This window comes from Xiphophorus maculatus, chromosome 1 (genome assembly GCF_002775205.1).
Source record: "Xiphophorus maculatus strain JP 163 A chromosome 1, X_maculatus-5.0-male, whole genome shotgun sequence".
Lineage (NCBI taxonomy): Eukaryota > Metazoa > Chordata > Actinopteri > Cyprinodontiformes > Poeciliidae > Xiphophorus > Xiphophorus maculatus.
In genome coordinates, this window is record NC_036443.1 from 7217031 (window position 1) to 7288814 (window position 71784).

The 71784-nt window shown below is 41.0% G+C and overlaps 4 protein-coding genes across 6 annotated transcripts in view; 2 read left to right on the forward strand and 2 right to left on the reverse strand.

Annotated features, from left to right (window-relative positions):
- Positions 1–1171: 1171 nt before the first annotated feature.
- On the forward strand, positions 1172–16828 carry ttll10 (tubulin tyrosine ligase like 10). Its single transcript, XM_014471300.2, has 13 exons — positions 1172–1630; positions 6916–7009; positions 8223–8498; positions 9068–9218; positions 9388–9506; positions 9634–9754; positions 10162–10265; positions 12365–12551; positions 12776–12947; positions 13502–13642; positions 14490–14606; positions 14682–14775; positions 16212–16828. The coding sequence occupies exons 3-13, from the start codon at positions 8240–8242 to the stop codon at positions 16619–16621; spliced, it is 1875 nt and encodes a 624-aa protein (XP_014326786.1). The 5' UTR covers positions 1172–1630; positions 6916–7009; positions 8223–8239; the 3' UTR covers positions 16622–16828.
- Positions 16829–18371: 1543 nt separating this feature from the next.
- Positions 18372–30029, forward strand: LOC111608964. Its single transcript, XM_023335841.1, has 11 exons — positions 18372–18943; positions 24879–24993; positions 25781–25927; positions 26821–26907; positions 27641–27728; positions 27806–27942; positions 28034–28180; positions 28520–28606; positions 28857–28932; positions 29080–29156; positions 29636–30029. The coding sequence occupies exons 1-11, from the start codon at positions 18849–18851 to the stop codon at positions 29765–29767; spliced, it is 1188 nt and encodes a 395-aa protein (XP_023191609.1). The 5' UTR covers positions 18372–18848; the 3' UTR covers positions 29768–30029.
- Positions 30030–31952: 1923 nt separating this feature from the next.
- On the reverse strand, positions 31953–58417 carry LOC102221436 (rho guanine nucleotide exchange factor 19-like). Of its 3 annotated transcripts, none has more exons than XM_023335827.1 (16): positions 58078–58417; positions 40010–40706; positions 39433–39927; positions 38600–38732; positions 38432–38517; positions 38091–38347; positions 37842–38002; positions 37576–37728; positions 36372–36501; positions 36119–36193; positions 35939–36028; positions 35674–35837; positions 34764–34922; positions 34595–34674; positions 34403–34507; positions 31953–33563 (listed from the first exon to the last, which is right to left on the reverse strand). In XM_023335827.1, the coding sequence occupies exons 2-16, from the start codon at positions 40683–40685 to the stop codon at positions 33409–33411; spliced, it is 2919 nt and encodes a 972-aa protein (XP_023191595.1). In that variant the 5' UTR covers positions 40686–40706; positions 58078–58417; the 3' UTR covers positions 31953–33408. The 3 variants fall into 3 exon arrangements, with proteins under 3 accessions (XP_023191595.1, XP_023191588.1, XP_023191600.1); XM_023335820.1 differs by lacking the exon at positions 58078–58417 and adding an exon at positions 54798–54939; XM_023335832.1 differs by lacking the exon at positions 58078–58417 and adding an exon at positions 49021–49091.
- Positions 58418–68495: 10078 nt separating this feature from the next.
- The window catches only part of LOC102220875 (anoctamin-7), a 17103-nt gene continuing 13814 nt past the window's right edge, over positions 68496–71784 (reverse strand). The window contains exon 24 of the mRNA XM_014471280.2: positions 68496–68971. Within this exon, the coding sequence (XP_014326766.2) occupies positions 68948–68971 (24 nt within the window). The 3' untranslated portion in view covers positions 68496–68947. The remainder of the gene's footprint in view (positions 68972–71784) is intronic.

Below are 71784 nucleotides of genomic sequence, written 5' to 3' on the forward strand. Positions count from 1 at the left end.
CGAATGCCACAAAATTTAGATCTAGCTAACTGCATTAAAATAGGCATTGTGTGTAATATTTAAGATATAGTGTACAATTAATATAATAGTAATAATAATAACAGTTATTATTATTATAATTATAATAGCAGTTATAATTTTTGTTATTATTATTACTACTACCAATAATAATAATAATAATAACAATAACAATAATAGTAATAGTAATAACAATTATTAATAGTAGTATTATAATTGTACTCATTATATTATATATTACAGTTAAACTGAAAATGATTTGCACCCCTGGAAGATTTAAGTTTAAAGTAACCAGTAACATTACCAACAAATTTCTTCTGACAGGAAATGATATGAATGTTTTGGAGGAGTCTCACTGCGACTCCAGGTTCTGAGCAGGAAGCTACAGATTAGGGTGATGGCAAGGAGGCCAGTTATCAACCACACTTCTGGAGCTCATTTCATGGATTACTGAGAACGCTACAAATGTTTTACATGCTCCCTTTTAAATAAAGCACAACTAAAAACAATTGATGCTTATTGTGCATCCATCCATTTTACACCCTTGTCCCCAATGAGGTCAGGAGGTGCTGGTGCCTATCTCCAGCTAACGTTCCGGGCGAGAGGCGGGTCACCCTGGACAGGTCGCCAGCCTGTCGCAGGGCAACACAGAGACAGACAGGACACACACACATGTACACGCACACACACACACACACACACACCTATGGAGAATTTAGAAAGACCATTTAACCTAACAGTCATGTTTTTGGACTGTGGGAGGAAGCCGGAGTACCCAGAGAGAACCCACGCATGCACAGGGAGAACATGCAAACTCCATGCAGAAAAACCCTGGGAACCCGGGAATCGAACCCAGGACCTTCTTGCTGCATTACTTCATTATCTTTTGAGTGACATCTGCAGCATTTATTATCAGGAATAAAGTTTTAAATTTAAATTTGCTCAGGTATGAATGCATGCACGTATTTAGAATGAATTAATAATATTATGTAGTTATTTACTCTTAAATATCCGAATCATTGTCATTATGAATAAGTAATAATAATAATAATAATTTGTGAACTTTTAAAGCATTAGTGAATTTCAAATTCTGCACTTAATCCATTTGAAATAGAATGTCAGATTTGCACAAACTGAATTCAAAAGGCCAAAACAGGACATTGTTAATGCTAAAAGGTTAACAGCTCATATTTTTGAGGTGCTGCTCAACAATATTTTAAAATCTTTTTTAAAGCAAAAATGTTGTCTCGATGTTTTCATTTCAGAAATTCGGTCATGATCTCTCAAAAACGTTGCATCATATTTATTCCCATTAAAATAAGAAAACACGTGAAGCTGCAGCATGTCGGCGTCCAAAGCAGCACACACTGTTAGCCTCTGTTGCTGTCTGCTCCGGTGACGTCGACGGTTTGCATTCCTGGCTGGCGGACAGCCTGTGGAGGATTCCTGCACCGGCCTGTGCATGTTCAGCGCAACCAGACAGGATTTTTGCAATTCTGCCGGTTGCATTGACGGAGGCCCGGTCTGCTAAGCTGGGTTGCCACTGGAGTAGAACAGGAACACGACAAAAAGGCTTGAACGGCTCCTGCAGGTGTGGTGACGTACACTTAAAGTGAGCAACACACACACACACACACCCATCTTAGTTACATTTATTTACTCGTGTATAAATACACATTTGCCATGACGTAGATGTCATTCTGAAAATAAGCTAAGAAGAAAAACATTAATATTCAAATTTTTGAGACACCTCGTCAGCTTCGTTCTGCTACTTGTAAACAGCAAAACAAAATGAAGCAATGGCCTCAGTAAGTCGCAGTGTCACTTAAGCCAACTGTATCTGTAAAAGTTGCCAAAATGAAACCTTTTACTGAATTATTAAAAACATTTACTAAACCATCTTCACGTGTAGGGTTGTCTGTTTCTCTTGAGGTCAAAGGTGTAAAGTTTGTTTTGTTCATACATGTTGTCTTCTCTATGCTGCAGTTACAAGAAGAAGAAGAAAAAAAAATCTGTTTCACTTTCTCTTCTGTCAGATAGTATCTCAGAGCATTACTGTGGAAGAAAGTGGCAGGCAAGCACAGCTCAGATCAAACCAGAATCATAAACGCCATGTACACTGCAAAATTTAACGTTTTGTTTAAACTTGGTATTATAAAACAAAAAAAAAACAAAAACTGGCTTAAATTTCAAAGTCATTTAATTTGAAACACAGAACTGGTTCTGCATTATCCTTATCCAGGTGGTCATTGTGGTTTAAGCTTTTTCTTTCAGTTTAGTTTATGTAGACCAGTTTACTGGCTCAACCTGTTTCACTTTTAACTGTCTGATCAAACGTGTGACATGTTTCAATTGATTTAACTAAAAGCAATGCCGCCACTTTCAGTTTAATTATTTATTTGAACATGACTAATATGACCTGTTGACATGTTTCTTTTGTACAATATCTATTTTAAAATTTATATGAAAAATTCAGTTTTACACTGGGGTTTTGACCTTTTGACCCATACAGCCAGAGGCTATTATACTGATTTTTTATATTGCCTATCAGATGTTTAATTATCAAATGTGTGTAACATTTACCATTTTTTAGTAGTTCAGTGTAGTCTTTTTTTAGGCTGTAGAAAGCTACAGATCCCTATGTAAGTAATGCAAACCTAATGGTAATTTTTTATGTTGGTCACAGTTTAAACCTAATAACTCTGATTTGCAGAAACGAATAAGTTTGTTAATGTAAAGATGCTGAGAGAAATACTGATGATCAAATGCTGAGAATATCTCCACTTCAAAATATGTGAATTGTGCATTGTTCCTTTAATCAATCTGTTCCTTTAATCAATCTGTTCCTTTAATCAATCTTCCAGTGGGTGCAGAAATCTTTTAGCTGAGGTTTGGTATAACTCCACACCAGTTACATTATGTTGTTTTATCTCAACAATGTACTTAACGATAATACTGTATATAGGGCCTACATTTAGAAAGATTCATGAAATGTTTATTAACGGTTATGTTGCTTTTCATTAACAACGTCTTGAAAATGTGGTACAGCGTGTTCAACTTTAGCACACGGTGTAGTCAAACCCGACACATGACCCAGATCATCAGAATGAAAGGATGGTTCCAGGTTGTGTTGGAATGAGTCAGATGCAACTTTGCTGGATCAAAATTGGTGATTCATTACAGAATGTAAAATCCCTAAATTAAGAAACAGTGACACCCAAATGGTCATTGATTGATTTAGTTTTCTATCATAAACCAAAAAAATCTTGCATTTCTACAGTAGCATTTTTGTATATTATTTTCTCACCTATAATGATGCACTTGAATTTAATGTACAGGGATTTATTTTAATTTTTAATGTTTCCTTTGAAAATGCCGACTTTTCTTTCGAATGTGTCGCAAAGTATGTAAGTTAGACTCACTTGAGCAACATGGCAAACAATTCTTCAAAGTTCATGTTTGCAAAATGTTCAAGTGCTGACCCAGCTCTGAACTGCTCCGAAGCCGCCGTCTGATCTGATCTGCAGAGAGTCCAGAGATTTCAGCGCACACACACTTTAATTGGTGCATCCTGAGGCTATGCTAAAACTAGAGTGTTTCCTTCTCTTGGTTATATTTGCCCTAGTTAATTACCAGTGTCTCCTGATGTAAACTGTGTCTTTTTCCATCTGGCTATGATTCATATGTCTTTTCATAGCTCTACAGGGTGCAGCTAATTTATTCGATGACATCAGTTCAGACGCTTAACCAACTGGGTATGCCATATCTAGAAAACAAGCTCAGTCCAAGAAGTAGGGTAAAGCCATTGGAGAGACTTACATAAATACATTTCAGGAATTTTTGACCCACAAAAAGGCTAACTGTCAAGATAAACATATATAGGGAAAACATTTGCACAATGTCGCTGTGTCAGTGATACTTTTTTACAAGATGAAATAAGCGTATGCATACCCTGGGAACAAACTGACCCCCTCTCTCCATTAGAATGGGCCTCATACCCTCTACCCAGTGAAATTCTATAAGGAAATCATGAATAGGAGGGGAAAGTGAGGCCCTACTGAGACAGACTTTTCTTTACAGCGTAACTCAACTCCATGTCTTCCAATATAACACCTCCACAAGGAGAATCCCTCCAAATAATAGGTTGAGCAGGGACACCATTGCTGCAGGCTGCATCCCGGTAATTGCTGAGCACTTCCTAGTAGCAGGCAGTTGAGATGACATGAGAATGGGCGAATCTCCAAATACACACACACACACACGCACGCACACACACACACACACACACACGCACACACACACACACACACGCACACACACGCACACACACGCACACACACGCAGACACACGCACACACACACACACACACACACGCGCACGCACACACACACACACACACACACACACAACTTATAGTGTAACCGCCCCGAGACAGACGGACTGAAACACACACCCGTACGCACCTAGTTTTCATATAATAATCAATGTGTCTGAGAAAACCAACATTTTCACCCTCTAGAAGTTGTTGCTGAATCTGTTTGATGTGGTTGAATTATTTGAAGTGAGTTAAAGAACTACAACAGTAATGGGTTGCTTTGATAAGCTGGAGTCTGTAAAGTCATCTATGGGAAATAGAATTTAAAAATCCTTTCTAAATGATGCCTTACATATTTTCAATTAAGTTAAAGCCATTAAGCTCATCAAACCTGACGGAAAATAACAGAGATGAACACATAATGGTGTTGTTTATTCTGATATCGTTTCCTAACCCAGACAAATGCACACAGACTGCTGGCATATGTTGAAGCACAAGGTCGACGGGGCTGTAAAACAAGCCTGTTCTCTTTGTCCACCTACGCAGCACTTTGCACGGTGTGTCTATCAGATGGCGGCTCTTTATCAAGGTGTGGCTGACACTGGCTCCACACAAAGCTCTGCTAAACAGGAACATGGCAGGTCTGCCTCTAATAACTGTGGTTCTGCATCTAGACTCCAGCACAAGACATTTCATTACATAATGCAAACAAATTTAAAAGAATAATAATAACTGAAATAAACTGAAATCCAGGCACAGCTAAAGGCACTTTAAAACCCAACAGCACTCTAAAACTGTAAAATGTGATGGTTTTTTCCGTTTAGCCGATGTGCGAAGCAGAAAAAAAGGTATCATCCCCCTTTTTGCAGTTTTTTTTTTCTTTTCTTCATTTTAAAGCTTAAAAACAGAAGTGAAATGGTGACTCTTTAAAAGTGACACCTGATTTCCTATAATACACATGCATCAAAAATGACAAGATTGTGTTTCACAAAAGGTAATTTAAAATATGCGCCTCTACGCTGTGGACTGAGGACAAAATGAGGATGTTTGAGTTGTAAATGTTCAGATCCGTGTGTTAGAAAGAGACAGTTTGAACTTTCTCGTTCTCTCTGTCTCCTGTTTGCTCCTGCTCTGCATCCGCGATGCTTCCTTTTCAACTACTCTGGGATTTCTGGTTTCATGTTGTGATATTATTTCATGTTAATCAACTGCTCCATGTTGTAAACCACCTTGTTGTTGCCACGGTTACGCATCATAACAAAAGCGCATAGTGTAAAAGCCATTGGCAAAAAAAACAATCCAGCTGCACAGCATTCAGGCCCAGAAGGGACGGTTGTCGAAAAAAGCTTTTTGTGCCGCCAAAAACGCTGGAATGAAAGTTTCAAAAATTAAAACCTGAATGAGGGTAACAGAGCTACTGCTGCCACTCAGAGTGGCACCATTCTAGAATTCACAAAATAGTATTTACATCAATGTTTTTCTAGACTGAAGTTCATTAACTTAACAGAACTTAAAAACTGCAGCACATCCCTTTAAGATTTGCCTTGCGTCATACTCACCTTTTTTTCTAAAATGACGCTTTGGGGAAAATTATTTATTAGTTGCAGTACTAAAAAGTAGCATATTTGTGCTTGTCATCCTACAACTTGCTAATTCTTAAAAAAAAAAGTAAGTAAGTAAAAAAAAATCATACAATTTGACTTGTTTTGTCCTGAGTAAATTTAAAATCCACAAAACGTTCTCAACAACGTGGACCTAAAATTGATGCATGACTTTTTCACACTGGATGCATAATTATATGGTTTTGGGCCTTGGAGGCGCCCGCCTCCTGTCAATTATTGTGCTTTTGTGGGGAAGGGAAGGGATTATTCATAATTTCCAACGGTATTTGGACCTGGGTGTTTCCTCCTGAGTCAAATCACAGAGACAGAAGGTAATTAGTGGATTTGCCTTGCAAGCAGACAAATGCTATGTTGCTCAACTGCATACCTTGGCTCTGAATTTGTCAGTAGAGGTTGATTAACAATATCATCAACTGAGTCATCAGCACAAACTAATGTTGAACTTAATAGATGCAACTGATTCTGATGTGTTTATGAGTTATGTTTTAATTAGTTTCTTATTAATGAACATATATACATATTTACACACACATATCTATGGCATATACACATTCCAGTTTTATGAGATAATGCACACTGTGTGTTAAAGAGCAGGTTAAAATGCTATTTAACCCTCTGGATCAGCATATAATACCTGTTTTGACCGACACTCTCCTCTAAGTTTACCAAACGGTTCACAGAGAAAAGGCTTACTGGAGATAAATATTGAATGAAGCTAAGCTTAGACGGGGGGTATGCAAGGAATACATTAAACATGAGTTGTGAGTTTGTCTTCAGAGGTTGTTGTTGTTGTAATATTCATTCTACAAATGGCAACTGTTGCTAAGAGACCCATAAAGCCGGTAACTGCTCTTGTTGACATTAGCCCTCCAGGTTAGCTTCCTTTGGAGGGTAAAACTGCAGATCTCAAATATGATTTCCTGCAAAGTTTGTTGTTTCTCTTATTTTTTGTTTTGCAGTTGGTCAATAAGAGTGGAGGTGGATGCAGAAGAATCGGCTTAGAAAGGTTTCCATAAACTCTGCCTTCAAGTCGTATTAGTCATGGAGTTACAGGTATGTAAACTCAGTGCTGCTGGTCGGAATATGCCTGTTATCTCTAAGAATACTTTTGATTTAAATTTGTGAAACTTCTGCTATTTTATTCTATGTTTAAAGTTGCTTTAAATGTGAGTTAATTAAATGTAAAACCCCAGTATGTAGTAATTAATTCTATCATGACTTGTCAGTCTAATTTTATGATTTCATTTTTTTTTTTTCAAAATATGACACTTCTCTCTCTGACAACATAGATGTCAACATATAAGCAAGATTCATGGTTTTTATTGTGATTATTGGGATTCTACATAATTGTGAACCAGAAAAATAACTATAAATGTTTTAAATAAAAAAGCTTGATACAGGGTTAGTGAACATGACGTCTGGCATAGAGCTGTGCAGAAAGGACAAAATAGGACAAGGTTTAATTTTGAACATTTCAAGGCTCTCTAAAGACATAAAAAGCTTGAGACAATGTCCATTTTAAGATCCATTTATATCAGTTTAATTAATTCAAAAACACAGATTCTAATTCAATGATATGCATTCAATTGAGTTATTATGCACTCAAATCCAATTAATTGGCAAACGGAAAGTTTTCCCACCTAAGATCAGCTAATTGCATAGAGATGCTAACTGTGCAGCAGTCAGTCATACATGCATTCATGTGGCGACAGTGAAAAGGATTGACTCTGTTGAAATAGAAGTAAGAAATGTCCAGTAAAGCCTGGCAAAAAGAAAATCAGTAAGCAGACAAAGGGAGCAGCATGTCCTTCTGTGAATATATTTAAGAAGAAAGCAAGACTGATAAACTCTTAAGATTAAAAAGTATGAGATTAAAAAGTCCAGGTCAGCCTAAAAACAGAAAAACATGACAAAGTGAATCATCTCTAGTAAGAAAACATGAAGGTATTGACAGGCTCAGCTGGTGGCTTCTTCCAAGAAGGTGACACGTCTAACCACACGCCAGCCCATGAGTGACTTCTGAGAACAGCAGTAGAGAAAAATATGAAGTCAACTAATTGTCATTTAATAGTTTAAATGGAGAGAATACACCCATTTGATTCAGCTATTCCTGAGAACACGGACAAAAATCTCAGTCTAAAAACAAAACAACCAAGAAGCCTCAATCAATTTACCTCCAATGCACAACTATGCATTTCTTTGTGTTGTTTTTATTTACATGGGAACCCAATAAAATATATTGAACTGTGCGATTTTAACATTACAGAAGGTCGATTAGTGCTTATGCAAGAGCCCATAACATCTGAGTGCTGCCAAGAAATGTACAGTGAAGACACACTGGCAAAGGAAAACAAGCAGATTTTTTATGGAAAGAAGGAGGAGCCAACAACAGGACAATCTGTGTCACCTGACTGCTCGGACTCACAGGAAATGACATCAGAAGGGTTGGAGTGTGCCCTCAGGGAGGGGGCTTTGACTCGGGAGGAGGGAAGGAAACATTCACACTTCTCTGTCAAGCAGAAGAGACCATGTGGACAGACAGGTGTGTGTACGTGTGAGAGCAGAGCAAGCCGTTATACAAATAGTTTGATATTCTGTCAACACATTGAGTATTTATCTGGACGTCTTACTGGTTTATTGCCTTTATTAAGGCATTATTGACTTAAAACAAGCTCATGTATCTTTCTGAAAATTCACTTGTAAGATAGTTCGGCCTTATTTCAAGTGTAAGATATTTACACTAGAAACTAGAACAAATGTACTTGATAAGACTCTGTGTTTTTGCAGTGGATCAGCTCTGACCAGCTTAACAACTGCATTCTTCCTGGGACTCTTCCATAAAACCCAGATTTGCTCCTTCTTGTCCTTTTAACAAATCTTCCAGACCTTTGAATTTCTGCAGCTCCTCCACAGTCAACATGTGGGAAGAAAGAATGCAGCTGCTCACCACTTTTTTTCAGATTTGAATTGAAAAACTAAAAAAAAAAAAAAAATAATAATAATTAAGGTTGTTGTGATGTGATAAAATGTGAAAAACTTGCAGTCATGCTGTTACAAGGCATGATGTGTATTTGTTGAAATATGCAATATTAAAATGTTTTAAAACATCAGATGGATCCAAAGTGGAGGACAGCTTCCAAAGGTCCAAACCAAGGGGCCCGACGCCCTGCTCTAACAAAGGACATTACAAAGACATCAAGATAGAGGAGCCTCGTGGACTTGGGCCATTCTACTTCTTTGGAGGAACCAATGGGGCTGAAATGTGAGCAAGAGATGTGAAACACAGAAATATTATCCTATTTAACATGAAAGCCTCTTATAAAGTCACAAAGTCATTTGTTTTACTGCAACAGAGGAAAGGTTTTGACTCATTCTCCGCTCTTACCACTGGTTTTTTGTTTGCTTCTATGTATGTGGCTGATTTCTCACAGAGTGTGCAGCTACTGCGAGAGGAGAGGATGGAAGAGAATTTATAACAAGCAAAGGGAAGATTTCAGGCTCAAGTGGTGCGAGACCAAATCTCAAATTAACTACAGCCGCTTCAAGCAAGGTGCTGTAGAGTTAAACAATACAAGATGAACTCTCAGTTTAAACTGTACAAAACAAAACAAAAAGACAGCCGATAAACAAAAACACACACGTTACTGAAATGATAAATTCACACGTTTTGTTTCTAGGTAGACACTTGGTGTTCCAGATACCCAACAACATGATTCTCACCACTAAAATCGGCCTCCTCACCAGCCTGCGGGAATTTGAGAGAATAAGCAGCAAAATCAAATACAAAGACGGACACAGGTAAACCAAACAGCCAGTTTTCCCTTTCATCCGGGGGAACAGGCTTTTCAAAGGGTTTGGATTGTTTGACAAAGTGCTGTGTGAAAGCGAAACGCGCCAGCTGAAAATGTAATAACTGTTGCAAATTTTGGTCCCCAATCGTACTGAGTCTACCAGACTACTAGGTGTGAAAACACCCCAAGCTAAGACCCTGAACCTTTCAGGTAACAGCTGGATTTATACCGAGATTAAAATACTCACAAGTGGACTTTCTTTTTTTGTTTTGTTTTTTTCTAGCTAAGTGACTTCTGTGGGCAATGGATTGGCTGAGATTTTATTTACGGTTATCGGATTAAAGGGATCTGACCGAGTACATGACACACTTTCAGGCTTTTATATGTAAAAAAATAAAAACATGTCCCTTACAGGAGGCTGAAAATGGAGGAGTTCATTCCTACAACGTTCCGCATGGATGTGAAGGAAGAGAGGGAAGATTTCTTTTCCCGCAACGCCCCACCGGAGGGTGAAACAGGTAAAACACATCCTGTGTACATCAAACTAACGTCCCGCTGCAACGACAACTATTCACCGGTTAAACTGGATATACCCCACGTTTGCTGGCTTCATATGGCAAAGATTAATCATACATAACTGCTTGTGAGCATGACAATGAAAAGAAGTTTGTTCTGGATGGTGTTAGGACAACAGTTGCCTAGGTGAGTGTTTGATCAAGGGGTTGAAAACGTTGGAAAATAATGCACTTCACCTCCCATGAGGCACTGATAAAATCACTAGGGTAGCATGCTGCTGCCATGGAGATGAGTCAGCAGAGGGCAGGGCTGAGACACAAACAAGAAGATCCTGAACGCAGCACTGCTGCCGTTCTGAACAAAGCTATGAGAAGCAGATGAAGGTCTTTCCTAACTTATAATGATAAAAAGAAAAACACAGTTGATGTTGTGCTGGGACTTGGAGATAAAAATGACTAGATCTAGATTGATTGGTTCATCACAAACACATTGTGCTAAGTGGAGTACAGGTTAGTCAAACACAGCTATCACTGAGCAAACAGGAGAAGGTCTCAAACAGCTGGTTTAGATCTCTAGCTGAAGGATGGGTTCATAGGATAGACGAGAGAAGAATAAAACATGAAAAGAACAAAGTCAAACTAGAAATGTTAAAGATGTAAACCAGTTTACACTCTCGACACAAGTCTCAGGTTCTGTACTGTGAAATAAACAAAAAAAGGCTTGCAGGTAGTTGTGAGCTACTATTGTCCATTAAAAAGAAATTTTTCAGTGTGCATATGCTTAGCATTTGTACATTTCCAAAGTAAAGTATTGTGCAGATGTCCTAAAACCCATTACTTCAGCCTGCCTTGCTCTTTCATGTTCTGTGCTGTGTATGCCTAAGAAAACTAGGAATATGAGTAAGCAAGAGTAAATGGACACATAGAAGAAGAAGTCTATTAAGCTGTAACCTCTTGTATTTGTCATAAACGCAGCTGAAAGAATGGGAAGAAATTGGCTGCTGGAAACAGAGACCCTGAAAATCCCCTCTGAAAGTGGTTCATTATAAAGTTATAAGTAATTAAGTAAATTCAGAAACAGTTCTCAATGCTTGCAACGTAATTTCAAATCTTTGCTCTCAAAGTTATTGCATCGCATACTGACAAAAACGATAAGGAAGGAATCTTGTTGATACAATTTGGTGCATTCCTTTAGATAGAAACTTTTAAACTAATCTGAATAATGAACTAAACTTGTTGCCTTGTTTGATACGAAGCATGAATGTGATTTTCATTAACTTTTTCTGTGAAGTGCCTTGAGATGACGTGTTGTGAATTGGCGCTGTACAAGTAAGCTGAATTGAAACTTACTTATATAGTAAGTACGGTATTTAAGTAAGCATTCTCTTGTTTTTGACTGAAAATGAAAAGCAAGAGTAGAAAACATCAAATGCACATAACAGATGTTGTGACAAATTGAATGATGTTAAATTCAATTTATCGAAAATGATGTGGAAAGACAGATTCTTGTCCTTGGTATACGGTTATGCATGCGGCTTAAACATGCATGGCAAGCAATGCAGTCAAAGACATCGTCTGTCGATCTTTAGATTATCTTTGTGACGAGATTCAAATCTAGAAATGTACTAACTCACAAACAGATTTAGCTCTCACATGCAGAGTGTGTAATTTTGCCCTTAGAGTAAAAGCCAGCAATAAGTGTCACAAAACAGCAGTAAAATGTAAGAAGCATTAACAATTACAACTTCCGGAAAGGAATGTTCCACTCCTTTCCACTCCTGGTTTACCTGATTACCATTCTCATCAGATTTGTGTTTTGTGTATTTATTTTGGAGCACAAAAGTATTTTTTAAAACAGTAATAACTTTACATGTCTTGTACCTGTAAAGGCTTGACTTTGACTAATTCTTCATGTTTGACTGCAAAACTAGAGAGGTTTCATTCGGTGCCAAGCTTATATAGTTACAGGAGCAACTGAAACAGCTCCAGGACAAAATATAATAAACAATTACCTTGACATGCCTGCTCCTGCACAACAGAAGAACAAACTGTTTTAATAGCAGGTCGACGTGTAATTGATGTGGCTATGTTTGTGGTGGCAGACTTGGAGAACGCAGAGAGCAGCATGTGGATCTGTAAGCCCACGGGCCTGAACCGGGGCAAAGGAATCTTCCTCCTGAAGAACCAGCAGGAGGTGGCCGAATTCAGACTGAAGCTACAGAAGATGGAGGAGTACCAGGCTGAGCGTAAGATGCCTCTCCGCCCGATTCAGGCTCACATTGTCCAGCGGTAGGTGAACGCCCGACTGTCAAGGTGTAAAACAAATTATCCTTACAAGTAGAAGGATTGACCCTAATCCCTTTCTCTACTTCCAGCCATGGTCATACAACTAAAAACTATATTTAAATACATGTCAATATATCTAACATACTTTATTTTTAGAAAGTTACATTTCTTTTTCTTAGCAAAGTGGCTTTTAAAATAGTTTTTTTTTGTATTTTTTTTTCTCCCAGTTACATCCAGAAACCCCTTCTACTAAACGGCAGAAAGTTTGATGTGCGCTCTTACCTTCTCATTGCCTCCACTGCGCCCTACATGGTCTTCTTTCGTCATGGGTATGTCCGACTGACGTGTGACGTCTACGATCCCAGATCCAAAAACCTCTCTGCTCATCTCACCAACCAGGTAAACAAACACACACATAGTGTGTCTTTCTAACTTCACAGGGACTTTGAATTGACCTTCATTCATTTTTCATTCATTTCTTACCCTAAACGTAACCATTACCAGTACATACCTAACACCAATCCTACTCTATCATTAAACCTAACCCAACTCAATTCACACCTAAGTCTTAAACGTCTTGTTGGGTACTTCCAAAGCAAAGCATTTCAAAAAATACGAGCAGAGTTGACTTGGCTTTCTGTCTGAAATCTGGAAAATATGAAATAACTTTGAAGAACATTTTTGTCGAGTGGTTAACAGAGGTATACAGTACTGATCTCCAGTACGACTTGCTGTACAACACAGCTGAAATTGTTCATCCGGCAATAAACCTTGTTGCTTTGTTTTCCTTCTGCTTTTTACATTCAAGTTTCTGCCCAGTGTCGTAGCTGAGCTGAAACAAAAAAAGAGTCATGCATCTCCACAATACTGAGTCATTCAAAGGCTTTAAAAAGAGTTGCTGCCTACACTTTTGTGTTTTGTGTGTCTCTTCTCCCCCTGCTGTTCGTCTCCAGTACATGCAGAAGAGAAACCCTTTGTACAGCCTGCTCAAGGAGGACACTGTATGGTCTATGGAGAGCTTCAACACCTACGTCAACGAAAGGTTTCAGGTTGCCAAGGGCCTGCCCAGGGACTGGGTGCTGGGAGCCTTTGCGGTGAGGTCTGTGGTGTGCTGTAGCTCTCAGGGACCAATTACCAGCACAGAAGTGGTAGTTGGCACTGGTAGCTAATTGAGAATGTGGTTAGTTTTACATGAGCTCATTTATGTATGAAGAGTCATCAACTTATGGCTAAAAAGGAAATATTACAGGTTGTTTTTCTCCATACTGACATGCATTGTAATAAGCCGGGTTTTTTTAGCGTTAGCTTTGTTAAATAGAACTCTAAACCTTGATTGTGGCATCTTTTATGGTCTGCAAACTTAGCCACTACCTTTGTGTTTTCTTCAGAAACCTGCTGATGCATCTCAGTTATAAATCTAGATGCGAGTTTGACTTTTATTTTTTAAAGACGTCATAACCGCACCGAGTATCTGCATCATGGGTATTATGACATATTAAAATGTGCCCAAACTCACTAATGCATCAGATTATTTAAAGAGAGCACTAAAGGAACTCATCCGTCTTTGAGAGATAAAATGTTTAGTTTTGTTAGAGAGGTAGAACATGAAATCTGTACGACGTTGACACGTTGAGACAAGGATGGTACATTCCTTGAAACAAATTATTTTTTTTATAGCAGTGGCATAATATTTTACTGTAAGGAAAATATTAGAAAACGTCTGGCGTGACTAAACTAATTCTGTCATTTGATTATATATTTTTGACTATTGTCCTGCTGGATGATCCACTGTGATTACCCAGTGCTGGCAGATTTGTCAAATTTGTTGTTTGTGCGCACGAGCTTGGCCAATGAGTAGATTCTGAAACATACACTGACCCTAAGCCATGAGAAAGTACGGATTAACTTATGGATATATATTTTTTTCTGTTCATATATCAGAAGCGCATGCAACAGATCATGACCCAGTGCTTCTTTGCCGTCAAGACCAAGTTAGACTGCCGCCCTGGATTCTTTGACTTGATTGGCTGCGACTTCATGATCGACGAGGACTTCAAGGTGGATTTTTAAACTTCTGAGGCAGAGCTGGATATTAATATGCTGGTAAATTATGTCTTCATGTGACACTTCCAGGTGTGGCTTCTGGAAATGAACTGTAATCCAGCCTTACACAGAAACTGCGAGGTGCTGAAGGAGGTGATACCCCGCACTGTTGGAGAAGCACTGGGTCAGTTTAGCACATGCTGCAAACTTTGAGCACAAGTTGTTGTTTTTTTATAGTTGCGGGTATGATATGTGTTACTGCTTAATTGCTTAAGTCACTTAAGTGTGAAACCTCCCCAATGTTCTTTAAGTGTTGTTTCATGGTCCTCTACTTAGCTACAGGTTTGTGCTACGTTAACTTGAGTGTCTATTTCTATTTAAGACCCAATTCTCCCCTCTGGGAAGTGTTTGTTTCACAGCCTTCCTTTATGGCATACTAGCTGAAAGATATACATATTTGTTCAGATTAAAAGAAGTTGAAATGAATACTTTTTGGACTTTTAGAGTCCTGTTTAAAGACATTTTTGAGATTACTATCATTTAATTTTAAGGCTTGCTGTACATGGATGGAAAAACAACTTGAATTTAAGTTAGTTTACTTGACAACACATAAACAAGTTACATAGAATGTCATCAATGGATTCTGGTGTTTTTTTTAAGAATGTGACTTGAATTCAATCACAAATGAATTAAATAACTTTGACACCTACAGACTTTAGCCAACTAATCTTTTCGAGCAAAACCTTATTAGATGCTTTGTTTTTGTGGCAGAGTTGCTAGTGGGTAACATAGCAAGTTGTTTGGATTTTAATTTTGTAAACATACATTTAATCCATCTCAGCTGAAAGTTGTCTTGACAACTTTTAGGATCACCCCTTTCAACAGACGGTTATTTTTGCCTGGGTTTTGGAGCGTCTGGTTTTTCCACGAATAATAATACTGGACTTCCTAAAGCACAACTAGAAATCATACATGAAAAGAAAGCTGAGCAAATGCAGCTGAAGAAGTAATAAAGGGGCAGATCTTCAAATCCTTCTAAGACTTTGCTTTTAGAATCTGTTTTTTTAAAATAATTCTTAACATTTAGCAGAAACACTGGTAAAAGACATGTTTTGCCTCCAGGGTTTTTAAAATCACATTGTGGACGTTAATGAGTATCTCTCCTGACTAAACATGTCCCTGTACTTCAGCATTTTTTAACAATTGAGATATAACGTAACCAGTCTTGGTTTCTGATTTTATCTCTACCCACTGCTTACTCATATTATGTTTCCATAAATTAGCACTTCAAACTGCCAAACGTTTTGAGACTGACTGAAACGTTTCTGCTTCAGGTTTTGATTGTGCTATTTTAAATTGATAAGGATTGTTTTTAAGACTCACAAAATGACATACAGTTAACAAAAGTCTCACTTTCACATGTTTTGTTTTGTTTTTTTACTTCAGCCACAAAATGACTAGCCAGTATCATTTCAATGATCTTTAAATTCAGGTTCAACTTTCTTCACACAGCATATTTCAAAGCACATTCACTCATTATGCATGAGCTGGATTTCTCATTCTTGGCACTTATGTTTGCTAAAAGATCTAAACATTTCCTCTACTGCTTTTTCTGCCTAGATTTAGCTCTGGAGCTGTTCAACAAGTGTCGTCTCAGGCAGCAAATCCTTCCTTTAGTCAATCAACAGGACTTTGTACTGCTGTATTGCGGTGTCTTAGGACATGTCGACAACAAGAGGACCGATAGTAGTGAGTTCTACCAGAAAGCTAAAAACAACAGGAAGCCCAGACAGCACAAGACCAGGACAGAGATCACAAAAGGGAATGTTGCACCACAGGAGGATCCTCTGACTGAAGTCACTGAGACAGAAACGTTACCTCTTTATCAAAACGCAGGGTCAGTAGGTGGATGCCAGAAGGCTGTCAGGAGGAAGACCGCAGTACCGGGAGTCAGACAGAAGCTGAGCAAATGCAATTCTGCTGAGGGTCGTTTGAAAGCCGAAGATGATGGGAAGCAACCAAAGGCTTAGCAGAAGAGAAAGATCCCCATGTTTCTGTCATCGTTTACAATCCAGGTGACTTCAGTTCTGTCTGCAGGCCTTCTGATAAAAACTCAAACGGTTTTGGTTGACAATAAAGACTGCCTTTCTCTTCCACAACATTGTCTATTCTTATTGTCTTCCTCTGCACAGGAAGGCAGTCTATTATGTATTTTCCAGGCACGTAGTGCCATTTTATAGCAGAGTCAAGAAACTTTGTTACCTTCAGCTGTTATAAAAATGTATGTATCAAACATGACGTAAAAGAAATTTGACTTTGCAGTGTAACATTACTAAACCCAGTGGTGTCTTAGGTAAACCTGATGCAATCAGCCAAGTTGCATGAAGTTGCATGAAGTGTGTTTGAGATAGAAAACTGTAAGTACCTGGACTACTGTCTTAGATGTTGTAGAAATATGGCTGAGTCAGGTTAATTGCCCAAACAGTTAGAGAAGAGCTCACTGTTTTACACTAAAAGATAATAAAATAGATAGAAAAGGCCCTGAATGTATCAAGAGATGCAGCTGGAAATATACTTCACAAGTTTAAGAGGAAGGTGCCTCCACCACCTAGGCATTACTAAAAGAGGAAGCTGTTAATGACTGTCGTCGAGGAGGCGGTTGACCAAAGCCCCTAGCTGACCACCAAAGTCATGTAGCAAGACTTGGTGGCAGCAACCACAGAGGTTTAGTTACCAGGAAAAGACACATAATAAACACTGAAGGGTTTCCTGCCTGAACTTCAGGCAAGAAGTATACCAACACTGACAAAAAAACAAAAAGAAAAGTCCACTCCAATTTCCACACAACTTTGTAAATAAACCAAAGGGTTTTGGACGTTCTGTTCTGTGGAGCAATGGATTAAAACTGGATCTTTTCAGACCTGCAGATCAGAGGTACGGCTTGTTACACTGAAACATTGCATTGACTCAGTGATGCTCCGGGGTTGCCCTGCTTCCTCTGGTACTGGGAAACTGCATTATGTGGTTTGTAAGATGGATTCAGTCAAGTACCAGACCATCTTTAGGAAAAATGTGGGACTACCAATGAGGAAGTTCAAGTTTGGGGATCAATGGAAGCAGAAGGATCCAAAACATATCTCAAAATCAGTCAAGACTTGGTATCAGAAGAAGCCAAGGAAAATAAAGTGACCCTAATGGTCGCCTGAATTAAGAATATGAAAGAAGTGGAAAGGAGTAGGCTAAGATTCTCCTGGAAAGCTATGAGTCATGAATGGAGAAGTCGATAAATTGTGCTGCACTAAGTATGAAAGATGCTATTCTGATGGAGGAATGTATTATTTGTGAAACTGCAGTAGTTATTGAAAACGGCATCTTGTGTTTAATTGTGAAACCTCCCAATTGGGCAATGCAAATTGTTTGGTCTGTTCATGGGGAAACATGCATTTTGCCAGGTGACCTAATTTCCAACAGAGGTTGAGACTTCATTTGTGTCCTTCCACAGATTGTATCCAAACCCTCTCATCGTCCTCCAACCGGGAAGATTGCCACCGGCCTGCGCCTCGCAGCTGTTGCAGCTTGTTTTGACTGTAGCTCTTTACCTTGCTGTGTCATAACTCGCAATTATCTCAGTCGACAAACCACATTCAGGGTGGAAGTCAGCAAACATGGGGTGAGCGTGACCGCATATCTTTCCCAACGAGAAGTTTGCTTCACCATCCATCTGCTTCTCGGTAAAGGCATCAATGAACTCATGTTGTCAACAAGAAGAGGTGTAAGAGCTTTTCCATCTTTCGTTTAGCCAGTGTGTCTGAGCGACATCACAAACAGCTTTCATTTCTCACAGCAGCAGATCCCCGGCATGTGCAGAGTCAAATAAGCAAAGTGAGGAAGCAGCTCAGTCCTCTGCCACCTCTCAACAGGAAGGAACAGCTTCTGAACTGTGACTTGCCAAAACCTTACCACCTTTTATCTTCAGTACCTCTTTAAGAGCCGCGACATCTTTTGTTCTAAGGAGTCTACGGAAATATGCTCTGCATGCCACTAGAAAGGGGGAACTAGTGCTCATTCTCCTTATGCCGCCCCTCCTCTTCTGAGGAACAAGATCCCCTTCTAAACCCAACCTCCCCTAACCTCTCTACTTTTCATGTTGTCTGCTTGGTTTTGTTTTGCCACAAACTGCTTGGATGAGTGCAGGCGGTTCTCAGTGTGCGGACGGCTTGCTGAGACAGGACGTACAGCGTAAGGTCCTTGCTGGTCATGGGATGCTGCAGCGTGACTCAGAGGCATACGGGAGTGGACGAAGTGGGTCCAGATGAAATTGAACTGCTGGAACTCTCTGGAGACAATTTGGGGTAAGATGTGCGCAACTTGGTTTGGGCTTAGGGTTGTTAGTTGGTCAGGAATATTAAGAAGAGCAAAAAAGAGCTGCAAGGATCAAAGGGAGTGCATCGCCTGAAATGTGAATTTGACAGACAAATTGTATCATTTTAAGCTTACATTTTTAAACACGGTCTTGTAAGTTCTGGAAGAGGAAGTATGGCAGTGTATGAAGTGAAACACTGCCATACTGCCAGATAAAACCACCTTTGTGGTTTGTCAGGTTTGTCAGGTTGTTAAAATGTAAAAACAATGTAGGAGCTCCTTCATGTTTTCAAAACTGCACCATGTTCTGCAAGGCCATGCTCAGACTGTGTGGTGTCTTCAAAGGTTCAAAAGTACTTACAGCTACTTGAAGCTATAATGATGTAAGAAATTTATCTGATTTCTTTCTGCAATAACTTTGGTTGGTTTGCATTAAAAATGAATCAGAATCTTTAATGTTTTTTTTGTTTTTTTTTTTACAAAAACATCAAAACCTCAAGATTCTGGTAAGTTGGCAGTTTCAGTTTTGGATGCCACTAAATGTCAAGTCATTTCCTTTCCATTTTCATGTTCCTCTTGATAAAATCAAACTGCAAAATCTTTAAAGCTAAATAATATTGGACTTCATGAGATGAGGAAGTTAAACCATCGGGTTAAGTTCAAGAGGATATTATTATGTTTGAGAACTACAAACATTTGTTGCAAGACTGTTTTAAAACACATGAATTAGAACCCTGCAGTCAGATAATTTCCAGGATTTTACAGACAACAACAGGATTAAAATATAGCGTTTTTCACATTCTGTGACATCACAGAACTGTTTGAACATCTCAAACAGTTCTTTTCAATCCACCAAACCTGAAGGAGTCCTTTTTAAGGTTTGCTATAAGCCATGCGTGACGAAAAGCAAACATGTGTAAGAAAGTGCTCTTATCAGATAAGATCAAAACGAAACTTTTTGGGTTAGTTGCAAAGCACTAGCTGTGATAGAAAACTAACCATAAACATAACGTCCCCAAAGAGAAACAGGGTGGCGGAGACATCATGCTGTGAAAATGCGTTTCTTTAAGGGACAGGGAAGGAAAATGTTTGGAGAAAAACTATTAGAAGCTGCAAAATATTTGAGATAGGGGTGGATCAAAGCACATTTATGAGTTAGAATGGTCCAGTCAAAGTCCAGGCCAACATCCAACTGAGAACTTGAAAACATAGAACCCTGTGCTCTATGTGACTCTCGCTCCAATATGAATGAATTTGAGTTATTTCGCAACAAAATATTGTACTATAGCACTATGCTATTCTGTATTTTCTGTATGTGTAAAGATGACGACATTCCTCAAAAGACTTGCAGCTAAAACGTTTGAGTCAGAGAAGCTAAACACAGAAAAACCCCACACTTTCCCGACTTTTATTAGTAAATGATTTTGAAAATCCCAACTTATGCTCGTTCCATTTAACAGTTACGTGCTACTTTATGTCCGTCAATCATGTGAAGTATAATACACACAATTTTGCAAAATATGAAAAAGCTCAAGAAGTATCAATACATTTGCAAAACTATTCACAGTGCCAGAATGTGTTTCAAGTCAGAAAACTTTGTGGATCTGCGGTGATGCATAAACAGTTGCATCAGGCTGATGCTATCAGCATCGATATGATATTTTAACCACTAGCAGGCAGCAAGAAGAATGACACAGACAAACTTAAGCACTCCTGTTCCCCCAGGTCAAACTTGTGAAGCTGGTGAGGCGACACTGATATGATTAGCAGATTATTGCCAGACAAGAGCGTGGAGAGGTTTAATACAAAGTAAAGGGCTGGACAAATCCTCCATCAGTCTGAGGCAGCAGGGATTACCAGGAGGCTAATTGCAAACAGGAACTGCAGCTTCTTATGGGTTGTTTAATTAATGCCACTTAAAGCAGCTGGTCATCCAAGACTACAACATAAACCCAGATGGGTCTTTTAGGAGGAAATGTCTGACTTGCAAGAAAAAAAAACAATGCTTGAAGTGAGTTATCTCATCGGTCAAATCCACAGCATCTATATCTGACAACAGTACGTAGTGATCACCGTGCTGAGCTGCTTTTGTAGTTGCACAGAAAAGTGATATATTTCCTTCAGAGTACTGATGTATTTTATTAAGCGTGAGAAGATAGAACATTTCCTTAGAAATGTAATACTACAATCGTGCTTGCTATGATTATGCATTTATAGTGTAATGTGGTCACAAAAGCAACCGACATGAATACTAACAGAAAATTTGCTCTCTTTCCTTGCACTGGAATGTGTTTGTCATAATAAAAATTGACAAAAAAGGAAGAGGCATTTATATCTATCTATCTATCTATCTATCTATCTATCTATCTATCTATCTATCTATCTATCTATCTATCTATCTATCTATCTATCTATCTATAGATAGATAGATAGATAGATAGATAGACAGACAGACAGACAGACAGACAGACAGACAGACAGACAGACAGACAGACAGACAGACAGACAGACAGACAGACAGACAGACAGACAGACAGACAGACAGACAGATAGATAGATAGATAGATAGATAGATAGATAGATAGATAGATAGATAGATAGATAGATAGATAGATAGATAGATAGATAGATAGATAGATAGATAGATAGATAGATAGATAGATAGATAGATAGATAGATAGATAGATAGATAGATAGATAGATAAACTCAACACCAATGAAAGTTCTTTCAGGGCACTTCCTCCTGAGACAACAAATGTGTTAGATTTCCAGATGAAACTTTTCAGATTTGCCGCAAAAACATCATCATTATGACCCTAAAGGTTCATTTCTTATTCACAATTTTGATTTCAGTTTTTGTAGAAAATGTTCATAGCCAACATTGGTGAGTGAGTACTTCGCTCTACTGGAGGATTCGTTGATTATTTTAGATTTGATTGCTTATTAAAAATACAGAAATAATTTGGACGTTCTTGTTTCAACAATCGTTCATCGTCGTCAGAGGTATTGTGAATAGTTTTTAACAGCATCTTTCACTTTGGTTCTCAAAATTCTAGGAGCTCCTATTCAGCTACACATCCATTTTGCACCAAAACTAAGTGGATTTACTTATCAGTCTGGTTGGCTATTGTTCAGCTCTCCGTGGTCAGCAGAAGGCAGAGTGTCTAGATGTTTTGAACAGGGAATTTATTAGACATGCCACTTTAGGGCATTGATAGGCTACATTAAAACTGTGCTAATGTATCAAGAAGTCATCAGTATTATTAAATGTGGGTTTCAAAAAAATACTCATGAGTTCCATATCAGCGTTACTTTCTAACCAGGTCGCTATTTTATCACATTCAGGGTTTCACACATTAATCATTATTTAAGTTTGAAATCTTAAATTAATAATGGTTTCTTTTTGAAGCTTTCAGAGTGTCTAAATCAGCAAAAGAAGATCATTAATTTTAAATATGCGGTGCTTGATGTTAAAAACATGACATATTGCAAATTCTCACTGTCACTGGCATGGAACAGAAACGTGTGCATTTGACCAGATCTAATCTGATCTAAAAGTCTGGAGAAAACTGATGCTAATGTTCTGGGAGAACTCGACAGACTGAACTTGGAGCAACCGCCACATGCACATGTACTGACCGTGTAATCTTGCTTTCCTAAGTATGCAAAGAGTATAGTGTTAGAGAGCTGCTTCCTGACACCGTATGACTCAAAAACCAAAGTCACGCATTGGAAGCATTTAAATTATGACCAGTGTTACAATAGCGTCACAGAGGATGTGTTTTATGGCATTAAAAGAATGTTGCACATCTATTTTAAATTCTTGTAAGTACAGAGTCCTTAACGATAGAACACTGCTGGGATGGTAAAATCGGCCTCTCTCCTATCATCATCAGACACTTCTGCAAAGCAGTGGTTGAGTCTGTTGACATTCTACATCTCGCTGAGATGTAGAATGTCTTATCTACAACTCTAGCTGTAGATAAGACTCTAGTTGTAGCCCTGGGGACGATAGTGAAGGGAGCTGAAAGGATCATTGGATCTGATCGTTCTGTCCAGGATCTGTTTCAGAGCCACTCCAGGAGCAGAACTCTAAGCATTCTCTGAGACGTCTCTTTTCATCCCCATGAGCTTTTCAACAATTGCCAGCATTATGTCATGGGAAGACATTTTCTTCATCAGGGACAGGATAATCAATGATGACGGGACTACCCAGACAGGGACTATCCTGATGATAGTCCCAGTCTGATAGTCCCTCTCAGACAGGGAAGGTAACCACACACACATGCACACACGCAAACAGGCATAAGGACAATTTAGAAAGAGAAGTTAAGCTAACAGTCATGTTTTTGAACTGTGGGACGAAGTCGGAGTACCTGGAGTATTATTAAATGTGAGTTCATACAGTTTGAGTGCACACTGTATGAAGTTTGCATGCATGCAAACTTCATGCAGAAAGACCCGAGGGTGGGATTTGAACCTACGACCTTCTTTCTGCAAGGCAACAGTGCTGCCAACTGTGGAAGGTGTTAGGGTGAAAAAAAGATATTTCTTTAAGAGAGGATTGTGGTACTTGCAGTAAAGTGTGAACACTATTTGCAGTGTGATACGGTTAAGGTTTAAAATGCAGAAATAGTCAGAGTCAGCCTGTGAGATGCCAGTTGACACATGCTGTGTATGACTGCAAGACCATATGCTGTACACTGGTCTGATAGCACTAGTGGAGGACTATAACCAATCCATCTGGGTTGCACACACACACACATAATGTCTGTCTATCTCCACAAGGATTTACTGTAAACCTAACCATTACCAGTACATGCCGAACCCGAAACCTGACCTAAACTCAGTTCACACCTTAGTCCTAAACCCTGTTGACTATTTGCAGCAAAATGTTTGATGGTATCAATATCTTAGCAATTTCAAGAGTACTGCATTCCTCTGAAAGACTTTTTACAATTTTGCACTTTTCATTGCCACTTAAATCTCGTTGTTGGTCCATTTTGCCCGAAGAAAAGAAGCTGTATAATAATTATGCACACTTGATACAGGGTGTTGATCTCCTTTGGCCCACACATCAGCTGACATGTTTATATCCAATAAGCATTCAGGTTTATACAGCTCGTAGTTGTAAAATATGCATGAAATTATGATATAGTCAAAACTAAAACTTGCCTAATAATTGTGCACATAATAATAATCCACAGTGTGCAGGAACTCAGCGTTTCAGAAGTTTTGCAGTTTTCTGGAAGTTTGTTCCAGATTAGAGAAGCATAAACAAAGGTTTGCTAATCCAAACATGTGGAAACCTGCTACTTCTCCATGTCTGGTTCTGGGGATGCAGATCAAACCAGAACCAGAAGACCAGACTAGAAAACCCTTTTTCAAAACACTGTGTCTGTTTAATCATTTTTACATCAACATGATCTAAGAGAAATCCTTCTGTATTCTGTGTAGTTTCCAGTGCAATGACTGGTTTGGTGTGTTCTAACTTCTACCAAACTAATCTACTCAACAGTCATTCTTTTTGGAGGATAAAGCTGCAAATTGTTTGCAGGAATAGATGAGCAGCACGTCTGTCTCCCCTCTGATCTCTATAATCTGATTAGTCTAGGCTGGGGGGATGCAGACATGTTGTTAGCATTAGGTTTTAATACTGTTCATCCTTATGTTATCTTCATATTGTTGACAAAGGCTGTTTCCGGCTGAACAGAGCATATTTTTCAAGAAAAAAAAACGTCAGCAAATTCACAGTTCTGTTGCATTTCTGACACTTAAGAGCCACTACGAATTAAACATTCACACAGAGTACAAAGCAGCAGAGCCACAGTCATTTTACTTGCTGCAGCAAGTTCATCACTGACCGCTGACACACGATGTGTCATGTCTGCATGTGTGGGTGTGTGTGTGTGTGTGTGTTTTCAGAGTATGGAGTCTGAGCGAAAACAGAGTTCAGCTGTCGGTGAGGAACAGCAGAGATGAGCAGCAGCTGGCACCACAGCCGCCGTGTAAAGCCTCAGTGCGACACCTGGAGCAGGAGGTCAGAGTAAAGCCACAAACCCACTGCAGATCTGAAGTCTTTAAAGTGAGAGTGCAGAGGTGGTTCAGGAAATATCAGGCAGACAAACCTTTTCCATTTTCTCACACTCACATGTATAATACACTCTGCAAGAAAACAAGATCAAACAGATTTTTAATTCTTTTTCTTTTACCTAAGATAAAAAATAAAAATAAAAATAAGGGTTGTTTCCCCAACCCTTATTTTTGATATTGAGCATGCAAAGAGCAATTGTTCCTAAAAGGCTGCTGGATTTTTCTTTAGCTGCTTTTTCACTCATTTTGGGTCCAGACAAAATTGTCTTTGTAGAACAGGTTAGTCGTAATTCTTTAACAGTAGTTTTTTTGTTGTTGTTGTTATTTTTTTTTGTGGTAACTTCTATGTTTAGTGACCCTGTGAAAAATTCTACAGACATGTAGGCAAAAAAAAAAAAACTTGCTTGAGCTGTTATGATTGTTAAGTTTTTTTTTTTTTGGTCATGGCCTCCTGCAGATCATGACACCCTGAGTGGAGAGCCATTCAACAACTGCCTTTGTGTGTAGACACAACACTGGTTCACTGCTTCCCTGCAGGACACTTTTCTGCTTGAAAAGGTCATAGTTCAGACAAACAACAGCAATGTGAGGGGAAAAAAGAGCCAAAGTGCAAAGAAAACTTTTTATGGTTTTCAGAAAGCTTTAAAGATGAGAAGATGAGAATGTTTGTTCCTGTAATTCCAAAATAAAAATAAAAATGAGTGGTTTGCAAGCATACTTTCTTGTGCCTGCAGGTGGTGCTGTGGGGCAGGACCAGAGATGAGCTCCACCACAGGATTTACTCTCAGCAGCCGATCAGGGGCTGGGAGGGCCAACCCGCTCATGTTTACGGAGAGGTCATCCACTCCTCTGTGGTGTCTCTCTGCAACAACTATTCAGAGGTAAAATAGAAAGATGTTAGGAAGGTACTGGGGATTTGTCAAATAAAATCACTTCTTTACAAAATATGTGCCTTTTGCTGGCCTCTTCTACACATATTTACACTCGTAATAAACTTTGGCAAAATAAAAACATGAAATCAAAAATGTGTTATTACAACAACAGACTCATTTTTCCCTTTCTTTACCATCCTCCTCCCTGTGAGTGATGGCAAGATAACTATTCAGCATTCAGGCTCGTTTGACATATTTCCATTTTTAGACTTTTGAGCTACCATTCTGGCCGTAGAAATAGGCAAGCATCAACTTTCTTTTAGCAATTTCCTGATTAATGAGGATCAGTAATGGCATGTTTTCTTAACTTTTCCATTTTGAGGAGTAGTTAATAGAAATGGACCTCTGCGTCACATCATATTTATAACATAGCTAAACAGGAAGTAACTATTTAAAAGTTCCTGGACACACTTAATCACACAATACAAAAAAATTACTTAATTTCATGTAATCCAAGCGTCAGTCAAGGGTTGTAAAAGTTGTGGTGGCAGTGATTAATAGAAAAATTCTTTCTTAATGTGGGATGTTTTTATGACGTTGAAAAAATGTTTTAAAAATTCAACGCAAATTCAAAAACTACTTACTTTATTAACACCTAAGGCCTCATCTAAGGCCTTTTCTACTTTCCTAGCAATTTGCTTGTGTTTACTGTTTGTTATTTTAATTAACAGATTTCCATACTAAATGTAAAGTTTTTTTTATCAGCTATTTATTAACAGTCCAACTTAGTTAGTTATTGTAGTGCAGTTACTTTATTGCTTTCCACTGAGGCAGAACATTTTCTCTCAATGGAACAACCAAGAACAGAAAGCTGACTGCCCCTCTGCTTTGTGTGTTCACAGGAACAAAGTGAACGGTTCTTGTTGTTGTTCCCTTTTCACCTTTTAATCCTCTCCCTGGATCACTCCCAAGAAGACTTCATTTACGAGGTACTACATTCCAGTCTGTCAGTTTTTTTATCCATCCATTTAACTCACATATTGGGCTGCGTTCACACCGCATTCTGAAGTGACCCAATTCCAGTTTTTCTGGCGTAATGCAACCTGGAGCTGATCTTTTCACGACAGTCTGAACAACACAAGTCGGATTTTTTTCTAATGCGACCCAGGCCACTTGGATATCCGATACCCATCCGATTCAAATGTGACCTAAAGTCCAGGTCACATTCATCTGACCTGAACGTCACTGGTACTCGACAAACGTCGATATCCTGTGTCCTGATACGCGCAAGCAGGAAGAAAAAAAACAACCACGGCGGACTGTAATGAGGATTAAGTTGGTAGTATGCTGGCTCCGGTCGGACAACTTCAAAATCGTAAGCTGTCCTCCACCGTTAGCATCCATATTTACGTCCGCAAACACTGAGCACTACTGCTTCCTCATGAACACTTAGCACGCTCTATATGTGTGATGTTATTGCGCCCTCTACTGCGCATGGGGGACCCTTTAAGGTCGTTTGCAGTTCAAACTGGAGATCGCATATAAGTGTGAACAGCCACAGCAAAAAAATAAATAAAATAAAAATTCGATTTGACAAAAAAATCGGAATTGGATCATTTCAGGCTGCAGTGTGAACGCAGCCTTAGTTTGCTGATAGATTTGACTAAATGCTGACAGAGTAATGCATGTCACTCAAAGGTTTTGCGTTTTCTTAACTGGCAGGGTATACTTCCTGTTTCTGGCTTGTCTGTTCGAGGCGTATCCCTGCAGCTGGATGCGTCACATCCAACACACATGTTTGAGATCACCAGTGAGTGGAAATTCTTAATCTCAGCAAAGATTTGGCACTTGGGTGTAAATTCACCCAGTTCTGTCTTTTGCATCCAGGTGCAATGGTGGACTCCAAGGTGTTTACATGTGCCAGTGCAGGAGAGTCACAGAGATGGATTCAGCACATAGAAGACCGGAGATATGAGTCCATGATGCAACCCATGAGTCCCTCCCAGTGTGCTCTTTCTTATCTTGTAATGTTTTCACATCTGTTGCACATCTGGTTCCAGCTGTGGATGGCTGGAGTGGCACAGCTGATATCGCGCTTATGTCTTTGTTCACTAGCTGCCCTGTGATGAAAACTGGAAAAGAGAGGAGCTGAAGAAATATGTAATGCAGGCCCCTATATGGAACTGGGAGGGCTCACCCATACACCACATGGGTCAGCCTGGACACACCTCCATTGTTCACATCATCAACACTCAAAGACAGGTAGTCGGGTTTTCTGATTTTATTTGCAGGACTGCTTTATAAGCACATTCCCAGCAGGATTAGTTTAATAGTAGAGCTTATTTTAGCTGCAACGCTATGACGGCCCCCATGCTGCTGCACACGATGTGACTAATCGTGCATCTTACACTGATGAACATCGTTCAGAGGAGGATGTTGAAAAATACTGAGAAGGCATTCAGCTTACATCAACATCTGTTTTCATTTAGTTTCCAAGAGGTACCATGGCAACAATGCAGTAAAACTGCAAGCTTGAGATCATTATAAACTATGAAAGATATCGTTTTAGGGTGTTTTTAATTGATAATTGTGGTCGTGTAGGGTCTCCAAGAAAGACTGATGATTCTCTTTCCTCAAGATCTCCTGCTGCTTTCTGTGGACAGTAAGCGGCTGCATATAAAATATGAGGTAATGTATAATGACTCTGAGAGGAAAATCCATAATAACAGCTTTTACACCACCATGAGACAGATTTGTGTGAAAATAATCATTACAGCATTTTATGTTTTACACCAGTTTCGGGGAAAAATCTTCCAAATCAAACCTGCTATGTGTTTTTCTTAAAATATCTTTAAAAAAAAAATCAAGAAATGTACCGTAGTATAGTTAAGGAAATGCACAAATTCCTTCTTTGTGTTTTTCATGTTGTCTGTAACAGGGCAGGTTGGCTAGACAGAGCATCAAAGCAGTGGAGCGCTCAGCACTTCCTGGACGCTTAGAGTTTGAACTAAGAGGTAAACGCGTCAGAAAATGCTTTCCTGTTTTCCTTTTTTTAAGAAGAAACATTCCTTTTTCTTTTTTTTTTTGCCATTTTGCCCAAACGAGGAAAAAGCAAATGCCCTTACTGACTTTATAGAACGGCTGTTTTCTATTGGCTATAGGGGAGCTGCTGGAGACGCTGCAGGTCTCCTGCACCTGCGTGGAGGATTATCAGGCCTGGATTTTTTATCTGCAGCAGGTTAGATTCATTTATCTTAGATTAGATTCGCTGTATTTGTCACATGCACAGTTACACGCAGTAATGTGAAATGTGTTGCGGTACCTGCAGCCAAAGAGAAAGGGGGGGGCGGAGGTTTAGAAGGGAAAAACACAACGATAAGGGCAGAAGTTTCACACAGCACATAAATAATATTAAATAATAAAATGATAATAACTATAAATTATACAAAGATAAGAACTTAAGAACCAATAAAAAGATAAGAACTTAAGGCCTGAGAACTGAGCAAATCAGTGACTCTGTTGAGTTACTTAACACATACTTGCAGTCAAAATTTTTATTTCTTTACATTTTCAGCATCAAAGAAGGGTTAAAGGCAGAATGTTGTGTTAAAGAAATGCTATTCCTAAATCTTTCCTGAGGAACGTCTCCTTCTTATGTTTTCCCAGGAATATTGACAGTTGACTTTGACCAAGCTGTTTTTTCTCTTCGATCCACAGCCAGACAGAGACAGCCACATTATTATGAGTCAGCCTCCTCCTCCCTTAGTGCCAAAGCTGCAGAGGAACAGGAAGGAGTCCCAGGAGCCGATTTTAGCAGGCGACCAGTGTCACATCAACGGCAGGAGCTGACCTGCAGGTCTCAGGAAAATCTTTAACACTGGACTGTTCACTATAAGTCCAAATCAACTTTTAGATAAAGTATTTATTTACTTGGATGTTTGCCAGAATAAGGGTGGAAAGTTCTTGTCCTAATTTAGATATAATTCGCTGAGTTGATTATTTGTAAGTACCGTAAAAGAAAGGTTTTACGGTACTATTTCATGTGTGAACAGACTGAAACCAGGTCATGACCTGGTTTTAGAGGAGAGATGGTAAATATATAGAGCAGAAAGCCAGGGCTGGAAATATTGTACATTTATGTATGTAGAACTTTACTAATAAACAGTTTTCAAATAAAGACTCACTTACTGAGCATTAAACAAGAATCAGTGTTTATCTGAGGGTTGAAACATTTATAGTAGTGTACAAAACTCCAGTGTATAATGGCATTATATTGACAATGGCATCAGGGTTAAAAACCAAAAGCACTGGTGGAAACGATTCAAATTCAAATGTCTCTGCATATAAATTACAGTCACACAAAGAAAACAAGCCAAGTTCTAACTCTTTATACACAACGCCATCTACAGTAAAACACATCAGAATCTGGGGGAACATAAATACAGATGCCACAACAGCAACAGTTTAAATTACAACAAACAGCTATTTGACAGAAAGTCCGAAACATTTCATGTGCCACTGGAAAAGTGGATTATAGTGGTCCATAAACAGGTCTCAGCTCAGTCACACTGGGCTGCTCATCAAATGATGCTGACTGAAAGGAGCTACAGTGGAAAAACACTGACTTAAAGCCGGGTCAGAGGTCAGAGCACGTACATTTTTTACTTAAGCATCTGTGAAAGTAAAATTTATATTTTTCACACAGATTTGTAAATGGAATCACTTTCCAACCACACATCATGAGCATAAATGTCGTATTAGTTTAGGAATTCAAATAATTGCTTCACAATTCTAAGAAAAGTCCAGTAGAGTCAGCTCGACCAGGGAGCGAAATTACAACATTTGTTACATTTTCAGCTGGTGTGGTTTGCTTTCTCACTGCACTATCAAACTAAAAAAAAACCTTTGAAAAAATATGTTTGTCCCCCAGCCTGTGGTGGCGCTGCACCATGAACCGCTGAAGGAAACGACACAAAAAGACACTGAGCGCAGCTCCCTTCTTCACACAATGTAAACAAAATCAGATTTTAGCCGTTGTAGGATTTATTTTTGGTAAATGACCACAAACCATTTCTTCTGGTGGCGCTAGACTCACACGTTTGCTTTCGTCGCATTTACCCAGAATGCTCTGTGCTGTAGTCCATTCCTGCTTTTGGAGCGGTTTCCAGTCCACTTGCATTCACATGTATTTGAACGACACCAGAGTTCACTTCAGCTGAACCGAGACCGAGATTTTTAGGCAGATTGGTGTTTGATTTTTTTGTCTGCAACAGAGTTTAATTGCGCATTCCCACCTCCCCAATTTGATGTTCTACAGTCTAGAACATCCAACTCTAGTCTGTCTAGAATCTAGACAGACTAGAGTTTGATTAACACGGACTAAACAGGGAATGCACCCTAAATCCCTACAAGGACTGGCCCACTGGTAAAAAGTGCATGCAATGCTTATACTACATATCCCACAATGCTCTTCTGGTCCATTGCTGGACGAGTCAGGCCCCACTTTAAACACTTTTCCTCGCTACTCCAAAGCATGGACTTCAGTGACTAGGTTGTTCGGTATGTCAGTGTTTTTCAGTCCTGGTCCTCAAGGCACAATGCCCTGCATGTTTTAGGCATTTCTCTGCTTCAGCACACAGGATTTCAATTGATCGCTGATTAACAGGCTTTTGCTGAACTGTAATCATCTGAAAGGGATGTGCTGAAGGGAAACAAGCAGGTCAGGGTGCCTCGAGGACCAGGGTTGGGAAACGCTGCTGTATATAATGACATAGGGTGTCAAGATACTTAAACTGGCAATATAATCAGTTCTTGGCCAAATCATGAAAATGCCTAAAGTGATGTGGGATTTATGCAGGTGAATGTATGTCAAGGTTTAAGTGGAGCTGAATATGTTTGTACACTTTTCATAGCAAACACGTTATTTTCCTTATATACAGTAAACAAATATGAAAAGGTCTACCCTAGCCACCGTATTCTGGTCCGTTCACAAATTCTTAAAAACAGCAAATATCCCACACAGGAGGTCTTTTTGTCAGTAGTAAACAGTGCATCATTATTTGGGTTTTTATTTTTCAGCAGTGAAAATTTGGCTACAATTTACAACAGAAGGATGAAGTGTTTGAAACTTACCAAAAAACCCCCCCCAAAAAAAACCTGTTCGTGTTTTTCAGAAATGCATCCGCCTCAGGACTCAGCTAAATTATAGATTTTGATGGAACAGTTTGAACAGAAAATTATTGCTTTCCGCACAGGGAGATGCATTGTCTCAGGATTCATGTTTTGTAAATAGAAAAACAGTAGTTTGCAAAATAACTCGGGCCAAAACATATTTCCTTTGGTTCCAGGTGAAAGGAGCTAAACTTTCTTGTAGTGTTTTACGGGACCTTCAACAGTCGCTCACTAAAAAACTTTTCTTTACTAGTTTAACTCAAGAGTCGATGAAGACTAAAATCAAGGGATGAAACAGTATTTTCTGGACGTAACAGAGAATTTATATCTATATATATCTATGTATAGATATATATATATATATAAACTGTTTTACATACAAGTGGGGATGTTTACCAGGTAAATAGTTCTTTACCTGGGATATTTTCTTTGTTTGGGTCATTGCTGGATTTTTCCTATTTCCTCAAAACAAAAATTTGGCAGGAGGTAGTTTTATAGTCCTGCCCAGCTAACCACAGAAAAGTCAACTGTTTTTTAGTTGACCTTTGTTTCTCCTCAACAGCTATACGAAGTAATAAAATACTTTTTTCTACACTTCGATGAATTAGAAACTACTGTATAAGGTAAAACAGGCCTTCATTTCCTGCTCATTCATTTATGATCAGTGAAAGAGTCCAGTCAAATATGGCTCTCTGGTATGAAAGCCTAAAAAGAGGCGACTTAAGCATTTCCCGCTGTCTCAGTTTAATGGTTTCAGATACAGAAACTCTCCTGAGAAATCAATTTATCTGTTGCTCCGCTCAGGATTTGGCCGTATGCAGAAGACAGAGCAGAGTTTTAAGGCCTTGTGAAGAGAAGAAGCGATGCCTGAAGCTTGTGTCCTGAGGCATTGCAGCAGCAAATATCTGATGTCTTGAGTTCATCCTGTGTGCCTTCCGAAGCTCACATGACTGCATGGGACAATCTGAAGATATATTCAGCCGGAGAAATTGCAGACAATTCTGTTTCTGGGTTAAATCCTTGTTTCAAAGCTTTTTCACTGTATACCAAACTGAAATAGTCGTAAAAATGTTTTCATAAAAATAAATAATTTGAGCTTTAAATTGTTAATGTAGCCTCTTTTTTTTTTTTTTTTACAGACTTGCACAGGTGAAAAGTTTGAGATGAAAATGTAAAATAGAAATTTATATTTTTGCTGTATTTTAACATGTTAGAGGAAAAAAATAAGTCTTATTTCAGCACCTGCTGACTGTAAGAATTCCAGACATCCACCTTAAATGAAATCGATCATCCGGATCGCAGCTTTGCAGTAAAAGCTCTCAGTCCTCCCCTTTCAGTTTCTGTGTGACACATTTGATGCGGATGTTTTCTCTGAGGTTGCGGAGGCGAGCGCTCCGACTTGTGATTTCCTCCACGTAGGTTTTGGGGAACCAGCCCCGCTCCCCATCTGACAGCCTGATGCCCTCCACCCAGCCTGCAGAGACACATCAGCACCTACACATCAAGCATCCAAGCTTCGCACGTTTTAGACACGCAGAATGCTTTCGCTAATATCCACGAGGAAGTTGGAATGCAGTTCATATCTTACCCTTTAGACTCTTACACGTTTTGTCACATTATTGCTACAAACGTTATTTTTTTTAGGTGTTAGACCAACACAAAGCCATGCATAAATGTGAAGTGGCTTTCAAAATGTTTTACAAGGAAAATTGCCAAAAGTGTGGCCTGATAAAACAGCTCAAACTCTGTTATATTATAGGACAAAGATAATCTCTGAATATTAGTCTTGCCACAGATTCTGTATTTGATTTAAGTCTGGACGTTCTAATAGACAAATATGTTTTGATCTAAAGCATGGCTCTACATCAAAGCTTGGTCTCAAACTTATTTGCAGCATCTAAAATGTTTTTTTTTGTCCTCCCATTAATTCTAACATACTTTGATACGCTGTGTTTCACATTGTTGTGTTCATTTTCCAGCATTTTGCATGCAGACTAATAAGTTCAATTGTGGTGTTATTTACAACAATTGTTATTAATTAGGTGATTTTGGAAAGAATTTTGTTCCAGAGGATTTTTTAGGGGCATCAGAATGACAGTAAATGCACACAACACTTTTCACATGTAAAGGTATGTTGAAGTCATGTATCGTTTTTAACCAAATTTACATCTTACCGCTGTTTTCTGTTGGTTTATGTTAGTATGATTTTTTTAAAATCCCTTGGATTTTCCACGTGACAAAATGTGAAAAAAATTCAAGGGCCACAAGTACTTTTTCAAGGCACTATGTTTAAAACTGACTCAAGACTCTTACCGTCACTTGTAATGGTTTTAGCTTGAAGAATGTCAGCTTTTTCCAAAGTTAACTCATCATGTTCTTGGGCTTGATAGCTTTTAATGCACTGCACCTGGGATATATCTGCAATAAAAACACATAAAAATAAGAAAAAAAACCATGTTAGTGCAGATACATTGATGTGCTGCACACATAAACATCTCTACTTACCATCATTTTCACTGGCCTGCTCAATGTCTTCAAACGGATCAGATGGAAACATTGCTGTGATCCATCTCTGCTTACCACTCCTTGGCAGACACAACCAATAGGAATGGTTAACATAAAGTAGCCCTGAGTGGAGATGGTGAGAGAAAGTTTCTTCTTTTTTTTGACTTACTCTGTGTGCGATTTGAGAAGGATCTGATGTTTGAGCTGCTGGCCTTCACACAGCTGCAGATGGAAGATGAAGCCTGAGATTCCCTGCAGCTTCTGGCTGAGATCCTTCACTTTCAGCTCTCCAATCTTAGCGTGCACAAATACCATAAACTTCCATGTGCTGTAACAAAAACGGATGAGGTTTTGCAATTGATATCTAAGCCCAATGTTTCACTTTAATACAATTTTTTTAATTATTATGTGTAATTATAATTCTAGTGCAGTAACCGAAAAAACAGTTTATTAAAAATGACTTTTATTTATTCATTCTGCTACAGACTTTTTGAGGAAATTCATGATTTTGATGTGGCCTGGAATGAAAATGAGTTTGACACCCATGCTTTAAGATCTTTTAAGAAACATTTTGCTAGAATGACTGCAAATGAACCCTGCCTATTTGTTTTTTTGTGGGGTTTTTTTTAGAAAATGACTAAATTTAGTTTTAGATTTCAAATAAAACAAGCATAAAGTACAAATGTACATATATATATATATATATATATATATATATATATATATATATATATATATATATATATATATATATATATATATATATATATATATATATATATATATATATATATATATATAAACAGTGCATATGTATTTCTGAAATACAAATCCTGAGAAAATAAACATGAAACCAGGTGATACATGATAAGTTAAAACCAGCAGCCTCCCTTCTTTGTATTTATTCATTTAGGGGACAACAGAAATTTGCCCCCTTTGGGAAATGTAACAAACAAATCCTTGCTGTTATACATGAGCTAAAAACTATAAAAGCAACATGTTTTGAAGAAACATGGGATACGATCTCCGCACTAAACAGGCAGTCAAATTAAAGTTTAATGCCACATGGCGCCGCTTACTCCTTCCTCCTGGACAGCAGCAGGCAGTCGTTAAACAAGTGCAGGTACACTGGCTTGGTGGGCAGCTTGAGTTTTGATCCCGAAATGCTCATCATCTGGGTGTCCACTTCCAGGAGCTCACCGTGCTTCACCAACCAGCGGGACTGGGAGATGAGAGGAAAGATCTGCAGAGGAAGAAAACCAGTCTCAGGATGGGTCGGCTAATTGGGTAAATCGAGCTCAAAGCTGCTAAAAGCAACAAGAAAAATTCACAAAAGTAACTTACTTTGCCCTCAAAGTTGATTTTCTTGTTGAGGTGGATGAGTTCCTCCATCCTCTTCATAGACTGCACGCTGGAATTACACTCTTTGATGATCTAAGGAGGCACACACCAACACTGTTATTACTGCTACACCTCATCCGTGATGATACCGGTCTTCTGGTCATTAGAGCTGACGGTCACCACCTTTTTTAGCTCGTTGAAAGCCTTTGTGGCCGTGTCCTCATCTCTGGAGCCCGGTGTTGTCCTCTTTAAGATGTTCTGAAAAGTAAAGATGGTGTAAGAAGGCAAGCCCTAAGGTAAACTGGATTTCAGCTTCACAAAGTTGGACGGAAAGAACATGGCTTCCGCTAAAATATCAGTCAGTCTAAATATTACCCCGTTTACAGAATGTTTCGAGGGTGAACAGGATCCCTACTGTGAAAGTTCAAAGTCGTACCTCCACCAACATTTTGAGTCGTGTGATCCTCTGAAACGGGAGGATTAAAAAGGAGGTCAGGGGCAGCCTTTGGCAGATGGGGTCCTCCTCCAGGCGAGCCAGGATGCCAGGGAAGCGAGGGTTGTCCTGCCTGAGAGGGCATTTACAAATGAAACTCTGAATGATTTTTTTGGTGAATCAAAATTCCAGCTGTTTTTACTCCTGAGAGAGAGAGAGAGAAAAAAAAGTTTAACTCAGCCAAGAAAAGCCGCCTACAAGTTAAGTCATGCAGGTGAAAATTTACACCTGAATAGAAGCAGGATAAAGTTGGACTTTGCAACACCAGAGGACATTTATGCACTCATTCTCAAAGTATGGGGGTCTTGAAGCGTCTTCTGGTTTCTAATTGCATGTGCGGAGTAATCAGGAATGAACAGGGTTGTATTGTTTCATTTGATTGGTTCAAACAGCTTGAATCGTAAGTCTCTGTCACAATTATTATGTTGTTATGAATCTGAAAGCTTGGGTAGAACACATTAAAGCCTCTAAGACACCCAAAAGCGTTAGCAATTTGCCACAAGATGGCACCCAGAATGCTGTTACGTTCCCATTCCTACAACTATAAGAGAAAATTAAATATGCATGCTTTCAGAGGAATTGCAAGACAAAACCATTGATAAAGGAAAACCATGAAAAAGTCCTGCATGGAGTTTGCAATGAGGGACAAAGCAAACATGAAGAGGGTGGAACTCTGGCCAGATGAGACCAAAGCTCCACTCTTTGTTACGATATAATAAAAGTTATGTGGCACACCATCCGCACCATGACTCATGGGTGATGCAGCATTATGTTGTGAGGGTACATTTTTTTATAGAGAGAGGAAAGTTGGTCAGAGTTTATGGGTGATGTTAAAGATGAATTCATTTTAGGATTTAAAAATATGTATTTATTTCCTTAGTCTTTACAATCAGGCCCTACTTTCTAGTAGTCTAGCATGTAAAATCTTAATAAAGACAATGGTGTTTGTGGTCATAATGGTGAGAAAAATGAAGAAATTCAAGAGCGATGAATACTCTCGCAAGCCTCTTTGTTATTGCGTTTGGATAGCCCAAGGTTTGGCTTAGAGCTTCTGCACAAAAGCAAACAAGAAGCACAGACCGCACCAAGAGTGCGTACTGAGATCTGAAACAGATCGACTGAGCATAAACCAAAAACAATTACTCACAGCAACCGCTGGTATGTCTGCTCCTGATAAGCCTGGTTGGTTACGTAAGGCAAATAGACCCTTCTCAGAGCTGGGCAGTGATCCAGGACTATGTCACACACATCAAAACGGAGAATGTCTTTCTCCAGCCTGTGCTCCAGGTCCTGAAGGAACCTGCAGACAGCGATGGAGGAGAGAACGCTCTCAGGGAGTGAGGACTGACAGCTGAAAGTGTTAAAACATAGAGTCTGAGTGCAAGGGAGGCAATCAGCTGCAGATCTCTTCACCTCTCACTGACATCTTTGACTTCAGGCAGCTTGGAAAAGAGCCACTGCTTCTCCTGAGCCCCAAGACACTCTGTGAGCTCCTGAGACAACATGAAATGGTCCACAGCAATCGTCAGGCTACGAATGTACGACGCCTCGGAAGTTACCAGCTCAAACTTTGCCTGAAGGGGGAAAACACACAGAATTGAAGAAGTCAAAGAAGGGATGAAACAACCCCCAAAGAAAAAGGCAAGCTTGACGTTTCGTCACCTCCTGCAGTTTTCTCTCCTCGTTGCTGAAGGTGTCTAACTGACCGCTTGTTCGCACATCAGGTATATCCTGCCACAGTGCAAATGCAGAGCCTCGAGAAGAGCGAAACGAGCTGGATGGAGAAAGATTTGACGGAGATGGAGTTCCATCTGAGCCTTCATCTCTGAGTCCCTCCTCCTCTGTTCCTGGATCCTTCCCTTGTTGCCTCTGGATCTCTCGGTTGATTGCCACATCGCTGTACTCCTGGTAGAGGATCGCTGCAAAATCAAAAATGTTGACAGGAGAATTTTTTTGTTGCAGGAATAACAGATGGTAAGACAGGCAAACTTAGGCAAACTTACAGCTTGGCAAAAAACGTGACAGGCGATTTGAAGTGGGAAATGATGAAGGTATGCTCATGTCTTCCTCTATGGATTTCTTTCGCACTCTGCGAAACCACACCAACCAGATTTTATTTAAACTCCACAGATTTACTGGAAAAACGTATTCTCACATTCGATTTTCATTACCCAAGTTTAGTGCTCCGCCGATAAGAAGATATCCCATTGTCGCCACTGGGCAGTGGGAGCCCAGTTCCAACAGGACTGTAGGTGCCGCTGTCACTAGAGCCTCCCGAGCTGCGATGTCTAGAGTTACACTTATCTATAGCGAATAAAGACAAAACGTTGAACATGTGAAGAAACGTATCAAACTTGAGTCAGTCGCAGCAGTTGAATGATTCAATGCAAACAGATTGAGTCCTACTTAGATAAACCATGTGGCACTCTTGTTAGCGACAAACGGACAACAATTCACACAAGTTCACCAACATTAGATGGTAACGGACTGCTGAAAACGTTCCCTGGTTCAAGAAGAAAGGACAGTGCTAAATCCTCATGAAAGGATTGATCCAAATTGCATTCCAGGGAATGGTTCAGAGAGGTGGTGGCAGTGAAATTTTCTTTGCACACTTTGGACCAAATTGTACAAATTGAGCCTTGTTTTGACCGCACATCCCACCAGAGTGTTGTTGCTGACCATCTTGATCCCTTTCTGACACTGTGACCATCTTCTGATGCCTTCTTCCAGCAGGATAAAGCTGAAATCTTCCCAAGCTGTTATTTTTAACATGACACTGAGTTCACTGTACCTCCTCAATCACATGTTCTCAAAAACAACACTTTTGAGTTGAAAGAAAGATTTTGCATCATAGATGAGCATCCAAAACCTCTGCAACAACTGTGTGATGTCATAACATGTCATAATATCATCCATCCATCCATCCATCCATCCATCCATCCATCCATCCATCCATCCATCCATCCATCCATCCATCCATCCATCCATCCATCCATCCACTCACAGTCCGGGTTGGGGCTCAGGCTGTTGGAGTTCTGCTTGTCTTTGGAGGCCACCCGAGCAGACAATGACTTGCCCAGCTTTAAGGTGAACGAGTTCTTCCTCTGGGAGAGCTGCAGTCTTGATATTAGCTCTGAAGCTGAGAAACGCCGGCGCTCTTGGTCAGTTTGTCGACTGCGTGGCAAAAAGCTCCCTGCTGGGTGAAGCGATGTCTCTACGATGCCGCCCTCCTCCTCCTCCGCTCCGGATTCTGAGTCCTCTATTATCTGCAAGGGTTCTGACTGAACACTGAAAATATCTCCATGGCTGATGCATGGGAGATCTGGCGTGCCAGCTGTGGACGAGGGAGTTGAAGCTGCATCCAGAGAAGATAATCCACTGAGGTCTTCCTCCAGAAAAGAGGCAAAAGGTCCGGGGAAGATGTAGTCTGCCTCCAGGATTGGACTGCTGAGTGATTCATCGCTTGGGCTGTCTGGAGAATAAACCTGCACCTTTCGCCCTGAGGACAAGAAAAGAACCATTTTACCTTAAATGAAAACGAGTTAAAAGCTTCTAAAATCTGATTTGCTCCGTCCACTCACGAATAGACTTCTCTTTCAGAGATCCATGTGATGTTCTCCTCTGAGGCTGGCTGGCGTGTGGGCCCGGAAACTCTGGACATTCTGGTGAGGATGAGGAGTAAGGTACCCGAGATTCCCAGGAGTCCCTGTTTGTGTACAAAGAGGACAGAGGAAAGGACAGAGGGAGGCTGAGAGCTGCGTGGAGTGGGCGGCAAACTGTCGTTACTGTCCGAGGCTTCTCGTTTTGGTCCTGCCAAGAAGTCCTGGTGCTGGTCTGCGGAACAACCTCAGCGTCATCCACAGTGTGTGACGTAGTGTTTACATTCATTCCATGATCAGTGTGTGTCCTGTGTTTGCCTTTTTGCATGTTATTCAGTTCATTAAGAGTTTGTTGTAAACCATTTAGAGGTTGGGAGTGTGCGTCTGGATCACTGCTCTGCCTCTGAGAGCCAAGACCGTTTAACTTAGAAGGTGCTGGTTGTTGTAGCTCAATAAACGCCAGTGTTTCCTGCTGGCACACCGCCACGTGGTTGGGATGGATGGGATGGAGGAGAGGCCGACCCTCCTTGGACTCGCTCGGACTGTGGGACTCTCCGGAGCCAGGAATCCACATGCTGGGGCTCTCTCCTCGGCAGCGAAAAGCGTGAAGGTGGGGATGGAAATCAGGAAAAGGTGAGAATCCATACCCAGGGAGCATGGCTAGACAGCCACATAGGAGCTGCAGCAACACAGATATAAAACAAAAATGGAATTAATTTGCATGCAAGTGTGAAAGATCCCAAATGGAATCAGTGTGATATCATACTGCTGTGATAAAACATACAATTACTGTAAAGGTATTGTATGTGACTTGTTTAAAAATACGTTTTTGACATGTTTGGATTTCTCCAAAAAACAACAGTAGCTCAGGGAGGAAGAGGAGCTTGATTTATTTCACTGATTATCTGTCATGTATCATCGCGTCAAAACATAGTGACTATTTTAATAAATATGTAAAAGAACATATTTTTAAATAAAAGTTACATCATCTAGTTTTAACCTGAACAAGTCAAATTCTTAACAAACAGTCTCAAAGTTTTGGTCAGGTGATGAACAGCCTGTTTCAGCCCAAAAGTCCTTACTGGTCATGATCCAGTAGTGTTAAACGTGAATACCTCAAACTTTCTCCCAGACTGTAGATTTTGATTAGGAGTGCAGCACACCCTGGTGTATTTTTGAAAGCATGCAGCTACATTATTAAAACACACACACATTATAGAAAGACTCACAGGTAAAACAAAGAAAGAAAATAAAACTATTGAGATGTGCAGGATGTTTAACAGCCAGGTCCAGTCCTCACAGGTAGACACACTCACACACACACACCCCCACACACACTGACGTCTGGTCTGGTGTGTCTCCTGAGCAATGTCTACCTGCTCTAATTAAAGACTTCTCCACATGGCATCCGGCCCCTGTACTTAACATCTACAAACACAGCGACACGGCAGCCCCAGACAGAACCCCACAACAGCGACACAGACAGAGGAAGACGGCACGTCCTCCACGCTCTCGCCTTTCACCTGCACCAAGCAATCACAAAGCCTGTCAGTGTCTTTGATGGCAGGTATCGCTGCTCGACTGAATACTTGCTGTGAACTTCTATTAAAAGCCAGAAATTGGTTATGGAGGAAAATGACATGAGAGAGTCGTTGAACACACACACACCAGGGCAGCTCTGTTGCGTTTTACGCCGCTGCTTCCTGAGCAGCTAATCCTCAAGACCTGCTTTTAAACACCTGTTACAGGAACTCTGACGTACATCACCGCACAGTCTCATGCACAGGAGAAGGCAAACATTCTTGTCTTCTGCTTGGCTGCTGCTGTTAAACAGTTAAAGTAAGAGAACCTAATTCCTCCATTTTTAAGCAGCTATTATTCTCTTTGGCTTTTTTAAGGAAAGGACGTGTCTGAGATGGGTAAAACTGTAGAGGCACATAAAAGTAGTGCTGTCAACCAGGGCGCAAAGTTGCCCTGGTTCACAGCATTAAGCAAGGAGCAGATAACTGAACAACAAAACAAGCAACAGGAAACAGCAAAAGGAGACAAAACAAATAATCCTTAAAACAAAGTTTATAACAATTTACCCAGATTTTAAAAAAAGACCTGCACAGACTTGTAACAAAGACTTGGGGGGAGGGAGAAATCACAACAAGACAATAGAAAACCACAAACAGAAATGTTAAAATCAGCACATTCACGACGTCATTCAAGACGTTGACCTGTTAGAACACTGGCCTCAACAATGCTGTTTTCTTACATTAGAAACTCAAGCTGAACCCAGCTCATCTGGGCAACATTTAGCAACTGTCTATTTGAGAGTAATAGTTATGCACCCTAAGAACGTTTGAAGACAAACATTGGCTATTTTATCCAGAAAACAGTCAATATTTTCCATCAAACGCAAGAGCTCGGTGACTGCTGTGTGTAAAGGGCCCGGCAAAATCAGGTGAAGTCAAACAACAGTGGAATAAACACAGAAATCATGACAGAGCGGGACGACGACTATTACAAGTTCACAGGCTCAGAGGAGAAGGAAATAATTACTGATGAGCTGCAACATCTAATTTTATTTTCAGTGAAAAACAACAAAGACAGACAGCGTCGCTGGGCTGTTGACCCGCTGCATCGAACTAGAACCGAATAGGTGGAAGTTCAGTGTTTGGTCCAGCAGCAAATGCTTTCTGCCTGTCTCGGATAATTGCTGCTCAAAACTATCCGTCCTGCTCTCTGACTGGAAAGATCCACGTCTGGAAGTTGAGTGCTCGGGTTTTGTTTTCAGCAGCAAACACAGCCACGAAATTCTGACCAATCATTCAATAGTTTTACACACAGAAGCTCGGCTAGGAGACCGTGACAAGAAGAGGTAGATGCCATGAGGCTAAGGACAAAATGACACAAAGCTTTCAGAATCGGCACGGCTGCAGAGCCCTTAGCAGGCTTAGCTCAGGCTTTTAGCGCATTCATGTGTCTTTGTTTGAAGTACGCCTTTCCTCTTGCTTTAAAATGAACAAATTTCTTACTGGACAATTGAAGGTTCATGCTCTAACCATCAAAAATGATGTTACTGTACAGAGCCTGCTGCAAAGACAAACAGAGGAATGAAGCTGCAGCCTACTTTATAATTTAACTCATGAGTTTTCTCTCCGTCCATCACACAAGTAGCCAGAATGACAGAACAAATGTCAATAGTTGAACTTGTTGACATTTTATTAGCCGATGTGCTTAAGTATAATCAAGATGTTATTAGAGGTACATTTGGTCACATTTGTGGCTCTAGTTCCAATCGAAGAAATTATCAGCCAACTTTTCAGATTCATTTTGGGTTGTTTTTTTTTACAACTAAAGTAATGAAGCAATTAAGGAAATGCAATGTTATTTAGATAGCACAGTTTCAGCAACAAAGCAGTTCAAAGTGCTTTATATGAATTAGAAAGAAATACAAACAAAACAACACACCGAAAGAAAGACAAAAAGGTAAAAGTGTAAAACTACATATTGGTTCCCCATGTTTAATAAGAATAAGTCACCTGTAATGTATAAACTGGTAAGGGTTTCTCTGGATTCTTGTTCTGATAGAAATAGCTATAAATAATAATAATAAATAACTGCTTTAGTGACAGTTTGGATAAATTAAGGTTTATTAACAGCTAAGTGTACAGAAGAATAGTTTGAATAGTTAGCTGGAAAAGGTCAGGCTACAAACACGAACCATAAACTGATGAAGGAAGGGAAACTAGTCTATGAGGGGCCGTTTAGGACAAAAACTAAGTTTTGTCTCTCACAGACTACTACTACTCGCAAAATATACAAATTGCACATATATACTATTAAAATGTCACACACACATACAATTTTTCTCTCTCACAAACACAAAATACCAGCGCTCGGAGGTGAGGGCGCGGTAGAGAACGGCTGGCCGAAATTAGCGTCCATAAATCGGATCAACCTTGAGCTAAACTCTGACACCGTGGAGCGCCAATACCCAACTTGAAGCTAACTTCACTGTGGTATCAACGCATGCGCGATCTGAATAGTATCATTCAGAATAGTGTGTCTGTATGCTTCGTGTGTGTGTGTGATATTTTAGTAGTTTATATGTGCAATCTTAGTCTTTTATGTGTGCGTGTGAGGACAAAATATTGTATGCGCGTGTGATATTTTAATAGTGAACATGCGCAATTTTAGTATTTTGTGTGTGAGAGAGAAAATAGTGTGTGACATTTTAGTAGTGTATATGTGCAATTTTAATATTTTGTGAGTGTGTATGAATCTTTAGTAGTGTGTGAGAGACAAAACATCGTTTTTGTCCTAAAAGGCCCCGCAGACTAGTCCATGTTTAGTTTAATTTACAATATGCAGTGGACTCTGAACATGACGTAATCCAACTTCGTCCTTTGTGTATCTAATCCAATCCGCTCAACACCCAACACAACAAAGTCAGATATCTTTCATAAAGCTTCACGTAGTTCAGTCTACTGATTTTACAACGTATTCCTTAGTGAACCTGTCATTTCAAAAGAGCTGCACAGAAGAAATAAAAGCAAATGTTCCTTTTAATTTCACCTTGCAGTTGCTTAAAACAGAGTGAACAGTGTACAGTGAGCACTTTAAGACAAAAAGGCCGACTGAATGTTAATTTTTAACTTTTTATCTTTTAACTATTTGCTCCTGCCAGCATGCACCTGAGAGCTATTAAACCATAGAGGTCATTTATCATTCGCCATTCATATTCATGTTCAAAGGCCGCAAATATTAGCAAACTATGACTGTTTCCTATTCTTTTACCTTTATCAGTATTATATTAAATTTCTTTTGCACTTGCGAGATACACTCACATATATGTGAGTGTATCTCGCAAGTGCACCTAGTGCCTCTGAAGAACACAAAAGCATACTTAAACGTTTGTTTCTCAAAGGTTATCTGTCTACGTATGCTGCTAGCTGTCTTGGGAATCGCAGGGTGGAAATCACAGTTTATCTTTCTGTTTACCGAGCGCACTTGTGCCACATTCGGCGAATACGAAGCCACTGAAAAGCCACACCTGCTCTTGTGGGGTAGGCCGGCCAGAAAATCCTAGCCGTCTTTGTTTCAGAAAGACACACAAGCAGATGCACATTGCAGGGCTGGCACAAATGGTTACCTGTTCCCGGCCGCACACAAAGAAAACCTTTGTGTGCTTACCTGTGCCAGGCTGCCCCGAGCACAGGACACCTGAGAGGGTGTGGGAACTACTTCCAATCATCCACTCATATAGTGCAGCCACTGAGCCATATAAATACATCCATACCACGTCTGCATAATGACCCGATCTTAATGGTGTCTGCAGGTGATCAGCCACTGCTTACGCTGTAATCCTGCTCTGTTTTCAGCATTATGCAAACTTTGCTTAACTGCAGCTACTGTCTGTAACCTGGAGATCAAAGCTGAGTTATTTGCAATATATTATCCAGACCAAAAGATTTATATGCTGCAATCTAAGTGAATGACTCTTCTCTCAACCCTGCACTAACTCTAAGTCCATCTTAAACCAACCCCATCTTAAAGACAGAATTAGCCATTTTTTCTTATTTGATCAAAAGCTTCAAAAGATCATAAAAAAAAATCACAGTAAGCTTCACCACCAAGACATGAAAGCATCAAGCTAAACTGCACATTCCTCGCATTGATACAATTATATCACGCCATTAAAATTTTACTCCTTAGACGTGTAATTTTGCTTGTCACACCAGGCTGTTATTTGTGACTGTTAAGGACTTTGCTGCCATAGTTTCATCCCCTGTAATTTCACCAGGCTGATCCAAGACGCCACGTCTGGCGTAGGGAAGTTAACGAACGGCCTTCTGACTCGCCATTAATGCCATCAGTCACACGAGGAGCACTTTTCAATGTTTTACATTTCCATCTCGAATAATCCTTTCGTGGATCACGCGAGGGAGCCCGAACCCGCTGCTGATTCAGCTCCTTGACACAGCAAAATGTTACGTAATCACATCATTAAAGTGCGTTTCATGGTTCCCAGGGCGGAGGGGAGAATGTTAAAACAAACGGATTTAATGCAGGAGATAATGCGCTTTATGAGGACGCAAAGGTCTGCTCCGTTTACTTTGCAAACGTTTGGGAGAATTACACTAACAGCGTTTTAAAGAGGCAACATGTGAGTGGAAAATGATCATGTTAATCCTCTGCACAGTTAAAATGGATTTCAATGCGTTTGCTTATGTCTGACAATCAGAGACTAAAGTATTATTCCAAGATAAAAACAAACCCTGCTTAAAGAAATCCTTATATATTTGGTTCTCAGTGACATTTCACAACTTACCTGCAGATTTTTATTTTTAGCTCAAATTCTAAGTCATATTCTGTTCTTGCCCCACAAAGCACTTCCTACCTTGACTCTAGGCTATATTTTTCACTCACTATTCGGATCAAAGGTCGTGTTTTGTTTAAAAAACTCACACACACACCCAGCCCGCCACAGACAATAGATTAATCCAACTGATTAAAGGCACCATTGATAAAGTAATTCCATCTTCCATGACTCTACGGTAAATAGCCACCAGAGAAGAAGAAGCATTTTATTCTGAAGTCAAATTTAAAAATGTTCCAAAAAGTATATTCTTTACTCAGTTTGCAACAACTCTCACTGGGAGAGGGCTGGTTTGGCAAAAACATCACTTTACAGTTATTTTTAGAAAACATTCCTGCTGGTATGTGCAAATCAGTACCAGCTGGCTAAATATTGACTGATAGCCTTAAGTTTCCTCATGCCTAAAATATCGCTCTGAACAATATGAAAATCAAAACATCTTTAAAATATCTGAACAGTGTAAGCCTCAATCAGGAAGGGGAAAGAACATCATTTCACCAAATCCTCCTCTTAAAAACTTTCTGGCAGTCAAAAGAAAAGCCAAAGAACTTGTCCAACAGCCAGCGAGACTATAAGAAAGTCAATGAAATCGCAGCTCTATTTTTCCTCAAGTAAACAAAGAAATAACTCAACAGCAACGTCCTTTATGCACACTTTTGTAAAGAAAGGATGTTGAACCTTCTTTATGATCAGCTGCAGAAGATTTGGACAAACCAGTGAAAAACTGGGAAACTCTAGTCTGCTCAGATGAAACCAAAACTAAGCTTTGGACGTCATTGCACACACCATGTGTGAAGGAAGAGTGGCTCTGCACTTTACCGCAGAAACACCAAACCAAAGGGCAAGCTTAAAGGTGGGAGCATAGTTGTGTGGGCTGCCTTGAAGCGCACTGGCAGACTTCCTACTAGTGAAGAAGAAGATGAAAGCAGAAGTGTACACTCTTGATAAAACTGTGAAGATGAAATGAATGAAGATTCCAAGGAAGAAAATAGTCACAAACACACAAAGCCAAGGAAGCTCTTGACTGTTTCCGGAGAAAGAACGTAAAACTGTTGGAAAAAAAAAAAGTCCAGTCGATCATCTAACTTCTATTTAATTGAAAATTAATGTAAAAAGAACTGAAGATTAGATCGCACAACAAGTATCCCTGAACACAGTTCAGATGGAAGAAGACTAGCAGGTGTGTCACTCTTCACTGGAGGCCATTTTGAACCACACTCTAAAAAGTGTAATTGAGCTGTAGTTCATGTCATGGACTAATTTACATTAATCTCACTTAATTCTTTAGGTTTAGTGATGACATCTTACTTTTTGCATCAAATTAACTTAAAAGTTACAAATTTTTAACTTAAAGGACATTTTTACTTTGACTTTACTTGAAACAATTAAGTTAAATGCTGCGTTCATATCCTACATCGGACGTCACGATGCAAGCTTCACCAGGGACAGATCTGGTACTGACCAGAGTGCTGTGGTGGTTCTGGGGTAGAGCACAACCCACATAAGGAGACCTCAGTCGCAGGTTCGATTCCCGGTCTGATCACCTTTGCCGCATGTCTTCCCCCTCTTTCATTACTCACTTTTCTGTCCAACTACTCTCAAATAAAAGCCATCTGAGCCAAAAAAAGGGATACCTGTGTTTAACATTCACATTTTCATCAAAGGGTTGCTCATAAAGTCTGTAGAGCTGTAATTCATTGATAAAGGGATGCAGAAGACTTGAAACCGGATCTGACAGGTCACCAAACGTAAATGTGCAGGACGTGAAAACTACATGGGTTACCTTTTCAGTTAAAATGTTCAGAACAATTTGTTTTCTAACAAAAACCTTAGAATACACAAAAAGGGCAGATGCGTTTGAACCTCTCCAATTATTCACAAGTTCATGTGAGCAAAGATAACATTAGAGAACAATACATTTCTAGCACTTTGAACACAAATTGATACAACTGACACAAGTGTACAATGTACAAATGGAAATAATCAAATCCTGTTACTCAAACAGTAATAGGAAATACTTAAAAAAAAATCTCACAGTTTGTCCCTTTGTTGGCACACAACTTTCTCCATGAGCTCAGGTTGAGCGTGTTTGGTCAGACAAAGCCGAGTGTCCTCGCAGTGTGGTGCGACCTACTGGCGTTCATGTGCAAAATCGCAGTTTTACTTGGTCACGTTAGACCACTAATTGCCAAGATGTGGATTTAAGGAGCCCAGCTCTGTCTGCGGAGACAAGACATGATGTCATGTAGCCTCACTTGTTGGAAAAAGAACTCCGTTAACACAGACAAGTTTGTGATTCATTTTGCTCTCGTCGACGGGTGATAAGCAGTGAGGTTTTGGTAACTTTCCACCACTTCATGAATCTGAATCTCGCCTTTTGTTGGCCTCTACGGTTGAGTAATTAATTAATAATGTGACTCAACCTGTGTCCTCCGAAGTACAAACGTATCTTTGTCTGTTTACTTGAACTTCATGAGAATGCTAACTCATGCCAAGCTTTGTAGATATGAGTTGGCTTAAATGGATTAATGAAAACCAACAAAAACTTTCATGGAGTACTAATGGGTTTCTTTATTTCTTGCCAAAACAAACTCTTCCAAAATTCCAATTAGAGAAGTCACACCTGATGTCAAGGTGGTGTCCACCTTTTTCGCCTGAAGTTGGACATCCTCTTTTGTGTCGGGTCATGGACGTCTTCATTTGTCTTCCAGCTTTCGCCTACAGAGACAGATGAGCAGGGCTATGGAGAAGGTCGAGGGGAGGGTTACCCAAATGCTTAAATAGACCTCTGGTTGTCTTAATCCTCCTCCAAGACCTCAGGCTACGTAGTCAGAACCTTCTGGGACACCATGATGGTACCTGCCTACACACCCACAGAACGCCCCAATGCAAGGTCCACCTGGGTGACAGTGAGCATGAGCATCCATCAGCTTCTGACTGAAAGCAACAAGCTGACCCTGACCCGCCCAAGGGGATTCCCGCTTACAGTGCCAGACAAACAGCAATAGTTCGCTTCCAGACTTGGAAAAATGGTGACCATCTCACACGTAAACGCAAGAGCTTCGAGACCTTTAACCCCGACTCCCTGCAAATTCAGTTTTCCACTGCAGCAGAAGATGCACGCTGTGACTAGGAAGGACACAAAGGAGCCATTGACAAAACTTGTTGGAACAACCTGATCCAATTATGGTGCTTTGTCATAAATCGCAAAAGCTGCCATGTTAATAACGAGCTGAACAGGTAGTAAAGCCTGAAAATCCCATAATCAGTAGTTTTAGACAGACTCAGGGTGTCTGTAAGCAATGAGATTGAAAGGAACAAGATGTTTTCTAGCATTAGAGACCTGCTTTATTTAAATAAGATGTCCGAGTTCAAAAAATATAATTCAAATCCTCGCATCAAAAGTAATGCTCGCGGGTTTGTTTAGCCAGAAGTCCTTATCTCAGACAAGTTGAATTTATAGAGAGGTTGCCAGAATAAATCATATTTAGTTTCAGGAATAAACACATTTGTTATGAAAAAAAGGAAAAAACTAGCAAAGCTACACAAAACAATCGCTATGCAACAAAGACAAAGCCTCCTAAACCTAATAGCCAGCAAACACAATTGCTATTAAGTGTTTACAAACCAGCAATTGTTGAGCTGTCACAATAATATATACTGCTGGGCGATAAATCAATACATTGTTCCAGAAATGATTGCGATAAATGATACTATTGTTGTTTTGAAATATTTTTAAAGTGATATGTTGATAATGGAATAATAATGCAATTTCATCATCTCAAAAACCAATAACCTGTAATTTTGTAAAGAACATTTAGCACAGGAAATGGAAGACATTTTAAATATCATCACCTTCCTAAAATAATGGCCTACGTCATTTTTTTGCCAAAAGTGATTTTTTTTTTCTTTTACTTTGCCATCTATTGGCATAAATCAGGGGTTGATTTATTTTAAATGATTTATTATAAATCGCTTTTGGCAAAAAAAAAAAAAAAAAGACTAAGGCAATTATTTTAGGAAGGTGGTGATATCCAAAGTAAAATGCGACAATCAAAAACAATAAATAAAACTGACAAAAATACACACATACCACAGAAACAAAAAATAAGTTATGTTGTCACTGTATTTCCCTTGAAAAATATTAATGATCAGGACAGAAAAGATCAAGTTCATTTCTGATAATCACTAATTAATTAATCGCTCATTGTGACAGACAACGAGTCTTTTACATCTCTTTCACTCCTCTTTGCAGGATTGTTTTAATTCAGTTGCACTAATGGTTTCACATGGTAAAAAATAAGGTAGTACAGATATATTTATAGCAAACCATTCGGCTGGCTTGAACTGTGCTCATTATGTTTGGGCCAGAAAGGAGTTTCCATAAAACAAAATGAAATATTTGGGTTTATGTGAGACCATCAGAAACACAACCTCGAGGTTCTCCACTGCTGAGTGTCGCTGCAAACATAATCAAAGAGTCGACCACAGCTAGGAGGAGCAGACCGCAATGGAGTCCTCCAAACTGGGATAGAACCGTGGAGAAGTGCCTAATCGGATTAAAGACATCAACACAAACAACTGGTATTAGCATCATTATACCACATAATTTTACAATTGTCCATTTTATCCTGTGAAAGAGTTCCAGTGAAGTCTGACCAGGTTGTTGCGCTGAACCGTGAAGAATGATGAGACTTTGCCTTGAGTTGCAATTCGGACGCAGTACTTGGTTAACTCCTGTTCTGTCCGTTTTATCTCATGCGTGGGTGAAATAAGAAATAACATTTCAGTAGAAACCTCCCCTGTGTCATTGGAGTTTCTAACATGTGTGGCAACAGCAGCCGACATTTTTACACACTATTGGCTGAAAACGTACAAAACAAACCCCTCATGAAGCTCAACGTTTCCATTGTTTGCTATCTCTTGAGTGCACTTATCAGTGTAAGTAGTAGAATACCAAACACTGTATTACCCCACTGCTAAAAATGGAGTCTAATATATGCCTTGTTTACTTTTTTAAATTAATGTTTGCTCAAGCCATGAGTGGCTTTGCTGTTTTAGTGAATGATTTAACTGCTTTTTATGATCCATTTTTCAAAGGTTGAAGTTTCTGTCGGGCACCAGGAAGCCTTGGGATGGCATAATCAGTAAATGCCTAATGGCTGGCTTTTTGTTTGTTCTCATGACGTTTGCTTAGAAATTACAGAATCATCAACAACTATAGAGGTATAATTAGATCCTGCATGGTTTTGGATTGCTGAGTGCTTTACTGTTATGTGTGGTTGAAGCCCTTATTTTGAAGAAAGAAAGGAAACACAGTGCTTTGAAAAATTATTTCATTGTTTTAGTGCTTTTTTTGAGACAAGTCTTTCTGATCCCCCCCCCCCCAAATAATATCATTCAAAAATGAAGTGTGTTTATATAACAGAGTTCAGACAATATTGCCATGTACTGAGGGGGGAAATGCTTTTCAAACCAACTTGTCCCTGCACGAATAGAAAGTAATTGCACATCTTGTTAAATCATAAATTCACTAATTGTTTTTAGAAACTTGTGTTTAGTTTCACAAGAGAGCCAAACGTTTCTGGCTCAACTTAATGGCATGGAGGGTGAAAAATCTGGTGAAGTGAAGACTCCAGAAGTGCAAGCAAACAAGTTCATTAGCAGACTAACATGTTTTGGCTCCTGACCTTCATCAGGTCCAGTTTCACTAGCCTAAAGTTTGGCGAACCTCACGGAGCCATTTCTAAGGTTTTTGGGTCACCAGTAAACCACAGAGACACGGTGAAAACATGGAACCATATAAGATCTTCCCAGGTGAGGCTGGCCAAAATTAACTTAACGACCACACCAGCAATTCTTCCAGGAGAAAATGCTGCAGACCTAATCGTGTCAGTTAAGGTCAAAGTTCACAACACAACAATAAGAAACAATCACACTAAATGCTGACCAAAGCACAAAGCCTCTTCTCACATTCCAAACATGTTGTTGATCCTTTAGACTTTTGAAAAGACATGCAGCGGACTGAGCAGGTAAAAGAAGCTGTAGTCTCAAGATACACCAGGTGTAAAACTAACAACATTTCAGAGAAATATTTCATACCCATGGGCTTACATTGTGGTGGTAGAGTGATGACTGGGTATTCTTATCTTCTTCAGGAACTAAGTGCTGCATCGTAATTAACAAAGTATGGAATTCTGCTCTATAGCAGCAAATCTGGAAGGAGAATCTGTTTGTGACCTTAAGGTCAAACACACATGGGTAAAAGAGCACCGTCTGAAACACACCAGTAAACACGCAACTTAGTGAAAAGAAAAAAACATCTACTCATCCATCATCTGTACCCACTTATTTCACAGAGTTGCCAGGGACTTTCTCCTGTGGTAACTGAACGAGAGTCAGGGGGAAAACCCTGGACAGGTCGCCGGTCCATTACAGTGCATCATAGAGAGACACAAGACAAACACACACACACACACACACACGCACACACACACACACACACACACACACACACACACACACACACACACGCACACACACACACACACACACACACACACACACACACGCACACACACACACACACACCGTCATACCAAGGGGTGATTTAGAGAAACCAATTAATGTTTTTGGGCTGTGGGAGAAAGCTGGAGTACCCAATAAGAATCAATGCATACATAGAGAGAACATGAAAACTCCATGCAAAAAGACCCCAGACTGAGAACCAAACCAACTGTGCCACCGTACCGGCTCCCAAAACGAAAAGAAAAGAAAAAACAGAAAGAAAACGGATCTAGTAAAATTCTGGAAAAGTATGATGGATATGAGATGAAGACAGTGTTCGTGCTTGAAGTCAATTCTGCAACGAGGAGTCGGAGTGACGGTGTAATAAACTCACTGCCTGTCATCACAAACTTGTGATGGTGGTGGTTGTTGCCAGAACGACGAAAGCTGTTATTAGATCTTAGGAGAAAATTACTTCCCACAATGGGGCACGGTTGGCTTGGTTAGCTTTCTATCTCTTAATTTCCACCATTTGAAAATTAAGAAAATGTTTCTGTTTCCTCAGGTTATCGCCTGGTCTGATATAAAATCATGACTGCTCATCTGAAACACGGAAACACAACGTTGGTGGGCGGAAGGGGTTCCAAGCTACTGCTTCACAACTTTAGCTTTTTATTTATTTTTCTAAATTTTAATCGTTTTTGTTAATTTTTTTTATTTACCTTTCTTGCTTTGCAAAAAAAAAATCTACTCTTTTTAAACAGGTTTATAATAAGAAACTAAACTGAACTGAGTCAAACTTTCTATTATAAAAAGCTAAATAAAAACTTTAGCTTTCTATTTATTTTTCTAAATTTTAATCGTTTTTGTTACATTTTTTATTTATCTTTCTTGCTTTGCAAAAAAATCTACTCTTTTTAAACAGGTTTATAAAAAGAAAGTAAACTGAACTGAACTAAGTCAAACTTTCTATTAATTGTACAAATCAGGGCTAGTTGACAGTTTCTCCAGTCTGATCTGCGTTGGTTTGACGTAGACGGTTCTGCGTTGGATAGAGATGATCTAAAAATACTTTGACATATATTAAATCTTTCTTTTTGCTAAAACAATAAGCAAGTGATTTACATCCTTTTTGGCATCATGAGCAACTTCAATTTATAACTGAAAATTATGCACTAATGACGGCTGGGATTGATCATTTTCCATAGTTACAAGTGTCTTAAAATGCAGTTTGCGTTCTGTGAAAGCTTTTCTAAAATCCAAACTCTTGTTTTTCTCAATCTGCATGCTTGTTAGACTCCAATGCACCTTATTTCCGTCCTGATCTGTCAAAAAGGAAGAGACTGGGCTTGTTCGGCTCAAACTGTCAGTCACAGCATTCTGGTTCAAATCTGATCCTGTGCAGCAGATCCTTCCAAAAGCGTGACCTACTTTTCTGATGCAGCCCCTGCATTTATCTGCTCAAGTTTTAACTCTGGCTATTCGTTCCTGTTTTCAAACTCTGTTTCGCTCCAACGCTATCAGCAACTCCCCATTCCCAACGTTTCTTATCTGGACATGGATGGAAAAGTCATGTGTTGTTTTCTAAATGCGATTGGGTAAATATGAACACCAAACACATACAACTGACAACCTCGCAGCTATGGGTGCTGCACAGCTTCAATTGGAAAGAATATGGAAAAAAAAGAAGCTAGAGGTGTTTTGATATGACAGTAGCAACTCGTTTGGAGTTTTAGTTTTTCTCGGAGAAGCAAAGACACACAAGGAAAAAAAACAACAAACTATTCCCCTGAAGAAGTGTTAGTCAACCTCCAAAAGCAAACCGTTTGAGTAGAAAAAAAAAAAGTGCAGCACACACTGCATTAAATTGGCCGAGGCTGAATGTGAAATAACCTGAGGGCTGCAGAGCCAGACAGGTGTGCAGGGCTGTCCGCAGCGTTCACGGCCGGAGGCTCGAATGTCTAGATTCTGACTGATGCAGCCTTCGTGCATTGGACAAAATAATCCTGAGAGGAGCAGAAGGAGAACTGCTGCCCAGAACGTGTCAAAGCTCCTGCTTTGTGGAAGATAAGAGCAAACCTTTCTACATCTGCTGCTACACGGTTTAATAATTACCACCTGAATGCACGAGGTTCTTAACTCAGTAGGTGGTCTGCTTTACAGTCTTGGCTTCATGACAAGGGCATGTCCAGCTACTGTCCCAGATGAGCCTCTCTGACACACTGAGACTCTATTCCACATTCCCCGAATGACTTGGCATGCTCATTCCTCTGAAACTGAACTCTGGGCTGAGACAGGAAGCAAGAAAACACCGAAACTATGCACGCGCAGGAGCAAAAGCTGCTATTATGGACTATTAAAGCTGCTGGCATCTGGGCCGCGAGCCAACACGGCGAAAAAGTGACCGAGTTTGTTTAAAATAACTCCAGCGCCCGTGTTGAAACTGCTGTTTTCTTTAAGTCGGTGATGCGTAATGGTTTGAAAAACTGTGAGGTGGGAATAATAGTGGAACGCTTTGATGTGGAATGAAAACTCTAAATGGTTTTTTAAATGTCTTACAAACAAGAATCTGAAAAGCATCAAAGACTCCTTTACTTTGACACCTCTATCTAAAATCTAGCGCAAATGAAAGTCCACCTGCTTAGAATTGCCTTTGATTCATAATAAGTGGAACGTTGATCATTATATCCGATTTGTTTGCTTTGTGATTCTGATGATGACATTAGACGAGAGACGTTGTTTACTGCCTGTTTCATAACTGGTTGCTGCGTTATCTTTTTATGATGTACAGCACTTTGAACTGCTTTGCTGCTGAAATGTGCTACACAAATAAACTCGACCAGTAAAAAAAAAAAAAAGATGTAGCCAGAGCCACAGTGGAATGGTCCAAATTGAAGCATATTTATATGTTTGGACGGCCTAGTCAAAGTTCAGACGTAAATCCAAAAGAGAATTTAAGGTAGGACTTGAAAACGGACGTACGTCCAGCAAAAAACACAAAATCTTTCAAAGTATTTTTGATCTAGCTTCTAGGGAAAACATCCTAAACATACGACGCTGTTACAAAGCGTTGTATGAACCGAAGATGCAGCAGACGGAGTATTTGAGTGCAGCTTTAGTTAAATGACGGAACTGAGTTGATGTGTGTATCCCGCCCGCTTTCCTATATGGTGCACACACAGACTCACCCCTACATGCTCAGACAGCCGCCGCCTGACTGGCAGGTGATGGGGGCAGGTGCTCTCCAGACACTCGCGGGGGAAGAAGGAAGTGGGAGGGCGGCCATACTTTACATCTGAGTGTTATGAGAGCAGACGTGCGTAAAGAAATCAAATCTAAAGCAGCCTATAGTGGAGAAATTCATTCACAGCTTTTTGGCCTGGTTCTGATCTCTTTCTCACGAAGAGAGGATTTCAAAGCAAAGGGTTATCAAGCGGTCAGTGATCATGCAGAGGACCAACTGACTGTGATAAACAGCAGTTAAGTGGTTCAAGGTCCAGATTTATACGTTGTGCTGCTACACATTTACCCAACATGCAGGTGGTGCATTCAGGTCAGCAGTAACCTGTTTAGGTAGTGTCTAGTTACATGTGCTTGAGTAACTTTTTGGGGGGAAAAATGGACTTTTAGGAGTATTTTTCCTACACTGCACTTTTTACTTTTACTTAAGTAACTTTATAAAAATATTGTTGATCTTACTTGAGTAAAACAAAATTCTGGTTACTCTATCCACTCTGCGTAATTTCACTAAACGAAAAACAAGCTTGCTTAACCAAAGAATTACCAGACACAAACACAAACTGACAAAACTGACTAACAAAAACATCTTCAGTTTGTGTTAAAGTTTCATATTGAAACAAATAAATTTGGAAACAAAATAAAAATTTGCCTGATTGTGTTATTTTACAATTATTTATAGGAATTATTTTCATTTTGCTCCTTAAACTACCAACATTATAACTTTATATTTCGGTTGCTCTGATGATGTCATTTGTAATTATTGAATGCTTTATGTTATGATTTGTTACTCGGTACTTGAATATTCTTTGTACCAAATACTTTTGAACTCTTATTTGAGTAATTTCTTGGACAGCTGCTTTAATACTTTAATAATTTATATATATATATATATATATATATATATATATATATATATATATATATATATATATATATATATATATATATATATATATATATATACTGTATATTTAAGTAGTACTACTCCTACTTCACCCTACTTTTTGGGCACTGTACACATATCTGGACCTAAGGTAGTAAATCCGACCATTTACACCACCATATTGTGCACCAGCCTATTTACCGCCAGACTATTTTATACAGGCATGGCTGCAGACGCCTCACATGACAAAGCTCTTAGTCATCAGGTGGGCAGACGGTCTCACCTCAGCTCACCTTCTCTCTGATAAAGTTTGAACAACCAAGGCACCTCTGGATGATGCACACGACAACTGGACGAGAACTTGAGTGAAGATATGACTCACACATTTCAAAACACACACACACGTGCACACCCACACACACACACCCCTGTGGGTGAGTAAAAAGTGCTCTGCCTGGCAGTGCCCACAGGTAAGTGCGCAAGTTTCAGCCTTACCTTGAACTATTCCACAGAGGAGAGGCCAGCGCCAACTTTTAGCCACGTACAGTTCCCCCACCAGCCTTTCATCTAACATATTCCAGGCATGCACTTACCTGCCTCGCTCTGCAGCGGCTCACTGCTGCGCTGCAGCCGTCGCATTTAAAGCCTCACTGCCTAAGGAGCTGCTGGAAACATTACCGATGCAAGAAGCAACAACGTCTTCAAAGGGAATCAAATGCACAGGGAAGCTAATCATCTCTCATGTACCAAACATGCATCTGCTTGACCTGGATAATTTGACATTCTCCATCCAAGAGGGACTTTAATTTAGTTTTTGTCTCCAAATACAAATCCTAAATTTTCCTCCTGAGCCTGCAGGTCACCTGGATGAGCTCCACAGCTTCGCTTGCACCAAGCACACAAACAGGAAGCACAGCCTCTGTCCCAAACAGCACAGCTCACCTTTCACTCCCTGCTGCTGCAACAAAGTGCTCAGATGACATGTGTTTTGAAGGTGCTAAAATGTTGATTTATGTGCTCAGTTATTTTGAGGGACGACCGGTCCCGTACCTCTCCGCCGTTCGCAGCCTAGAGCGTGTGCTGGACGGTGTCCAGCGGCAGTGTGTGAATCCAGCAGGCCGTCCCAGGGTCAGGCCGAGCCATTCTGCAATCCATTGCTGCCTTGTGTTCCTCTCGGCTTCCCCTCCTCCCTTCTTTGCACTTGGCTTTCTTCCTAATCACAGCAGACTTTTCAGAACTGATGTCCCACTTCTTGGTTTCTCCTCCTTTTGCTCCGCTCGCTCTCTTCCTCGCATTAGAGCATTTTAAAACACAGGTTGAAAACACCCGACACTTGCTGCTCTCATAGCTACTTATAATGCAGATCCAGTCTCTCTCTGAGCTTCTTTACCCTCCCACCCTCCTCCTCTCTCTCTTTCTCCTCTCTCTGCTACTGTTGAGGAAGAGCTCTCCTTTTTTTTCTCATATTCTCCTCCCTTTCTCTTGCCCTTCCTCTAATAGTTATTTAGTGTCTCATTTCAGCACCTGCCCTGACACAGAAAGAGGAGAAAGGGAGAGGGACGAAAATGATGACCCTCCGATACGAAAGTGTATGCAGTGCCTTGAAAAAGGATTCATACTCCATGAATGTACAGTATCTGCACTGTTTAACCTGAAACTGCTATTTTTGTGCGAGGCCAGACCTTCATTTTATTTGGATGTGTCAGATTAAAGGGGGGCTAAATAAATCCGAGTCCTATGCAGGCTGGAAAAGTTTGAGGTTTGATTTCAGGATTTTCCAGGTCTGGAGAAGTCTTTAAAATTATTTGCATTTATTCTCATGCTCTAAGATTTGTTTCCTTCCTTGTGTCTTCGTATCTCTTTTGTTTCACTTTTTCTTTCTTACTGACTTTTTGTCCTCCCTTCTTTCACTTCTTTCTTTCATTTGCTCCATATTTCATTTATCCTTCTTTTTATACTCTCTTTTGTTGTGTTGTTCTTTTTTTGATTGTTTTTTTTTTGTCCTTTCACCCTCTACCATCTTCTTGTTCTTCCTCCCTTATTGTTTCTTGCTTCTTTCCTTCTCTCTCCTCTGTGCATTTCTGTGTTTGTGTGGTGTTTCCATGTTCTCTCTTTTAAAACTTAAATGTTGAGAAAAATTCATGAACAATTGCATTGCTCTTTTAAAACGGTACTTAAAGGACAAGAAAGTGTAGATTTGAGCCTGAACAAAGCTGAAATTTCAGACGTGAATAATTGATTAGGATCCCTGAGATTTGTGTTTGTAAAAACCTTAGAAAGACATTTGTCACAGTTATGTATTATATTGTTACATCAGCACAGTAACAAAATGGACCTCATTGAATATGAAAATATCTAGCGAGAATACAAACAACCATATATTAACACCTACAGATTAAATGAAATGAAATTGAAAATCTTGGAATTTTTAAATATAGAATATATTGTTCTGTATGTTCACTGCACATTGTGCTGGTCTAACACATACTACACTATCCCAGTAATGCTAAATACAGGACATAAAATACATTTACACCAGGACCATGCTGTATTTATCTTTATCCACATTCCCATTGTTCCTACTGAAGACGAGCAGGCCCCACAGCATGACCCTGCCACTGCTATGTGTTATGATGGCGACTCGTGTTAGGGTGACGTGTGACGTCAGCCTTTCTGTCACACATTTTGTTCTGCATCTTCTAACGTTTGGTCCAAATGTCTGGATTCGATTTATTAATATTGGAGTGTGGTAGTGATGCAGAATATAAATCCACACCACACACTACAGATTTTTTTTATCTTTTCAATCCACCCTGTTATTATGCTACTAATTCATAGCAGTCTGCATAAAATCAAAACACGTTCAAGTTGCAAAGCTCTTACATTCAAAGAGGGACTGTTTTGTGCTATCTGACTGCAAGCACATTCAACACATAACAAAATCTTTGCAGAAAAATAATTTGCATGTCTTTGCGCTTTAATGCACTGTTAGAACCCCCCCTCCCCACCACCCCCACCAAAAAAGAAAACCTGCTCCCAATCCAAACGTCATGCTGCGATAGGAAGGAGCTGCCCAGGGTTTCTTCAGCTCTCGTCTATTTCGGTGCGCTCGCTGCTGTGTGTCAACTGTGTTCACTTATCAGAGATGACGGGAAGAGGGTGGCGGGTTCAGTCGGGACAGCAGTTTACTCCGCAGTGCTGGAGGCTCTGATTGTTTTTGAGTTTTCGCTGGAGCACAAAAAAAAGGAGGAAGAAAAAAAAGTCTGCAGAACAAAACACCAGCAACAGATAACGGCGTCGGTGCCAGTCATTTCTTAGTATCTACAGCGTGTTTCAAAACGGCACAAATGCAGCAGAGCAGAGTTTTGGTGCGTCTTATGCTTTGTTGGCTTTGCTGCATCTTTACCCCCAGGCAATTGATTCGCAGCTCTCCTTCAGCAGCTCCTGCATTGCGTTGACTTCCTCGCCCTTGCAGGCGGTGTAGCGATCCAGCCAGTGTCCACAGCGCATACCTGCGCTCACTGACATGTACTAACTCACTCTTCCTGCAGGCCATGGCAGAGGAACGCGCAGCAATCACAACAATTCAAAAGATGAACGTGGCAAAGAGGGAGGACAGGCAGAGAGGGAGGGGGAGAGGGCATTAAAGAGAGATGATGCCAGGAATTAAATGAGCAGAAGAAGAAAAAATTCTAAGAGGGAAGAGGGGAAACGAGTGAAGAAAAACGTGAGGCGGAGAAGAGGAGATCAAACAAAAGTCAGAAATTGCCCAAGGGTTGGAGCCAGTGGTGGATAGTGTGAGAGGAAGAGAGAAATCATTAACGAACGCCTGTCTGTTTCTGTCTCCTCATAAATCAGGATCTTCTTCATACGTCTCTGCAGAGCAGAGAAAGATGCAACATGGAGAGAAAAAGGAGAAACGAAGGAAGGAGCCTGGTTCAGGGACGATCAATGAACGTTCGTCCCTGCAGCATTTCATCGCTCAGCAGAGACAATTACCAAGCAGCAGTGTGCTGCGTTCAATAAACTAGCTTTATTCTGGTCTAAAATGCAAAAAGAAGAAGAAGAAAAAAAAAGCAACTCTGAAATGAAAAACTTTGTTGTTCAGCAGTACATACAATACTGTTAATACAATACTGCTCAGTTCATTCAAGTAGAAAAAAACCCCTGACGTGCTTATGAGGGAAAACAAATTTTACAACCTTCTGAAAGTTAACAAGGAGAATAAAGAAAAGGTGGTCCTCTGTGCAGCCTTACAGTATTAGCCAGCAATAAAAATGGAAGGCAAACTTTGACCTCAAGGCTGAGGTCAGAGCAAAAGCTCCGATTTATAGATTGCGGCTGGTTTTCAAGCAGTGGGAAACCCCGACTGAGTCCAAGAAGTCGGATGTTTATTGTCTTTCATGTCTCTGCAGAGGCATTTTCAAGTGTGAGAAAAATTGGGGTTATCTCTGCTTGAGGTTAAAGACTACAAATGATTAACAGAGAGCTGACATTGCAGACCGAGGTTGAGTCAGGTTTTCACCCGACGGATCCTTCAGGAAAAAAACAAAAACTCCTACCAGTGAAAAATATTTTGGTTTGACACAAACTACAGCTTTTAATTAAAGGTAACATAGAGTTCCACGAGAATGTCTTCATAATGAACATTTTGTCGTGTGAGACCACAAACTTCATAGTATTTTACTGGCATTTTATGTGACAGACAAACATAAACAAAGATATTCAGACCCCTGTACTCTGATGCAAACAAAATTCGTTTGTCGAGGCCATGTCTCCGCCACATTTCATCTGAAGACCTTTTTGCTCGTTCTATAGCTCAAACCCTATTTAGGGCCAGGGCCAAAAAAGTGTACATTTGGGAGGAAAAAAGGGCCTTTTTCTAAAAATTCTGGAGGGCTAACCCTAGGTCGTAGGGTTACGGGGTCAGTCTCTAAAAATCCGGTTATCCCTCGTTACCCCTATGACCCCCCCTAACGATTTTTAAGACCCCCGGTCTCCCCGTCAGAGACCCCCAAAGAGGACAAACTTTTCACGAAAATCATGGCTTTTGCTCCCTCGTGGCAAGATTCGCTGTAGTAACGTGTTTCTGCCACCAGATGGCATCGTTGCCATCTCGGTGTTTATCTCAATGGGGAAAACTGCCATTTGGGTATTGGACCCGAACTTGCCACATGGGTATTCCATCAATGGGGGTGTTGCCACTTGGGTATTTTTACCCATACAACTGACACTTTGTCACATTTCACTCCATTGGGGCTTGCCAATTGGGTGTTTATGACAATGGGGGCTTGCCACCTGGGTATTCGTGAACATGGGGGCTTGCCACCTGGGTGTTTATGTCAATGGGGGCTTGCCACCTGGGTATTCGTGAACATGGGGGCTTGCCACCTGGGTGTTTATGTCAATGGGGGCTTGCCACTTGGGGACCAGGGCAGATCATGGAGCTCATTTACCCAGGGATAGGGCACCCAAAGCCCGCATGGAGGTTGGGTGACAGACCCCTTGGACCTCCAGAGAACCAGGGGGGGACTCATGGAGCTCCTTTACCCAGGAATGGAGCACCATAACCCCGCATGGAGGTTGGATGAAACAGCCCCTGGACCTCCAGAGAACCAGGGGGACTCATGGAGCTCCTTTACCCAGGGATAGGGTATGGGGCTTGCCAAATGGGGGTATATGACCACGGGGGTGTTGCCACTTGGGGGACCAACACTTAAGCACCATTCGAACCTGGGTATCCCACACTTAGGGTTAAGCACTGTCCCAACCTGGGTACCCAAACTTGCCAAATGGGGGTATATGACCACGGGGGTGTTGCCACTTGGGGGACCAACACTTAAGCACCATTCGAACCTGGGTATCCCACACTTAGGGTTAAGCACTGTCCCAACCTGGGTACCCAAACTTGCCAAATGGGGGTATATGACCACGGGGGTGTTGCCACTTGGGGGACCAACACTTAAGCACCATTCAAACCTGGGGACCCAGACTTAAGCCAAATGGGTGTTTAGGACTATGGGGGTCTTGCCACTTTGTGGACCCACACTTAAGCACCCTTCGAACCTGGGTATCCCACACTTAGGGTTAAGCACTGTCCCAACCTGGGTACCCAAACTTGCCAAATGGGGGTATATGACCACGGGGGTGTTGCCACTTGGGGGACCAACACTTAAGCACCATTCAAACCTGGGGACCCAGACTTAAGCCAAATGGGTGTTTAGGACTATGGGGGTCTTGCCACTTTGTGGACCCACACTTAAGCACCCTTCGAACCTGGGTATCCCACACTTAAGCACCCCTCCGCGGACTACACCCACCAGTCCGCACGGCCCAGAGTCTCGTGCCCCTGGTAAGGCTCCCTTTATGGACATGGCTTGCCACTTGGGTATTCGTGAACATGGGGCTTGCCACTTGGGGGACCAAGGGTTAAGCACCGTCCCAACCTGGGTACCCACACTTGCCAAATGGGGGTATATGACCACGGGGGTGTTGCCACTTGGGGGACCAACACTTAAGCACCATTCAAACCTGGGGACCCAGACTTAAGCCAAATGGGTGTTTAGGACTATGGGGGTCTTGCCACTTTGTGGACCCACACTTAAGCACCCTTCGAACCTGGGTATCCCACACTTAGGGTTAAGCACTGTCCCAACCTGGGTACCCAAACTTGCCAAATGGGGGTATATGACCACGGGGGTGTTGCCACTTGGGGGACCAACACTTAAGCACCATTCAAACCTGGGGACCCAGACTTAAGCCAAATGGGTGTTTAGGACTATGGGGGTCTTGCCACTTTGTGGACCCACACTTAAGCACCCTTCGAACCTGGGTATCCCACACTTAAGCACCCCTCCGCGGACTACACCCACCAGTCCGCACGGCCCAGAGTCTCGTGCCCCTGGTAAGGCTCCCTTTATGGACATGGCTTGCCACTTGGGTATTCGTGAACATGGGGCTTGCCACTTGGGGGACCAAGGGTTAAGCACCGTCCCAACCTGGGTACCCACACTTGCCAAATGGGGGTATATGACCACGGGGGTGTTGCCACTTGGGGGACCAACACTTAAGCACCGTTGGACCCTGGGGACCCACACTTAAGCCAAATGGGTGTTTAGGACTATGGGGGTCTTGCCACTTTGTGGACCCACACTTAAGCACCCTTCGAACCTGGGTACCCCACACTTAAGCACCCCTCCGCGGACTACACCCACCAGTACGCATGGCCCAGAGTCTCGTGCCCCTGGTAAGGCTCCCTTTGTGAACATAGGCTGCCACCTGGGTGTTTATGTCAATGGGAGGGTTGCCACCTGGGTATTCGAGTACATGGGGCTTGCCACCTGGGTGTTTATGACAATGGGGGCTTGCCACTTGGGTATTCGTGAACATGGGGGGTTGCCACTTGGGTGTTTATGACAATGGGGGCTTGCCACCTGGGTATTCGTGAACATGGGGCTTGCCACCTGGGTGTTTATGTCAATGGGAGGGTTGCCACCTGGGTATTCGAGTACATGGGGCTTGCCACCTGGGTGTTTATGACAATGGGGGCTTGCCACTTGGGTATTCGTGAACATGGGGGGTTGCCACTTGGGTGTTTATGACAATGGGGGCTTGCCACCTGGGTATTCGTGAACATGGGGCTTGCCACCTGGGTGTTTATGTCAATGGGAGGGTTGCCACCTGGGTATTCGAGTACATGGGGCTTGCCACCTGGGTGTTTATATCAATGGGAGGCTTGCCACATGGGTATTCGTGAACATGGGGCTTGCAACCTGGGTGTTTATGTCAATGGGAGGCTTGCCACTTTGGGGACCAACACTTAAGGACCGTTCGAACATGGGTACCCCACACTTAAGCACCCCTCCGCGGACTAGACCCACCAGCATGCATGGCCCAGAGTCTCGCGCCCCTGGTAAGGCTCCCTTTGTGAACATGGGCTTGCCAAATGGGTATTCGGCACCATTGGGGCTTGCCACATTTCAATATAAATGCTCTGCCATCTGGGCACATTGACCCTGGCTTCCCCGTGGCACAATGGTTAAGAAGCTTGCCTCCCACCCGGCAGAGCCTGGTTCGATACCAGCTTGGGACGCTGAGCTGCAGGACTTGCCATTCGGGTATCACTTTCAAATGCATTGATGCCAAATGGGAACCAACATTCACGGGGGCTTTAAGGGGGGGTCCCGCGCATTTATTGGGCCAAAGGTGGGCTCGGGTCATCACACACACTTGGAAGAATAAACGAAACCAGGCACAACCTCCTCTGATGACCCCCTGCTCTGGGGGGGCTTTGCCAAGGAATGGAGCACCATAACCCCGCATGGAGGTTGGGAGACAGACCCCTTGGACCTCCAGACAACCAGGGGGGACTCATGGAGCTTCTGTACCCAGGAATGGAGCACCATAACCCCGCATGGAGGTTGGGAGACAGACCCCTTGGACCTCCAGACAACCAGGGGGGACTCATGGAGCTCATTTACCCAGGGCTAGGGCACTGAAAGCCCGCATGGAGGGCAGATGAACCACCCCCATGGACCTCCAGAGAACCAGGGGGACTCATGGAGGTTAAGTACCCAGGAATGGAGCACCATAACCCCGCATGGAGGTTGGGAGACAGACCCCTTGGACCTCCAGACAACCAGGGGGGACTCATGGAGCTCATTTACCCAGGGCTAGGGCACTGAAAGCCCGCATGGAGGGCAGATGAACCACCCCCATGGACCTCCAGAGAACCAGGGGGACTCATGGAGGTTAAGTACCCAGGAATGGAGCACCATAACCCCGCATGGAGGTTGGGAGACAGACTCCTTGGACCTCCAGAGAACCAGGGGGACTCATGGAGCTTAAGTACTTGGACCTCCAGAGAACCAGGGCACATCATGGTGCTCAAGTACCCAGGAATGGAGCACCATAACCCCGCATGGAGGTTGGATGAAACAGCCCCTGGACCTCCAGAGAACCAGGAGGACTTATGGAGCTTAAGTACTTGGACCTCCAGAGAACCAGGGCACATCATGGAGCTCAGGTACCCAGGAATGGAGCACCATAACCCCGCATGGAGGTTGAATGAACCACCCCTATGGACCTCCAGAGAACCAGGGGGACTTATGGAGCTCATTTACCCAGGAATGGAGCACCATAACCCCGCAAGGAGGACAGATGAAACAGCCCCTGGACCTCCAGAGAACCAGGGGGACTCATGGAGCTTAAGTACTTGGACCTCCAGAGAACCAGGGCACATCATGGTGCTCAAGTACCCAGGAATGGAGCACCATAACCCCGCATGGAGGTTGGATGAACCACCCCCATGGACATCCAGAGAACCAGGGGGACTCATGGAGCTCATTTACCCAGGGCTAGGGCACTGAAAGCCCGCATGGAGGGCAGATGAACCACCCCCATGGACCTCCAGAGAACCAGGGGGACTCATGGAGGTTAAGTACCCAGGAATGGAGCACCATAACCCCGCATGGAGGACAGATGAACCACCCCCATGGACCTCCAGAGAACCAGGGCACATCTTCACTGAACACTTGGACCTCCAGAGAACCAGGGCACATCATGGAGCTCAAGTACCCAGGAATGGAGCACCATAACCCCGCATGGAGGTTGGATGAACCACCCCCATGGACCTCCAGAGAACCAGGGGGACTCATGGAGCTCATTTACCCAGGGCTAGGGCACTGAAAGCCCGCATGGAGGGCAGATGAACCACCCCCATGGACCTCCAGAGAACCAGGGGGACTCATGGAGGTTAAGTACCCAGGAATGGAGCACCATAACCCCGCATGGAGGACAGATGAACCACCCCCATGGACCTCCAGAGAACCAGGGCACATCTTCACTGAACACTTGGACCTCCAGAGAACCAGGGCACATCATGGAGCTCAAGTACCCAGGAATGGAGCACCATAACCCCGCATGGAGGTTGGATGAACCACCCCTTGGACCTCCAGAGTAGTACCCATGAACCACCGCCATGGACCTCCAGAGAACCAGGGCACATCTTCACTGAACACTTGGACCTCCAGAGAACCAGGGCACACCATGGAGCTCAAGTACCCAGGAATGGAGCACCATAACCCCGCATGGAGGTTGGATGAACCACCCCTTGGACCTCCAGAGTAGTACCCATGAACCACCCCCATGGACCTCCAGAGAACCAGGGCACATCTTCACTGAACACTTGGACCTCCAGAGAACCAGGGCACACCATGGAGCTCAAGTACCCAGGAATGGAGCACCATAACCCCGCATGGAGGACAGATGAACCACCCCCATGGACCTCCAGAGTAGTACCCATGAACCACCAGCACTCAGACACTTAGCAAACAAAGCTAAGCCACTTTGCCACAAGGGAACACCGGTCAGAACACCCAAGTGGCAGGCCTCCCCTCCCCCACACCAGCCAGGGACCACACTACCCATGAACCACCAGCACTCAGACACTTAGCACACCCAGCTAACCCACTTTGCCACCAAGGAACACAGGTCAGAATACCCAAGTGGCAGGCCTCCCCATCCCCCACAATGCCCGTGGACCACACTACCCATGAACCACCAGCACTCAGACACTTAGCACACCCAGCTAACCCACTTTGCCACCAAGGATCACCGGTCGGAACACCCAGGTGGCAGGCCCTCTGAGCTGAAAGTGAAAATCTGACACGATTCTATTCCTAATACAAGAGCTCCATCCAGGGGATTTTGCATGAACTGCATCTGCACCGGTATGGCACCAAAAGCGCCCAAATGGCCCATTCAAAGGAATACCGGGGTGGCAAACGAGCTCTTGCAGCCACTTGGGAATAGTGGCAGCCACTGCGGTGCAAAAGCCTATGGGAAATTTTGCCACTTCGGACCGTGGCCCTAACCTTCCGCAGAACATCTGTAAACATAATTATTTTCCCAGTGATTAGATTAGATTAGATTCCATTAAGAGTAGCAGTGGATTAGAGTAGATTATTCACATTTTTTGACTGGGACTTTTCAAAACATTTCAAGGCACGATGTTGCCACTGATATCCCCCAAAACACTATTTTGCTAGGAAGATGGTTTCACCAAAACAACGTTGAACTGTGGTGAGACTAATCATGTTTAAAAACATAGCTGAGCTAATAAAGCCTTTGGTTGCGCTAAATCTGGACCGGATATGCGCCTTTTCTGGGCTAAATAAAGATTAGCCAACTGATCTCGGCTAACAAAGATGTCGACGGATGTCCAGAGTTTAGAAAGAGGGTTCACGGTGGTGTCGTGGTGTGTTCAGGGTGGACAGTGTTATGCCTTTAGGCCAAAGAGATTTATTTTCTTCTCATGAACTGTATCTTCAGGGGAGTCAGAGTAGAAGGGGTGAAAAGAAATGCAGGCCACACTCTTCAGAGTTTTATTTTTAAGACAAAAAATATGATAAACTACATATTTTACTTTGAATATAACTTGTACTTTACAAATGTTTTTTTCTGACAGATGAAATCCCAGTAAAACAGTGACGTTTGTGGTTGCAATGTGACAAAGTGTAAAAAAAAAAAAAGATAAAGGGGCTGTGAGTACGTTTGCGAGACTCTGTACACATCTGCATCAACAATGCATGCTGTAGCTGCTGGTAGTCATAAATCAAGTTAATCTGCAGAGAAGCAGCGTCATTATTCCTCATGCTTGATGAATTACGCCTTGCTCCAAAAAGGAAAGCCCATCGAAATTATAGCTCAAATATCCAACAACTGAAGTTAGAATCCTCCTGGTGAAAGAGTCAGCCAGTGACCTTAGTTTCCTTTGCCTCAGTATGCGTGCAGCAGCATCAACAATCTCATCTGGAGCTGGATTTTTGACTTTCAAATGATGAAAAAATTATCTTTCTAAATTCAAAGGAGCGTCTTCCTCGAATGTTTCCTCCCAGCATTCCATTGCAGTCCCGATTCATCAATCCAAAGGACGTGTTGCTTGCTTCAAGTGGGGCGGTGCAATTAGATTTAGACATAAAAAGAAGGAAGAGAGATGAGAGTTAGTTTTGTCACAGTGGCTGCTCTATGGAAGCTGAATAGTGCTGGCACAGATTAGTTTTGCTGTGATGCAGTAATTTTCAGCTGTTGGTACCTTTAATAAACCCTATAATTTAAAAACTCTAGTATCAGTGAATGGGAAACCTTGGAGAATGTTCCTATTATGGAAATGTGTTGTATCAACCTTCCAGACCTCTCAGGTCTTCCGGTTCTGATCTGCTCTGCATCCCCAGAGCCAGAACCAAACAAGGAGAAGCAGCTTTCAGCATCTATGCACCACAAATTTGGAACAAACTTCCAGAAAACTGTATAATAGCTGAAACACTGACTTCCTTTAAATTTCAACTAAAAACCCACCTGTTTAGGATTGTATTTGAAACGTAATCAATTACAAATTTATTGACAGAACTTGACTTAATGTCGTGTTTTGATTGTTGATTCTATGTTGAAATTGCACAAAAATCCGTGAGGGACGACGGAGTCCCAGAGCGAAATTCCGTGAAAGAGGTGTACGAAGCCTAGTGCCGGAAGAAAAACAGCGAGTGACTGAGGGTCACTGTGCGTAACACAAACCCTGTAAATTCTAGACACTAACAGGTACCATAGAATTGCACAAAAATCCGTGAGGGATGGCGGAGTCCCTGCTCGAAATTCAGTGAAAGAGATGTACGGAGCCTCGTGCCAGAAGCCCATTAAAATGCTGTCTACATCGTTTTAAACTGTGTGATTGTGAGTGGGAATAAAAATAGCAATAGGTATTTTGTTCCATATAACACAGTAGGAGTGTAACAGGTAAACCTTCTATGGATGCAAACTCGACTAAAAACCCACCTGTTTAGGATTGTATTTGAAACGTAATCAATTACAAATTTATTGATGGAACCTGAATTAATGTCCTATTTTGATTGTTGATTCTATGTTGCTTTGTGTTTCTGTGTTTGATAAGATGTAAAGCACTTTGAAATGCCTTGCTGCTGAAATGTGCTATACAAATAAAATTTGACTGATTGATTGAAAAGAGGAAGAATAGAAAAAAGCCAAGATAAAATTATGTTTTAATATGTCTTCATAATGTTTGTAAAAAAGATCTGTGAAGCTGCTAATAGAACATTAGCTTTATATCAATCTTGAAAAGTCCAGTTCAACAGCCAAACATTTATGCTAATGTCTTTGTGTGAAGCTGAGTTTTAACTTGGAATTAGTTGATTCTCCTGCTTGGCTCTGTATATTTCTGAGGTATTTTGGCTACAAAATGGCGAGTTTGATAATGTTTGAAAAGAATAATTAAAACTTCTCAATGTTTGACATTGTCTAGCAAATAGTTTTACATCAGAATTTTGAGCTTTTAATATTGTGCTTGAACATTACGTCCTTCAGGGTCGTATAGTTATATACCTTGCAACTTTAAAAGGAGCCACCAGCATTTAAATTCACTTGGACTTTACAGAAAGTCTTACAGGATCCAAATAATACATAAAGGCTAAAATAAATACATTTTTCAAAAATATCTTTTCGTAAGTGGTGATGAAAGCTCAGAAATGTCAATGTGTCATTGCAGATAAAGGCAGCATAAAAAGTATTTGCTTGACAAAACTCAATCATTACCAAGAACCAGGGGGAAGTTCAAGGAGTTCAAGGAAGTTTAGGGGACATTTTCTAAAGTAGAATATTTCTGAAAAATTTAAAAGGGGTCTGCCAAAGTTTGTGGTTTTCTGATCCAAATGTTAGGCTGTGATGAAAAGTTAGGTCTAGCAGGCCTGAAGTGTGACCATTAAAGCATAAAAAGATTTACAAAACAGATTGTTTATGTCATTCTTTGTTACATTTACAGAATTAGCGACAATGCAATGGTTAACTAAAAGGCCACCTTTAGCATGTGCGCTATCACTAGCATACTGACTAACATTGACTTTCTTTATTCACAAAGGTAGTAAGATATAAAAAGTAGCTAAAATGCTAATGTTAAGCACGAGGGCTACTACAATGCTACTGCAGGCACTAATAACTGCAGAAGTTCATCCGTTTGAAATAATAGGCAAACATACACTTTTGTAATGCGTCAGCACTTTGGCAAGGTCTGAAAAAATCTGAGAAGAAAAGAAAATAGTAAGGATGATGGCAAATGGCATCAAGCAAAGCAAGAACTACAAACTTGTACAACCCTGTGCTACTGTCTGTCTCCATATCAAAACCAGTTTTATATTCTGATGGATCAAGAAGATTCAGCTCAAGACAGAAGGTTATGTTGCAAAACCAACATTTTCAAGCTCAACTTACCTTCGCAGCTTCACACAGACAAGCCAAACACCTTCAAGCTTCATTATTGGATGGTGAATATGTTCTATGCAGTCATGGTGATGCTTTTCAAACCCAAGACTAACCCTAACTGTACGGACTGTTAAGCATGGTGATGGTAACATCATGCTGTGGGACGGTTTTGATGCCACTGGTACTGGTAGATTAAACAAGGACGATAGAGTAAAAAAACGGAGTCTGTTTCAAAATTCTCCAGCTTTCCTGCAAAAAAGAAAAACCAGCTTGATAATTGAAACTTGAACATAAACAGGTTTTCCACTAGGAAAGTGAGTCCAAACACCAATAAAACTGGTTTTAGAATGAATAAAGCCAGCCGACTTTAACATTTGGGAATGAATTACCAAAGCCCTGACGTCAACCTTGTTAAAACTCAAGCTCATTCGAGGACGCCAACCAATTTACTCTTCTACTTCTGATAAGAGTGGTGAAGTATTCAGTCAG

Bases quoted from the DNA above. Each gene is read 5' to 3' on its own strand.
- LOC102221436 (XM_023335820.1), bottom strand. From the start codon at position 54,896: ATGCACGAAGGCTGCATCAGTCAGAATCTAGACATTCGAGCCTCCGGC. The intron at 38,348-38,431 runs GTAAGTTTGCCT...TTGATTTTGCAG, and splicing joins GTCACGTTTTTTGCCAAGCT to CGATCCTCTACCAGGAGTAC. The intron at 36,194-36,371 runs GTACGACTTTGA...TTTACTTTTCAG, and splicing joins GACTCAAAATGTTGGTGGAG to AACATCTTAAAGAGGACAAC.
- LOC111608964 (XM_023335841.1), top strand. From the start codon at position 18,849: ATGGGATGCTGCAGCGTGACTCAGAGGCATACGGGAGTGGACGAAGTG. The intron at 24,994-25,780 runs GTCAGAGTAAAG...TTGTGCCTGCAG, and splicing joins TGCGACACCTGGAGCAGGAG to GTGGTGCTGTGGGGCAGGAC. The intron at 27,729-27,805 runs GTGAGTGGAAAT...TTTTGCATCCAG, and splicing joins ACACATGTTTGAGATCACCA to GTGCAATGGTGGACTCCAAG.
- ttll10 (XM_014471300.2), top strand. From the start codon at position 8,240: ATGCAAGAGCCCATAACATCTGAGTGCTGCCAAGAAATGTACAGTGAA. The intron at 10,266-12,364 runs GTAAAACACATC...TTGTGGTGGCAG, and splicing joins CCCACCGGAGGGTGAAACAG to ACTTGGAGAACGCAGAGAGC. The intron at 14,607-14,681 runs GTGGATTTTTAA...TGACACTTCCAG, and splicing joins TGATCGACGAGGACTTCAAG to GTGTGGCTTCTGGAAATGAA.